The following is a 72,089-nucleotide window of genomic DNA, read 5'->3' on the forward strand; positions in this document are numbered from 1 at the left end:
TTCAAATAGAGAATTCAAAATAGTTGTTTTGAGGAAACACAGTGAAATTCAAGATAGCACAGAGAAGGTTTTAGGAAATAAGGACAGATGTAGGAAAGAGGTGGGATCATCACGTGACAACCTATCCTGTGTGGTTGAGTATGGTATGCACAGGCTCATAACATCCTATTTATGAAGACGTCAGATTGTTCAGGCAAGATTAGATGTGAATTGCCAAACAATATGTTTTTCCTATTTATAATTCTGGGCAGTTTGGTAAACATATAAAAAGCCTTAAATTTTTAAGTATGCTGTGCCACAGCATTCCTGTTTCTAGAGATTTATTTTAAGGGAACTGGCATATATGTGAACAAAGCTTTAGTTAGGAACTTCTGGTTCCTACCAAGATGGGAAACTAGAAGGGTTATTGGATATTCCTGCTCCAAATCCATCCTAGAGACATTAATGCAAAATGGGAATAGGAACAAATAGCACCACAAAACTTTGGGAAACCATTGGTAGAACACAAAGGACTTCTGACTTTTGGTTGTGTGCCAATGACTGGATGCAACAAGAGATGAACTGCTATAATGGGAGACATGGGGTAACTGGATATGGCTGTCAACATTAACTGGAGATGAAAGGTTTAATTTTTGTTCTTACTTTCCTCCCAATGTCTGGGGATCTTTAATGCCTCCATTTTGCTGCTGGCCTGGGCATCTGGTTCTGGGGGTGCAGGATCAAAGTAGCATAGCAAAAAGTCCTTCAAGAGGTAAAAAAAAAAAAAAATTAGGGTAAACAGATTCCTACCCGTCAGCTTTTCTCAGGCACTCCCTCATCCACTCCTCTGCTCTGAACTCCACAGCTGGTGGACTACAATGTTGGGTGTCTGCCTTGCCATTGTTGCTTGGTTAAGCCTTTCCCAGAGGAGTTGCCTGGTGCTATTGCAGCAAAAGGGAGTGGTCAATGCTGTGCTTAGCTCTCTGCTGTGGGCTCATTCTTTTGCTTCTTAAACTTGCCTCGTTTGACTGAACTAAGACTTTGGTACTTTGGCTCTCACATTGTGCAGTCTACCAGATAGTGCAGCTGACACTCAGAAAAGAACATGGACTTGTGGCCAAAATAAGGAATATAATACGACAGTCAACTACTTAACAGAACAGAGATACTACATTAAAAAATATACACCCTTTGTAAGTAAATTTTTTGTACAGATAGATGAATAACATAAAATAAATTGATAAAAATCCTTATGTAATTAAGAGACAGGACAAGGAATAATAAAAATGAGTTAAAGAGTTAGATGAACACAGCTGAAAAAAAAATTAGTGAGTCAAAAGATTAGATTGAGAAGCTCTCCCAGAAGGCAATAGGAAAGAATGAAGAGGTAAAACTCAAAGAAGGTGATAATTTTAAAGGACAGAAGTGCCATTATCTGGATATAAGGAATCTCAGGAAGAAAAAGAAAAACAGGATGAAATATTTAAAGAAATAATAGCAAAAATGTCCCAGGATTTTTAAAAAGTGAAAGACCTTGGCATGAGGACTTACAGAACACCAAAGAGGAGAAATAAAACCACACATGAGGAATAACAAAAACGAAAGGTAAATTCTACTACCTCTCGGAAGGGAAGAACAGTTCACCCACAGGAAAGAAAAGTAAGGATGATATCAGATTTCTCCATAGCAGCATTGGATGGGAGAAAACAATAAAGTAATGTTTTAAACTATTAAAAGATAATTACAAGATGTTTACTTTGGCATTGCCTGTAATACCAAAATATTGGAAGTGACCTGCATATTAATATAATGGCATATTATGCAACCAGTTAAAAATTCTGTTGCAGAGAAATGTGCAAAAACATAACGAAGTGTTTGCAATACATATATTGCTTTGTGAATGAAAGAGATTATACACATGTCCAGGTTGATTCCATTTTTATTTAAGTAGAAAGACTGAAAGAATATATGCAGGAATTTTAGTTTTTATTTTTGAGGACTGATGGTCTGGATACTATGATTTTATTTTTGTATTTTCCGTTATCCACATTTTCTCTGATGAACGTTACCACTTTTTTTTAGAGGAAAAAAAATGATACTTTGTAACTGATAGAACTAAAAGGCTGGATACTAATTGAGAGCAATTTTAAACACTGGGAAGCTACTGCAAAGGTCCTGGTGAGGTGTCACAAGGCTCATGTTAAAGCAGTAACAAAGTGGGTAGATCTGGGAGGATCTACTGTATTGATACCCAAGAACAATGAACGGGAATTGGTTAGCAATTGGATAGAGGACATGTCAAGGATGACTCTAAAGATTCTAGCCTCTCTGATATTTTACTTATCATCAATTCCTAAATTTAGACTTGAAAGAACTATTAGATATGCCCTTCTAAAAAAAATGCTGTGATACACAAGGCAGATATTTATACTACGTTTCCAACAGCTCCTACTATGAAAGCACTTTTGAAGCTGATTTGTAAGTGCACCCACATTGCAAGCCACAGATATTTTATTTTCAAGAAAAACATTTTCTGCAAACTCTTTCCCCACCTGTGCCATTAAGTGAAAGCAATTGCTTTATTCACCACTAACCTCTGTCTGAGTTCTTTTGAATGCAGGTTCAAAGGCACATTCCATGAATATATCTTATTCCCATGTGTGTTGAACTGGCAAAATATGTGTTATTTCATATTCCTATGGTAAAATGGGCCAAGTACATGAATAGACAATTTACAATGGAAACAAACAAAGGACCAATATCCATAAGAAAAAAAAATGTTCAATTACCTTAAATTAAACCTACTTTTTAAATGGCATAATCGCCTTTTAAAAAGAAAATATGCAGTGGTGACAGGATATTGGGAAGATAAATATTTTCTCATATGATTGTTAACTTTCTTGAAAACTTTATCACTACATACAAAGAACATTAAAACTCCTTTTCTTCCAACCCAGAAGTCCCATTTCTAGGAATCTATGCTAGTAAAATAATTAAGAATATAGCTAAGGATTAATTAATGTTTAAGATGAGCAATAATAAGATAATAAATTTTCTAAAAAACATTTAATGATATGAAATAATGCTGATGCTAAAGAAGTGACAAAGCTCAATATGCCACAGAATTTTGATTTTTAAATAGTTTATTTAGTTGTTTAATAAAAGGAATGAGAAGAAAGAACTTGAAATATCAGCAATGATAATCTCTGTTTGATGGCATTATTGGTGTTTTTTTAACTGTCATTATTGTCCTGGTTTTATTCGAAGTTTCTAAAGTCAGAAATATGAGGATCTTTAAATCAAAAGCAACTATTCAAAATAATTTATGTCCAATATACTTTTATATTGGACATAAAGAATGATGTTGGACATTCTTTCATTCTTAAGGAAGCATGTATATGCTGCATACACAAAGAAAAAAATTATACATTTGTATAGATATATATAAATAGATAACAAACAGATACCAAAATCAGTTCAGTAACTTAGGAAAATTACCACATGGCTATAGTCACATGTTTATTTAAGGACAATGTTGTCAAGGAATTGTCCATCATTTAGTCAACATTTACTGAGAGGCTGAAATCTGTAACATGCCAGAGGTGAAGAGATTGAAAAATAATACAGTCCAAACCCTAAGTTCGCTTTGACTGGGAGGCACTGAGAAGTCACTGAAGGCTCTCAAATGTAGAGTGAAATAATTAGATAAGTCCAGTAATAATGTGGACAGTTGATTGGTGAGGTAATAGTTGAGGGACAGGACACCCAGATAGAAGGATATTTTATTTTAACAATCCAGCGGGAATAAGTAATAAAGCCTGAATTGGGAGTGCGGGACTGGAGAGCAGATGAGGTTTGGGAAGGTATTTAGGAAGCAGAATTGATGTAGTAGAGTCAGATTAATTAGGGTGAAAAGGTAAGAGGGAGTTAAACAGAACTGACTTTTCTAGATTGGGTAACTGCAGAAGGCAGTGTCAGTGCCTGAGGTACACTATCAAACATCTGTCCACAATCTCACCACACTGTGGGCTTTTAATAAATATCAATTCATTGACTAATTAGGCTAAGTTTTGGTCTTCTTTTGAGGAACCCAAGTTTGGATTAATAGCTATTTACTTTTAGCTTCTTGTGAGTTTGAGAAATTTATCAGAAAACAAGGACATGTGAATTGGACTTTAAAGATGCATTAATAAAATTTAGCTGGGATATGCAATATGTTCTGTGCCATTTTCGTCTAGGCATCATTTTTACATCAACGATACCAAAAGCAACTCCTAAAGAAATAAGACAATTTTTAAATTTTCTACTTTATATCAATTAGTAACTAATTTGAAATGTCTTAATGTAAAGGTGGAAGATAATTCTGGTCCAGTTGCTAGCTTTAATTAGTTATTTCTAAACCAATATATTTACTTCCTATCTTTGGGCTCCATATGTTCTTCTCCACTGAGATCTAAATGTATGCCCTCACTGAGACACAGTAAACAGGCATATTCATAAAGAGTGCTTTCTTGCAGGAATGCCCTGTTGACATCACTTTGCATATAAAACTAATCTTAGAAAACAAGAAATTACAAAAGTGAGGGATGTTTGAATGCATTCTTCTGTTTTACTAAAGTGGTTATAGATTCAACTACCTCAGCATTAGACTGATCTTAAAAGTATTAGATTCCAGCTATTCACCTAGTGCTTCTGCCATATCCCTACCAGGTGGTCAAGTCCTTGTTTAAACACCCCACAAAAGGGCTATTTGCTCTGCAAATATATTGTAAAATGTATTATTTAATTATTAATATATTTTAACTATTAAAATATATTTTAGTATTACCTTTCAGTACATTGAAATTTATCTTCCTACAGCTTATATTTATTGATCCTAGTTCTATCTCATAAAGCCAGGTCTCCATTTTGTGTATTAGTCTTTTAATTACTCACGTTTTTCTAAATGTTTTCTTCTTCATTCCCTTCACTTACTTCTAATGTGCCTTCATCTCTTTATTATCTGAATTACTTTATTCTGAGCATATACTAGATTTGTTCATATCCTTATTTTTTTAAAAACAAACTTGCTTATGAATCTATAAAAACAAGATCCTTCTTAAGAGTTTCTAAATTTGATAGACAGCTATTTAAAACACATTTTTAAGAAAGGTCATAGGCCGGTCAGGGTGGCTAACGCCTGTAATCCCAGCACTTTAAGAGGCCGAGGTGGGTGGCTCACCTGAGGTCAGGAGTTCAAGACCAGCCTGGCTAACATGGTAAAACCCCATCTCTACTAAAAATACAAAAATCAGCCAGGTGTGGTGGCACACACCTGCAATCCCAGCTACTCGGCAGGCTGAGGCAGGAGAATCGGATTGAAACCAGGAAGTAGAGGTTGCAGTGAGCCGAGATTGTGCCGCGGCACTCCAGCCTGGGTGATAGAGGGAGACTCCGTCTCAAAAAAAAAAAAAAAAAAAAAAAAAAAAAAGGAAAGTTGTAAGTGATCTCTCTCCCTCCAGATATCTTTCTGTTAAATTCAGTTTCCAATCAGAAACTAGACTAATCTATCCAAACTGCATTCCCTACTTTCTTGGTTCAGGCCCTTTTTTTTTCTTTTTTTGAGACGGAGTCTCGCTCTGTCGCCCAGGCTGGAGTGCAGTGGCCGATCTCAGCTCACTGCAAGCTCTGGGTTTATGCCATTCTCCTGCCTCAGCCTCCCAAGCAGATGCCAAAACAGAATTGTAAGTGTGAAAGAATTATTGAGGACCTTGCCTGTGTGCCTGTGAAGAGGGAACTGCAAAAGGCAGCGTGAGCCCTCAGATAGAGATGCAGGTCTGACACTTGTGAGCAGAGAGCCTGAAAGTAAGGGGATTGAGAAGGAAATGTCTGAGACTTCAGCACTGAAAAAAACAAAACAAAACAAAACAACAACAACAAAAAAGGAAAAGAATACATGCAATATAATAAAAGTCATACTAGTTTCAGCTTTTTGCTCTCATTAAACAAAATGATAAAATATTCTGAAGTATTATGTACAGAATTCTGGGGCAAAAACAACAATAAAGTGAGAATTAGTCAGATATATGTATTAGGGTTCATTTGGGAAAACAAAAAGTCACTATAGGTATTTTCAACAGAGATAATTTTGTACAAATAATTTTTATGTGTGTTGGAAGGGCTGGGATGGTGTCTTGGTTCATTTGGATTGCTATAACAAATTACTATAAACTGGGTGGCTTGTAAACAACAAAAACTTATTTCCTATAGTTCTAGAGGCTGAGGAGTTCAACATCAAGGTTCCAGCAGATTCAGTGTCTGGTAAGGACTCTCTCTTTTGCTTCACAGACAGAGCCTCTTCACTGCATACTCACAATGGTGGAAGGGGCAAGGCAGCTCTCTGGGGTCTTTTTTCTAAGTGCACTAACCCCATTTATGAGAGCAGAGCCTTCATGATCTAATCACTTCCAAAATGTTCTACCTTCTAATACTATGGGGGATTAGGTTTCAACACGTGAATTTGGTGCGGGGGACGCAAACATGCAGACCACACCTGATAGCAGAAAGGAGGGTTGGAAGAACAAAAATGCAAAAGGGATTATACCAAGAGATCAGAAGCTGGTAAGACACCCGAGCTGGAGTCAATGAGTCTGCCCCTTCTGCTACTTGTTGGAGATGGTGTTTCAGTTGGTTCTGTATCTACCAAAGGTGTATTGCCTGGACCAGGGCAAAAGCAAGAAAAATATGCTATCTGTGCCCCCTCTGTTAGAGTCTGCTATCAACACACTCCTGCTGCTAGTACAGCTACTAACAGTAATTGACAATGACTGCCATACTGTTGGATCCAGAAGGAGAAAACTTTACTGTTCCTGATGTCTTTTGATCTCTCACTAGTACCTTTTATTAGTAGAACTCATCAGGAAGATAGCTGGTCAAGAAGGTCGAGAAACAGCTTATAGACTTCTAGTCTTTAGTACACAGAAAAGCACAGAAGGGTGGGAATAGGAGCTGAGGGCGAAGAGTCAAATGGCTGGTATAGTGTTATATGCTAATCAACAATGAACTCAAGAAAATTGGAGTTATAGTATAAAATGAAAATTGAGAATTTAAACTACATGTAGAATTTCTAGTTTTATTGCATTGTAAGATTTTCCCCCATAGTTTTATTTTGAAAATAAGATGTTTTAGTTTTGGCTTAAATATTGGGCTTCAATATATGAATTCTTACGTATTTTAAAAAGAACTAGTACCCTGTGCTTCTAGAGTATGAAAGATGCATATAATACACACACAAATGCATGTATTTATAATATTCTTAATTACTGTCATTAACAATTTTTTTCTTTGTCCAAATCCTCACTTCAAGTAAGCAGAAACACAGATCACAATTTTCAAAGGAGATTCTGGTTAACTGGGCTAGGCAGGGGGATCAAAAGGAATTAACCATGGGCTGTAAAGCATATAGTCTTGGAAGATCTGTGAAAGGAGTATCAGACTCCTCTTTATTTCCTGAGTAGCGTCCTCTTTGCCTCACCTCTAATTTCAGCCATGATTGCAGCAGACCGTTCCTTGAGCCTTCTACTCATTTTGTGCTGATACCGCCTTGCTCAAACAATGACCTAATGTCTGCATGTCTTTCACTTTCTGCCTGGCTTCTCTCATTTTACAGAAGGTGGAAGGAGCAACCAGCCTGTGAAAACAGGAGATTTGAAGGAGTTAATGCCCCTAGGAGCATCTCCCAATCCATGCTAGATAGAAGCTGAAATAGAAATAATTCTCCTCATTTACCCTCTGTAACAACATTTACCCTCTGTAACAGCATTTTCTATGCTCCTTAGACAGTTCTGGGTGGGACTGAGCCACATGTGTCCTCCATGCTGTCCTAAAAAACACACCCTTATATTATCTTTTCTCTCTTCTATTCTTCCCCATTCCTCAATCCTACTCCCTGAGGAGTAGGAACACAGGTCCTTATTTTGAGCTTTGTTTACCAAGGAAATTAAAGCTAAATTATGAGGCACATTAATAACAGAGATCCAACTAAGCCACATTGTGAGGAGTCTGAGCAAAAAGAAGAAATACCTCATGTGACCCTGAGGCATTAGTGGCATTGAAGAAGGCTCTTACTTTTATAGATTCACAAAAGGCATTAGTGGATGTGGAATAGGACGGAGGAAGTGGGGCCTGACAGAGTGTTTCCAGATTTCCTGCCACCTTTCACACTGGAAGCAAGAGAACAGCTAACATTGTTCAGAAGACACTGCCATTGTCTTCCCTCACTTCTCCTCCTTCACTTCTCCTTCTTCACTCACTGAAGTTTTGACTGATTATTCTGAAAGTAAAACATAACACCTACCTTCACACGTGCACGTGTGCACACACAGCAACTATCTAGCATCCGTCTACTGCTTATTATTTATCATTTTTATATCTATAAACACATACTATATATAATATATATGTATTGTATATGCATATATGCCTACATATTCTTTATTCTGTGTCATTTTTACATTTAATATTCCATTTAGTCGACTTCAATACACCCTTTAGTCTAAGCTGCATTAACTTTTTTCCTCCATAGTGGTTGTCCTCTTATCCATGTAATTCTATGACTTTGGTTGACCTTTAAATTACCAGTTTTTAAACTGCCTTATTTTTCTTTCCTGAGCTTCAATTTTGATAAAACTTTTAAGTTACCCAAAGCACTCTTTTAAGTAAATTTATGAACTGTAATATCTTAAATTTTGTGAAAACTTGAGGTTTTGTTCCTGTTTATGCACAAAAGGTAGCTTATTTAAAAATGTGATTTTGGGGTCATAAACAGTTTTTTGAGCTAAATTGCTTTATTCCTTAAAGAAAAACATTTGTTACAGAAGAGGAATTTGGGGACAATGTGATTTTAATTGTTTTGTTCAAAATATACTTGGCTTCCTACCTATCCATACACCACCACCACCACTCCTGGCTCATTTAGCCAAGGCTAACTTGCTCAGATGTTCTTTTAAACAAAACAGTTAAAAACTAGTTCATTTCTTCAATAAGCATTTACTGTATATTGCATAATGCCTCTTGCATAATACCTATTGCAATAGGCATTTATTGTGTATTTATGTATATGAGACAGTATTTTAGGCAATGGGCAAATAATAGCAAACCAAAAGACAAAAAAATCCAGTTTTCCTGGAGCATAAATTCTAGTAGATAAAAAAGACATTATATAACATAGGTAAACATTTATAGTATTTTACATGGTAGTAAGTGCTAAGGATTCATCTTTCAGATGTAAGTAACTTACCATTATATTTGTGTCTCCTTTCATTACTCTGCTTCTTACACCTCTTTCCATTTTAATTCTAAAATCTTTTATAAACTTTAGAAACTCTAATCCATTATATTCTCTCTCTAACTTTAAATTTTTTTTCTTTTTCTTCATTTTACAAGTATTTTTCAAGAATATCCTTTGAATTGCTTGTTTTATTTTCTGCAGTATCAATTAGCAACTTCCAGATTTCAACAGTGATTTAATTTATCTTCATTCTTCTATCATTTTTAAAGTCATCTTTTTAAATAATAGAAATTCATTCACTCACTCAAAAATATTTACATTTATTTTGTTCCTGGTGCTAGAGAATACAAAGATGAAAATACTTTGAGTAATATATGCTCATAGTGAGAATATAAAGCAAACATTTTTTAAAACACTTTCTCTTTTCTATGATCATCTAAATCTAATCATGGGAAGAATTTACACTTCTGTCCTGCTGATTTCTTTTTTACAAGTTATATGTTGACATTTTCTGTTTACTTGTCTTTGAACAAAAAGATTTCTGTTTAGTCCGTGGGTTTGAGGACAGCCAGGATATAAGGATTAGACTCAGTTCTACACAATAGACAAAGATACTGGCAAGCTACCCAAATGCTCATTGAAACTGGAATCCAGCTTAAAGGGCTCAATTGTTAGCCTTGGCTAAATGATATTTATTCATTCCTTTGTTCATTTCCTTTGTTTGTTGGTTTATTTGTTCATCCAGTCAATTTTTGTAACATAGTCAAATTTAAAGAGAAGAAAAGCTACCAGTAGCTTATCAAATTTACTGTGGGACTTTGAAGCATATGGAACATGAAAACTGATGCAAACTTTAGGCAGAGAATTTTGCTTGTATGTGTACCTTTAAAAATGAACATTTGCTCAGAGGAAATGTGTGGTGCTGGCATAGAAGTAGGAACATTCTGAATCTGTGGCTCAAATAATCTGCTTGATGCAAGAGTTAAGTGAGAAAAATGGAGAAGGCTTAGAACTAAGATTCCTAGTCCTAACCTATTAGAAGAAAGATTTGAAAAATTCCTTCCAGAACTGGTTTCTCATTTCATAGCGGTATTGCTGGTTTCTCATTTCACAGCAGTATTACATTGAATATGGTTTCTTTTTCAGATAGTCTCATAATTATATTAAGATTCCATAGGTTGCTGGTCCTTCAAATCCCTAAAGGATAAATTTTCCATAGTGTAAGGTATAGAACTCCAAACCATTTTTTGATCATTTTATCATTAAAAATGTCAAATATAAAGTATGATAGAGATTTTTTATAATAGACAGAGTAGGCTTTGTTGTATGCTTAAAATTAACATTATATTGGTCTTGTTTTATCATAATGTATACTCATATATCCATCCATCTGGCTATTAATTAATTCATCTTACTTTTTAGAAATATGTCAGCATATTTCTCCTTAAATATTTCAGCATCCATTGCATTAGAGTTTAATCTTTTTGGCACCTTTTAGTGTAAAATTAGTATAGAATAAAATGCACATATACTAAGTGTATGTTTGGTGAATTTTGACAGATTCTATTTAACTCAAGTTCTTACAAAGATATAGAATATTACCATCAGAAAATTCTTTAATAAAATCTTTAGTCAATTCCTCCCTTTATGCTCTCAAAGTCAAAAGTTGTCTTACATTTTTCCACCACAAATTAGTTTTGTTTGTCTTAGAACTCCAAATAAATGAAACCACACAGTGTGTACTATCTTATGTAAGACTTCTCTTACTCAGCACAGTTTTTGATATTTAGCCATGTCGTGTGTTTCAATAGTTTGTTCTTTGTATTGTTGAGTAACATTCCATTGTATAAATATACTACAGTTGATTTATTCTTCTATTTACATGCATATGGTTGTTTTCAACATTTGACTATTTTGAATAAATCTGAAATTTTATTCAATATTTTATAACAGATTTTTGCATGCATGTCTATGAGGGTATTCATTGGTAATTTTTTTATAATTTTTGTCAGCTATTAGTATTAGGATTATACTGGCCTCATAAAATGAATTACTAAGTGTTCTCTCTTCCTCTAATGTCTATAAACCTTTGTATAAGCTTTGTACTTTTTCTTCTTATATATTTCACATAATTCACAGATGAAACCATAAAGACATGCAGTTTTCTTTGTAGAAAGGCTTTAATAATTGGTTTATTTATTAGACATAGGAATATTTAGACTTTCAATTTCTTCATATGTTAATTTTGGTAAGCTATCTCTCTCTGCTCTCTGCTTCCCCAGGATTTCTCCATTTCATCTAAGTTATCAAACTTATTGGGTAAATTTGTTCAAAGATTGTCTCATTATCCAATGTCTCTAGGACCTGTTGTGATAACTGCACTTTCATTCTTCTTACTGGTTCCTTCTCTTTTTCTTGATCAAGCTAGCTAGAGACTTATTATTGTGTTGATTTTTTCAAAGAACTCACTTCTGGCTTTGTTAATTTATCTATTTTTTGTCTGTTTTCTATTTCATTAATTTCTGCTGTTATCCTGATTATTTCCTTCCTTTCACTTATTTTCCACTTAATTTTCTCTTCTCTTACTAGCTTCTTTTTTTTTTTTTATTTTTTATTATACTTTAAGTTCTAGGGTACATGTGCACAACGTGCAGGTTTGTTACATATGTATACTTGTGCCATGTTGGTGTACTGCACCCATCAACTCGTCAGCACCCATCAACTCGTCATTTACATCAGATATAACTCCCAGTGCCATCCCTCCCCCCTCTCTCCTCCCCATAATAGGCACTGGTGTGTGATGTTCCCCTTCCAGAGTCCAAGTAATCTCATTGTTCAATTCCCACCTATGAGTGAGAACATGCGGTGTTTGGTTTTCTGTTCTTGCGATAGTTTGCTGAGAATGATGGTTTCCAGCTGCATCCATGTCCCTACAAAGGACACGAACTCATCCTTTTTTATGGCTGCATGATATTCCATGGTGTATATGTGCCACATTTTCTTAATCCAGTCTGTCACTGATGGACATTTGGGTTGATTCCAAGTCTTTGCTATTGTGAATAGTGCCGCAATAAACATACGTGTGCGTGTGTCTTTATAGCAGCATGATTTATAATACTTTGGATATATACCCAGTAATGGGATGGCTGGGTTATATGGTATTTCTAGTTCTAGATCCTTGAGGAATTACCATACTGTTTTCCACAATGGTTGAACCAACAGTGTAAAAGTGTTCCTATTTTTCCACATCCTCTAGATAGGCTTTAGGTCATTCGTTTTAGACCATCTTCCTTTCCAACATAAGTATTTTTAAGATATACATTTGTCTTTAAGTGTTTCCTTAGCTACATCTTACATATTTTGATAGTATGAATTTTTGTAATTATTCAGTTTGACATGGTACCTTATTTCCTCTGTTATTTCTTCTTTGATGTATGAATTATTTAGAAGTCTATTGTCTACATTGCAAATATTTGAAGTTTTCCCCTAGATATCTTATTTTTATCTTTCTAATTGAATTCTGTTGTGATCAGAAAACACCCTTTGTACAATTTCAATCCTTTTAAATACATTTTGTGGCGCAATTCATGGCTCAATATATGGCCTATCATCTTGAATGTTTAATTTATGTTTGACAAACCATTTATTCTCATTTGGATGTAATGTTTATAAATATCAATTACCTTGATGTTTAAAATGTTGTTAGATAATTTCTGTATTTATTTAATTTTTTGTTGAAGTATTGTATAAATTAGAGAGGAGTGTTAAAATCTACAATATTTAAGTATGTTTATTTCTGCTTCCTGTATTTTAATGTTCTGTAATTAGAATTACACACATTAATGGTCGTTTTGGCTCCCAAATGATTTAAACTTTTTATCATTATGAATTCTCCCTCTTTATTTCTACTAGTACTTTTTGTCTTGAAGTTATTTTATCTAATATTAATGTAGCCACTCTGGGCTTGTTATGCTTACTGTTCCTTTGGCATATCTTTTCCATCACTTGCTTTCAATCTAATACATTCAGTGTATTAAATGTGTCTTTAAATTTAATATGTATTTAAATGTATCAATTCATTTAAATTGAGCTTCTTGAAGATAGCAAATAGGCAAGTCTCAATTTTTATGTTTTGATAATCTCTGACTTTTAATTGGAGAGTTTAGTCATTTATATTTAATATAATTGTTGATAGGATTGGGTTTACTTCTCCTATTTTATGATGTGTCTTTTGTTTGTCCTCTATGTGTTTTGATTCTCTGGCCCTGTGTTTTTGTCCTCTTTTGGATTTTAAAATGACATTTAAAAATGCCATTTTATCTATTGGCATTTTAGATATACTTTGAATTTTTTAGTGGTTGCAGTATAGATTAAACTACAGGTCTTTACTTTTTCACAGTAGAGTTAATCTTGTGCCATTTCATATAAAATTCAGATAATTTGCAACTGTAAGTTCCATATTCTGGACCATATTTGTAGGACTTTCGATTGTTCTCCACCTCCCATATTTTTCCTGTCATGCATTTATACTTTGCTTATATATACATTATAAACCATATAAGACAAAGTTATGATTTTAGCTTTAAATATTCATGCAAAGTTTTTTTAAAAAAGAGGAAATTGAAATTGTAATTTAAGATGTTTTTGCCGTTTTCAATGCTTTTAATTCCTTCTGAGGATATGAGAAAGAAGGACATTATTTCTCTTCAGCCTCAGAGCTTCCCTTGGCAATTCTTTTAATTTATGTCTGCTGGCAGCTGATTGTCTTAAAGGTTTTTATTACCTGAAAATGTATTTTCCTCCACTTTCTGGAGGAATATTAGTGCTGGATATAGAACTCTTGGTTGACATTTTTGTTTGATTTTTTGCTTTCACCAGCTTAACACTTTCTCTGCTGTCTTCCATGCTCCAAGGTTTCTAATAGTGAACAGTAAAATAATTCACTGATGATGAACAGTAAAATAATTCTCTGATGTATATAATATTTAACTTTTCTTTGCCTGCTTTGAAATGTTTTCTGTTTTCTTTTGGTTTTGTATTTTTTTTTATTATACCTACGTATGATTTTCTTCATATTTTTCCTATTTGTAGATTGCTGAGTTTGTTAAATCTTTAAATTTATGTCTTTTGCCAAGTTTTGAAAAAAGTAGCCATTATTTCTTCAAAATAGATTCTGATCTCTTCTCTCTCTTCTTCTGACGCCCCAATTACACATAAAAATAGATCATTTAATATTATTCAACAGGCCAATAAAACTTTGTTTCTTTATTTTTTGATCTTGATATTTCCTAATTCTTAGACTGAATAATTCCTCTTGATCTATCTTCAAGTTTACTGGATATTTCTTCTGTCTTCTTTTTTCTCCTGCTAAATGCATACACTGCATATTACATGTCAGACATTTATAAGACAGATATTTTAAGTTCTGTAACTTTCTTTATTTGATGTTGCATATATTTCTCTGCTGAAGTTTCCTATCTCTTCATGCATTGCAACTATCTTTGTATTTACAGCTTTAAAAGAGATATGGTAACTGCTTTAAAATCCCTATATGCTAATTCCATACCTAAATCATTTTGAGGTTGGTCAATGTTGGTTATCTCATCTAGACAATAGGTCACATATTCCTGTTTCTTTTTATGTTGTGCCTTTACGGATTCTAGACATTGGGACTGCCATGTTAAAAGGACTCTCTGTACTCCTTTTTTGTTCCTTTGAAGAGTACTGATATTTTGTCTCTTTTTTTAAACTTTTATTTTACATTCAAGGGTACATGCACAGGTTTGTTATATAGGTAAACTGTGTGTCATGGGGATTTGGTGTAGAGATTATTTGTCACCCAGGTAATAAGTATAGTACTCAATAGATATTTTTTTTCTGATCTTCTCCCTCCTCCCATCCCTGACTCTTAAGTAAGTTCTGGTGTATCTTGTTCCTTGCTTTGTGTCCATGTGTTCTCATTGGTTAGCTTCTACTTATAAATGAGAATGTGCAGTATTTGTTTTTTTTGTTCCTGCATTAGTTTGCTTAGAATAGTGGCTTTCATCTCCATTCATGTTGCTGCAAAGGACATAATTTCATTCTTTTTTATAGCCACCTAGTATTCCATGGTGTATATTTAGCACATTTTCTTTATCCAGTCTACTGTTAATGGGTATTTGGCTTGATTCCATGTCTTTGCTATTATAAATAGTGTTGCAGTGAACACATGCATGTATAGGTCTTTATGGTAGAAGGATTTATATTCCTTTGAGTATATACCCAATAATGGGATTGCTGAGTGAAATGTAATTATGTTTTAAGTTCTTTGAGGAATCACCACACACTAATTTCTCATGAGGAATTAGTTCACACACAGTGACTGAACTGATTTTTACACTCCTTTCAGTGTTCTCTTTTCTCTACAACCTCTCCAGCATCAGTTATTTTTTGACTTTTTAGTAATAGCCATTCTGGCAGGTGTGAGATGATATCTCATTGTGCTTTTGATTTTCATTTCTCTAATGATTAGTGATGTTGAGCATTTTTTCATATGCTGCTTGGCCACATGTATGTTTTCTTTTGAAAACTGTCTGTTCATGTCCTTTGCCACTTTTTAATGGGGTTGTTAGTTTTTTGCTTGTAAATTTGTTTAAGTTCCTTATAGGTTCTATATATGAAACCTTTGTTGATTTGCATAAAGTGCAAAGTATTTGCATATACTGTAAATAATTTCTCTCACTCTATAGGTTTTTTTTTATTCTGTTGATAGTTCCTTTTGCTGTGCAGAAGTTCTTTAGTTTAATTAGGTCCCATTTGTAAATTTTTGTTTTTGTTGCAATTACTTTTGGCATCTTCATCATGAAATCTTTGCAAGGTCCTAGTTCCAGAATGTTTTTTCCTAAGTTATTTTCCAGAGATTTTACAGGTTTAGGTTTTACATTTAAGTCTTTAATCCATCTTGAGATGATTTTGTGTATAGTATAAGAAAGAGTTCCAGACTGAATCTTCTGTTTATGGGTATCTAGTCATCCCAGTACCATTAGTTGAACAGAAAGCCTTTTCACCATTGGTTGTTTTGGTCAGCTTTGTTGAAGACCAGGTGGTTGTAGATATGTGGCATTATTTCTGTGTTCTCTGTTCTATTCCATTGGTCTATGTGTCTGCTTTTGTACCAGTACCATGCTGTTTGGGTTACCGTAGCCTTCTAGTATAAAGTTGGGTAATGTGATGCCTCTGACTTTCTTCTTTTGGCTTAGGATTGCTTTGACTATTTAGGTTCTCTTTTTGGTTCCATATAAATTTTAGAATAGTATTTTTTTTTCTAATTCTGTGAAAAATGAAGTTGGTAGTTTGATAGGAATAGCATTGAATCTATAAATTGCTTTGAGTAATATGGCCATTTTAACAGTATTGATTCTTCCAATTCCTGAGCATGGAAGGTTTTGCCATTTGTGTTATATCTGATTTTTTGGGGGCAGCGTTTTGTAATTCTCATGGTAGAGATCATTCACCTTCCTGGTTAGCTGCATTCCCAGGTGTTTTATTGTTTTTGTGGCAGTTGTCAATAGAATTGCATTCCTGATTTAATTCTTATCTTGGCTTTTGTTGGTGTATAGGAATGTTACTTTTTTATGTTGATTAATTCTGTATCCTCAAATGCTGCTGAAGTTGTTTATCAGATTAAGGAGCTTTTGGGCAGAGAATATAGGCCTTTCTAGATATCTAGTCATGGCATCTGCAAATGGATAGTTTGTCTTCCCCTCTTCCTACTTGGATGCCTTTTATTTCTTTCTCCTGCCTGATTGCTCTTGCCAAGACTTCTAGTATTATGTTGAATAGGAGTGGTGACAGTGGGCATTCCTGGTTTTCAAGGGAAATGTGATATGATTTGGCTGTGTCCTCTGTCAATATTATTTTCAATTATAGTTCACATAATCCCCATGTGTCATGGGAAGGACCTGGTGGGTGGTAATTGAGTCATGGGGGCAATTACCTCCATGCTGTTCTCATGATAGTGAGTTCTTATGAGGTCCGATGGTTTTATAAGGGGCTTTTCTTCCACATTTGCTCTACACTTCTTGCTGCTGCCATATGAAGAAGGACTTGTTTGCTCCACTTTCTGCCATGATTGTAAATTTCCTAAGGCTTCCCCAGCCATGCTGAACTGTGAGTCAATTAAACCTCTTTCCTTTATAAATTACCCAGTCTTCGATATGTCTTTATTAGCAGTGTGAGAATAAACTAATACAGAATGCTTCTAGCTTTTGTCCTTTCAGTGTGATGTTGATCTCCTCATTTTTTTCCTTTATTAGTCTAGCTAGCAGTCTATCTATCTTATTAATTTTTTCAACAAATAAGCTCCTGGATTATTTGATCATTTGTATGTTTTTTTGCATCTCAATTTGACCCCTTATTTTGGTTCTTTTCTGCTAGCTTTGGGGTTGTTTTTCTCTTGCTTCTCTAGTTCCTCTAATTGTAATATGGGCATTTTGTGCTATAAACTTCCCTCTTAACACTGCCTTAGCTGTGTCCCAGAGATTTTGGTACACTGTGTTTTCATTAGTATCAATGAATTTCTTGATTTCTGCCTTAAAATCGTTATTCACTCAAAAGTCATTCAGGAGCAGATTGTTTAATTTCCATAAGATTGTATAGTTTTAGTGATTTTCTTAGTTTTGATTTCTATTTGTATTGCACTGAGTTGTCCAAGAGTGTGACTGGTATGATTTAGGTTTTATTGAATTTGCTGAGATTTTTTTGATTTTGTTGAGATTGCCTAATTGTGTGGTTGATTTTAGAGTATGAGCCATGTGGCAATGAGAGGAATATATATTATGTGGTTATTGAGTAAAGAATTCTGTAGATATCTACTAGGTTCATTTGGTCAAGTGTCGAGTTCAGGTCCTAAGTATCTTTGTAGTATTTTGCCTTGGTGATCTGTCTAATACTGTCAGTGGGGTACTGAAGTCTCCCACTAATATTGTGTCGGATTCTAACTCTCTTCATAGGTTTCTAAGAACTTGCTTTATGAACCTTTGTGCTCCTGCATTGGCTGGGTATATGTTTAGGATAGTTAGGTCTTCTTGTTGAACTGAACCCTTTACTGTTATGTAATGCCCTTCTTTGTCTTTTTGTATCTTTGTTGGTTTAAAGTCTGTTTTGTCTGAAATTAGGATTGCAACCCTTGATATTGTCTGATTCCCATTTGCTTGGTAAGTTTTTCTCCATGGATGTCATTGCATATTAGATGGGGCTCTTGAAGACAGCATATCACTGGGTTATGATTCTTATCTAGCATGCCACTCTGTGCCTTTTAATTGGGGCATTTAGACTGTTTACATTCAAGGGTATTAATATGTGCAGATCTGATCCTGTCATTGTGTTTTTAGCTGGTTATTATGCAGAATTTTTTGCGTGGTTACTTTATAGCATCAAGAGTCTGTGCACATGAATGTTTTTTTAAGTACACTTATGTAAGTCTTTCCTTTCCATATTTAGCATTCCTTTCAGGACCTCTTAAAAGGCATGTCTGGTGGTAACAAATTCCCTCAAATTTGCTTGTCTGAAAAGGAACTTACTTCTTCACTTATGAATCTGAGTTTGACTAGATACAAATTTCTTTGTTGGAAATGCTGAATATAGGCCCCAAATCTCTTCTAGCTTGTAGGGTTCTTACTGAAAGGTCTGCCGTTAGCCTGATGCAGTTCCCTTTATAGGTGATCTCCCTTTCTTGCTAGTTTCCTTTAACATTTTTTCTTTCATTTCAAGATTGGGAATTTGATGTTTATGTGTCTTGGGGACAGACTTCTTGTATAATGTCTCTTGTAGGGGTTCTCTGCATTTTCCAAATTTGAATGTTGGCCTCTCTAATGAGGTTGGGGAAGTTTTCATGGATGATACCCTGAAATGTGTTTTTCAAGTTACTTGCTTTCTCTTTCAGGGATGCCAATAAGTTGTAGATTTGGTCTTTTTATATCGCCCCATATTTCTTGGAGGTTGTATGTTCTTTTTTACTCTTTTTTCTTAATTTTTTCTGACTGAGTTATTTAAGAGATCCAGTCTTCAAGCTCTTAAGATTCTGTTCCTCAGCTTGGTCTATTCTATTGTTAATACTTGCAATTGCATTAAGAATTTCTTGCAGTGCGTTTTCCAGCTACATCAGGTCAGTTTGCTTCTTTCTTATAATGGCTGTTTTGTCTATCAGCTCCCATATTGTTTTATTGTAATCCTTACATTCCTTGGATTGGGTTTCAACGTTCTCCTTATTCTTGATGATCTTGGTTCCTCCATATTCTGAATTCTATCTCTGTCATTTCAGCCATTACAGTCTTGTTAATAACCCTTGCTTGGTGTATTAGTCTGTTCTTATGCTGCCATATATAAGGACATATCTGAGACTGGGTAATTTATAAAGGAAAGAGGTTTAATTGACTCAGTTTCACAGGGCTGGGGAAGCCTCAGGAAACTTACAATCATGGCAGAAGGGGAGGCAAACCTGTTCTTCACAAGGCAGTAGGAGGCAGAAGAATGAGCAAAAGGATTATAAAACCATCAGATCTCATGAGAGCTCACTCATTATCACGAGAACAGCATGAGGGTAATTTTTGCGCTGTGATCCAGTAGGTGGCACTTAAACATAATGGCCAGCAGGCAGGCTCTTGCTCAGCCACATGGCTCCTCTGTATTTCTTCATGACTGCACCTGTGTTCCCTCTCAGTGCTCTGAAAGTGTGGGCTCCTCTCCCACTGGAGTGCTCGCTGCAGATCACGGCTTGGCATTCCCAGCCTGAACACTGCAGCTCTGAGCTGAGCTCAAGCTTTCCTTAGCAGTGGTTGTTGCAGACGGTCTTTCACTTGCCTCTTGGGACTCCACTCCAGAGAGATGTGGAGCTGCTATCCATCACCTGAGATGGAGTGGCTTCACTGTGGGTCCAACCTGTGGGGGCCCTGCCTGGTGATTGGAAGGGTTCAGGTGGGTCCCATGGGAGACAGACTGGCCTTTTCTTTGTAGGACAACTGAAGCTTGCTGGAGGTATAGTCAAGGCACTCAGGGTCTTTGCTCCTTCCCCAATCTGACAGCAGCATGGGAAATACCACTGCACTGGCAGCAACAGTGACAGAAGAGCTTTCGGTTGCCTCTGGGAGCTCCACCTCAGAGAAATGTGGAGCCACTGCTACTGGAAATGTTCAGCCAAGGGGTGTGGCTGCTGCACTGCTGGTGTGAGCTGTGGATTCCACATGTTGAAGAGCTGGGGGTCTAGGGCTCATATGGAGCAGAGACTGGTGCCCTCACTGTATGGTGACTGTGGCATGCTGAAAGTGTGAGCGAAGGCCTCAGGTTCTTTGTTTCTTCCCCAGACCAAGGGCAACAGGAGCAGAACCACTTCTGTGGCAGTGGCAGAGGGGCTGTCCGTTGCCTCTGGGAGCCCATCTCTAGGTAAACTCTGAGCCACTACTAGAGGGTATGCTCAGCCGTGGGTGGGGCAGCTAATCTGCACTCCTGAGCCGGTGGTCCTGACTGCTGAAGAGTTGGGGGTGAAGGCTCACAGGGAAGAGAGCCTGGGCTTCCCTCCATGTGGTTGCTTTTGTGTGCTGGAGATGCCAGCGTAGTGACTAGGTCCTTAGTTCCTTCCCCAGAATGAGGAGAGTTAGTGTGGTACCACTGCAGCTGCAGCTGCAATGGCGATTGTCTCTAGGGTTTCCTCCTCAGAGAAATGCAGAGCTGCCTCTGACTGAAGTGTTCAGGCAGGGGCAGGGCTGTTGTGCTGGAGTCCCCCGGCAGGAGGCCCCACCCAGTAAGGAGAAGTTGGGATGGGGACCTACATGGAGAACAGCCCAGCCACTTTTCCACAGGGCAGCTGCACTGTGCCAGGGATCCATGCCAGTCCTTAATCACCACACAACGTCTAGAGCCTGAGGGCTGCCAGACGGCAAATATGGTGGCCTGCCCCTCCATCTGGGAGTGCTGTCCCAGGGAAGTACAGAGCTGCAACCCAAGAGCCCCCACAAGGGGTGGCTGGGGTCCCAGCTTGGGAGGTCCCGCCTGTGAGAAGCAGAATTGAGGACCTGCATAAAAAGCAGTCTGGCTGCTTTTCTGTGGAGCTGCTGCACTGTAGGGGAACCTGCACCATCCCCTAATCATTGCACAGCCTCCAGCGCCTGAAGGCAACAGCAGCTAGAGCTGTGAAGTAGCAAAAATGGTGACCTGCTCCTCCCTGTGGGAGCTCCGACCCATGGAAATGTGGAGCAGCTACCAGTGGAGGATGGTTGGAGTTTCAGGCTGGGACGTCCTGCCCAGTGAGGAGAAGAGAGATTGAGGACCCACGTAGAAAACAGTCCGGCTGCTTTTCTGTGAGGTGGCTATGCTGTGCTGGAGGTCTGCTCCAGTCCCAGGTCTCCAGGCACTTTCCAAAGCCTGAAGGCAACAGTGGCAAGGGCTGCCAGATAGCAAAGATGGCAGCCTGCCTCCCCTGCTGGGCACTCTGTCCAAGTGAAGTGCAGAGCTGCTATGGACCTGAGAGTCCCAGCTGGGGGTGCCTGTCATCCTAGGCCACTTTGTGAGGTTCAGTGGAGGCAAGGCCTGCAGTCCATCACTGCTCAGCCCCCTGGATTTGCCCTTTTCCTGGGGGCATGCAAGGGAGCCCGACTTACTCCATTGCTGCAGCTGGAGCTGCTAAGGCTGGGATGCCCAGGGATCCAACGCTCGGGGACTCCACATGTGCCTTAGTGGCAGCTTTGCCCAGGTAGTGATACAGGCAGGAGATAGCCAAATGCCTAGGCAAATAGGGAAAGGTCCCTGTAGAATCTCCAACCCACCCTACAAGTCTTTACACCAGATGCTTTGTGCAGATGGGGAATATGCCAGCCGGCTTGTCTGGGCATGCCCCTGGTGCACTGCTGGGGGAATGGGGTGGAGCCACCAGGAATTCACGCCTTTTGCCGGGGAGGAGCCTGACCTCACCTCCCGTGTGGTGGCCTGGCATTCAATTCTGTGAGATGGAAACCTGGGTGCAGTACCCCTGTCTTTGTCGAGAGCTTTCCTTTTGCTTAATAAATTCCGCTGTCCTCACTCTTCCATGTGTCTGTGAGACAAGAACCCGAATTTAGCTGAATTAGGAAGCAAAAAATCCTGCGTGAGCACCACATAGGTCTTCATATCAGTCTGAAGGCCCTGGTGGGGTGAGTTCTTGAGGGGATCTCCTGAGCCCAGGGCTGCAGAGGTCTGTGTCAGAAATAGGAGTCGCCAGGAACGCTCACTCACTCACCGATTCTCTGCTCTCCCAGTTCTGTGCCACTCCCCATGGGCTGTTGTCCAGTGTCGCTCCTCTCCATTCTCCACCGATAGAGCTGATTCCTTGATTAATCCGAAGATGTCCATCTGGATATTTCAGTTGAAGATCAAGTATTTACACATCTCTTTTTCTTTTCTCTGTCAGAGCGGCACATAATAGCTGCTTCTAGTCAACCAACCTGAAGTCTTAACCGAGTACTGATATTTTCATTTTAACAGGCAATTAAATTGATTGTACTGAAATTACAAATGCTGTTTCTTGGTCAGCAGCTCAAATGCAAGTTAAAAGCTCTTTTTCTTTTTAATTTTGTGTGTTTGTTTATTTGTTTTAACCCTTATATGTGCTGCTTTGTGTTTGTCTCAGGCACGTGTGGTTCACGACTCAGCTGGAAATTTAAGCTGAGTCTATCACAGAACTTGGTGCCTCTCTACCTTGCAGTATCTCTCATTTCTAATACTTCCCCCTTACTCTTCAACAGCTATGGTTTTCCTGAACTTAATCCTCTGGATCTTCAGAGCAGAGAAAGTGTGAGTTTCCTTTACTCAACTTCAGCTTTTCCTCAGGCTAAAATTCCTAAAACAGAAAATTCAATGCACGTAAGACACGTTTACCAAGTTTATGGTCCACTCCACCATCTGTCTTATTTTGTTCACATTTTTTGAAGTTGTTCGCTTTTATAATTGTCTAGAGTTGTAGTTGATGTATTTAAGAATGTCAGTCTAATAGGAGCTTAATCAGCCTTTTAGGAACCAGAACTCACTTCAAGCTATTTTGAGCTTATATGCCATCAGTCTTAAAACATGATGAACTGAGCATGTCCTTAAAGTCCCAACTACTTGGGAAGCTGAGGCAGGAGAATTGCTTGAGTCAGGAATTTGAGGCTTGTACGGTGTGCTATGATCATGCCTGTGAATAGCCACTGTACTCTAGCCTGGGCCACATAGTGAGACCCATGTCTCTTCAAAAATAAAATGAGAGCATGCAATTCAATAATTTTTATGATAGTTTTATTTAGATAAAACCTACATACCATAAAATTCACCCTTTTAAAGAATACAATTCATGTTTTTTACTATATTCACAGTTACACAATAATCACCATTATCTAGTTTTAGTACATTTTCATCACCCCACACAGAAACTCTGTGATTATTAGCAGTCATTCCCCACTCACCCTCCGTGCAGCTGCTGGAAATCACTAACCTACTTTCTGACTATATGGATTTTCCTATCCTGAATATGTCATAGAAATGGAATCATAGGATATATGCTCTTTTGACTGGCTTCTTTCCCTTAACATAGTGTTTTCAATGTTCATCTATGTTGTGCATGTATTAGTAATTCATTCACTTTTATTGCCAAATAACATTCCATTGTACAGATATAACACATTTTACCTGTACAACAGTGGATGGACATTTGGGTTGTTTCCAGTGTTTTGCTATTAGGAATGCTATGAACATCCCAGTACAAATATTTATGTGTACATACATTTTCGTTTCTCTTGGAATATACTTATGCAGGGGGACGACTGGATCATATGTTAAATCTTTGTTTAACTTTTTGAGGAACTGTTAAAGATTCCAAAGAGGCTTCAGTATTTCACGTTCTTAACAATGTATTAAGACTTCAGTTTCTTCACATTTTTGGCAACACTTGTTATGATTTGTCCTTTTTATTTTTGTTATCCACTATAGTGAGTGTGAAGTGTATCACATTGTGGTTTTGACTTATATTTCTCTGTTGACTAGAAATGTTAACCATCTTTTTATGTGCTTATTCATGAAGAAATGTTGGATTTTGTCACAATCTTTTTCATGTCTATTTAGATGATCATTGACCATTGACCATTAATGTATTTTCTTTGGAGAAATGTCTATTCTAATCATTTACCCATTTTTAAAAATTGGAGTAATTTTTATTTTTATTGTTGAGTTATAAGAGTGCTTTGTACATCTTGAACAGAAGTTCTTAGGAGATATATGATTTGCAAATATTTTCTCCCATTCCATGGGCTATCTTTTCACTTTATTAATGCTGTCCTTTGAAAATGCAAGTTTTTACACGTTAATGATGTCCAATTTATCTATTTCTTTTTCTTTTCATACTTGTACTTTTGGTCTCATATTTAAGAAGCCATTACCTAATTCAAGGTCAATGAATAATTACCATTATTGTTTTCTTCTAAGAGTTTTATAGTTTTAGTTCTTATATTGTGGACTCTGATCCATTTTGAATTAATTTCTGAATGGAATGTGAGATAGGGGCTCATTTCCATTTTATTTTACATGAAAATATCCAGTAGTCCCAGTGCCAATTCTTGAAAAGATTTCTTTTCCCACATTGAATTGACTTGAAACCCTTGTGAAAAATCAATTTACCATAAATATAAGAGTTTACTTCTGAACTTCCAGTTCTATTCTGTTGTTCTATCTGTCTCTACTTATGCTAGTACCACACTGTCTTGATTACTATAGATTTGTGGTAAGTTTTGAAATTGAGAAGTATAAGTCCTCCAACTTTGTTCTTTATTTCAATATCATTTAAGTTATTCTGGGTCCCTTGCATGTCCAAGTAAATTTCAGGGTAAGCTTCTTAATTGTTGCAAAAAATGAAGCAGTAGGAATTTTAATAACAGTTGCATTGAATTTATAGATTAACTTAGAGAATATGGCTATATTAATATTATTGTATTCCAATTCATGATCATAAGACGGCTTTCTGTTTATTTCTATCTTCTTTAATTTCTTTCAACATTATTTATAGTTTTCCCTACAAGTTTTGCACTTCTTTTGTTCTTTTAACTATTTTATTCTTTTTGATGATAATATAAATGGAATTTTTTCTCAATTTTATTTTTCAGTTTGTTCATTGCTGGTGCATGGAAACACAACTGATTTTTGCAGATTGATCTTTTAGTCTAAAACTGTGTTGAGACACTGATTAATTCTGATTTATTTTTTCCTGAATTCCTCAGGATTTTCCATATACAAGATGATTTGGTAGTATTCTTTGTGCTGTCTAATTCAGATAATGTCAACCCTGTGTTTTTTACAGATGTTCTTTACCAAGTTGAGCAAGCTTTTTTCCAATTCTAGGTTTAATATTTTCATCATGAAAAAATACTGGATTTTGTCAAAATCTTTTTCATGTCTATTTAGATGATCATGTGGTTTATTCTATATTGATATGATGCATTTTGTTAATTGATTTGGGATGTTAAGTCAATATTTTATTTCTGGAATAATTCAAATTGGTTATAGCAATTAATCATTTTTATATATTGTTATATATTGCTAGCATTTATACATTGCTAGAATTTTATTGAGAATTTTTGTATCTGTATACTTAAGGGAAATTAGTTTGTAGTTTTCTTATAATGTTATTATCTGATTTAGAGATCAAAGTAAAACTAACTTCAAAAATGGGCTAAAAATATCATTTTCTTGGAAGCATTCATGGGGATTTGCTATTAATTCTTCTTTAAAAGTTCAGTAAGATTGATTAATGTAGCCATCTATGCTTTTGCCTTTTGTTATGACAAGCTTAAAAATTATTAATTTGATCTCTTTCCTTGTTATAATAGCTCTATTCAGATTTTATATTTCTTCTTGAGTCATATTTAGTAAATTCCATTCTTTGTAGGAATTTTTCCATTTCATCTATAGTATCTAAATTGTTGGCATGTAATTGTGTATAATATTCCCTTCTAATGCTCTTTATTTCTGTAAGGTCAGTAGTATTGTTTCTTCGTTTATAACTGACTTTGGTAGTTTGAGTCTTTCTTCTTTCTTTTCCTGCTCAACCTAATTACAGATTTGTCGACATTTATGATTTTTTCAAAGTTCAACTTTTGATTTCATTGATTTTCTATATTGTTTTCCTATTCTCTATTTCATTTATTTTAGTTCCAGTCTTTATCATTTTCTTCTGCTGCTTGCTTTGAGTTTAGTTTCTACTTCTTTTTATTTTTTTAAGGTGAAAGTTTAGGTTATGGCTTTCAGGTCTTTCTTATTTTTTAATGTAGGCAGTTATTATAGCTATAAATTTCCCTCTGAGCACTGACTTAGCTATATTCTACTGGTTTTATTACATGTTTTTGTTTCCATTTTTATTCATTCATCTAAATTTTTTTTTATTTTTCTTTTTCTTTCTTTCCTCTTTTTTTTTTTTTTTTTTTTTTTGAGACAGAATCTCTTTGGAGTGCAGTGGTGCAATCTTGGCTCACTGCAACCTCTGCCTCTCGGGTTCAAGCGATTCTTGTGCCTCAGGCTCCTTAATAGCTGGGATTACAGGCGTGCGCCACCATGCCCAGCTAACTTTTGTATTTTTAGAAGAGATGGGATCTTGCTATGTTGACAGACTGGTCTCGAACTCCTGGACTCAATTGATCTGCCCGCCTCGGGAGGCAGATACTACATTTTAATTTAATTTAATTTTGTTCTTTGAATGGTATTTGACTTAAAATCTTTGTCTTGTAAGTCTAGTATCTGTGGGGTTTTCTTAAACCCCAGTTTCTATTGATTGTTTTCTTTCCTGTGTATTGGACACACTTTACTATTTTTCATGTGTCTTGTAATTTTTATTGAAACCTGTATATTTTAAATTAAATAGCATGGCAACTCTGGGAATTAGGTCTCCGCCCCTTTCCCAGAGTTTGTTGTTTCTTTTGCTGTGTCTGTTTCTTTGTTTAGTGACTTTCCTGGATGAATTCTATAGTCTGTGTTCTTTGTTATGTGCAGCCACTGAAGTCTTGTTACCACTCAGTTATTTTAGTAGTTGGATTATGATTGCAGAGAAATTTTCTGAAACGCCTTGAACCAATGTCTCTCACCCTTTGCAGAGAGGCCTAGTGGTGTAGATTGGGGTATACTTTCAATGCTTTAGCAGTTTACAGCTATGCTTTATCTCTCATTTTTTTTGCTTGCAAAGAGCCTTAGGTCAGCCATGGATAAGATATTAAAATCTTCTCAAGTCTTTTCTTGGCATATTCCAGCCCTGCACATGCACCTCTAGATTCCCAGGAACAAGTCAGAGCTTTTCACAACTCCTTATGGAGGTCTCATTTTCCTTATTTCCTTTTTATTTCTTGGCCTCTTGATTATCCCAACTGGTGTGGTGACCCTAGGTAGCTATGATGTTTAGCAATTGCCTCTGATTTTTTTTTTTTTAACAAGTACCCTGAACACAAATTTTTTTCACTCAGTGTGCTCCAAGTCAGTTCAAATAAAAAGACAAACTTTGAGATGGGATTTTTTTCAGTAGCTCCAAGACAGGTCAGATAATAACAATTCTCTGGGGATGAAGCTTTTGGGGGAGCTCCAAATGCATTCTACTCCCTCCAGTGGCTGCTAGACTGCTGTGTTTCACAGGTACTATCCTTCCAAACCTGCTGACTTTCAAGGTTCTTATAGAGCTGAGAGAAAGGAAATAGGAATTGGGCAAGTTAAATTGTCAAAAAGCTGAATATTCTTACTAAGACTGAACCAATTTCCTTGAATAAACTTTTCTTGTATTGCAAGCCTTTGGTTAATTTCCAGAGCACTTAAAAAGATGATTTTTAACAATTGTTTATCAGTATTCTCATTGATTTTATGGAGGGGTAGAGTTTTAAAGGTTCTTACTTTGCCAAACTTGCATTGCAATAAATTGAACAATTTACTTAATGTGTAAATATTTGTATGTACTATAGTACTGATAATTTAAGTACATAATAAAGTGTTTGTAAATAAAATTTAAAACAAATGTGATAAAAAATACAAATAAAAGTTCTAATATTCTCTCTCATACCTCAATAGCACATCTTTCTGGGATATGAGCTTCACATTTTGGAGACATTTGTCAAATTTCACTTCTGGTGTGACTAATATGTGTAATTATCCGTATTTTTTAAAACTTTTAACTTAAGTTTATAAGAAGTATATGTTTAAACCTTCAAATGTCAGAGGGTATTCAGGAATTCTCTTTTTCCAGCAAGGGCAGTGATGAACACAATACTTCATACTCCATGGAAACTTTGGCTCTCACAGAGTAGAGCATGAATCTGCAAATTACAGACTGTAAGTCAAATCCAGCCCACAGGAGGCAAAGTCTGGTCAAGCCTCTTTTTTTTCTTCTTTAAGTTGCTATTCAAAGGCAGACATGAGTAGCTGCGACAGCAACTGTATGGCCCACAAAGCCTAAAATGTTTATCATTTACAAAAAAGTGTTTTCTCACGCATGGAGTAGAACAAGGCTCACAGTTTGTACTGGACTTTAGTGGAACAAGACTCACAGTTTTCTCTGGAATTTAGTGCTTATCAAAACTTGGGATGCAACCAAATTATTAACTGTATTTCAAAATAAGTACAGATTGTTAAGTCGTGCCCCAGGAATCATAACAACCAGGAAATATTTGCTCTCTGATTTTCATTTCAGTTGGGTAGATTGTGAGCACTGTTAGGAGACTAGTGGTAGATAGCCAAATTAAGCTTCATAAGCGAAGGAGAAATAAAAGCATTTGCAGACAAGCAAATGCTAAGAGAATTTATTACTGCCAAACTTGCCTTACAAGAGGTTCTTAAGAGAGTGCTAAACATGGAAATGAAGAACATTACCATCCACCACAAGAACACACTTGAGTCCATCAACCATTGACATTATAAAACAACTACATGATCAGGTCTACGTAACAACCAGCAAACAACACGATGACAGGATTCAATTTGCACATATCAATATTGACCTTGAATGTAAATTGTCTAAACATCACACTTAAAAGGCAAAGAGTAGCAAGTCGGATAAAGCAAGACCAACTGAATGATGTCTTCAGGAGACCCATCTCATGTGCAATGAACCCATAGGCTCAAAGTAAAGTGATAGGGAAAAATGTATTAAGCAAATGGAAAACAAAAAACATCAGGGGTTTCTATTCTTGTTTCAGACAAAACAGACTAAACCAATAACAATCAAAAAGAACAAAGAAGGACCTTACATAATGATAAAGTGTTCAATTCAACAATAATTGAAGGACGTAACTATCCTAAATATAATAAATATGAACCCAACACTGGAAACACCCAGATTCATAAAACATTCTTAGAGTAGAATGAAGAGACTTAGCCAATGCACAATAATCATGGGATACTTGAACACCCCACTGACAGTATTAGAGCATTGAGGCAGAGGATTATCAAAGAAATTCAGGAGATAAACTTGATACTTTACCAAGTGGACCTGACAGATACCTACAGAACCCTTCACTCAGCAGCACAATATACACACAGCACATATTATCTGCACATAGCACATATTCTAAAATCAACCATGTGCTGGATAATAAAGTGATTCTCAACAAATGATTAAAAACCAAAGTCATACCAACCACACTTCCAGACCACAGCACAATAAAAACAGAAATAAATACTAAGATCTCTAAAACAATACAATTACATGGAAATCAAACAATCTACTCCTGGATGACTTTTAGATAAACAGTGAAATTAAGGCAGAAATCAAGAACTTATTTGAAACTAATGAAAATAAAGATACAACATACCAGAATCTCTGGAACACAGCTGAAGCAGTGTTAGGAAAGTTTATAGTGCTAAACACCTACATCAAAAAGTGAGAAAGATATCAAATTAATAACCTAACATCACATCTAGGGGAACTAGAGAAGCAAGAATAAACCAATCCCAAAGCTAGCATAAGGAAAAAAAAATAACAAAAATCAGAACTGAACTGAATAAAATTGAGACATGAAAAACCATACAAAAGATCAATAAAACCAAAAGTTGATTCTTTGAAAGACTAACTAAATTAAAAGACCACTAGCTAGACTAATCAAGAAAAACAGGGTAAATGTCCCTGTCTGACAGCTTTGAAGAGCACAGTGGTTCTCCCAGCATGGAGGCTGAGATCTGAGAACAGACAGACTGCTTGCTCAAGTGGGTCCCTGACCCGTGAGTAGCCTAACTGGGAGACATCTCCCACTAGGTGCAGACCGACACCTCACACCTCATACGGCTGGGTACACTTCTAAGACAAAGCTTCCAGAGCAATAATCAGACAGCAACACTTGCTGTTCAGCAACATTCTATTTTCTGCAGCCTCCGCTGCTGATACTCAGGCAAACAGGGTCTGAAGTGGACCTCAAGCAAACTCCAACAGACCTGCAGGTGAGGGTCCTGACTGTTAGAAGGAAAACTAACAAACAGAAAGGAACACTGTTTTCCACAATGGTTGGACTAGTTTACAGTCCCACCAACAGTGTAAAAGTGTTCGTATTTCTCCACATTCTCTCCGGCACCTGTTGTTTCCTGATTTTTTAATGATTGCCATTCTAATTGGTGTCAGATGGTATCTCATTGTGGTTTTGATTTGCATTTCTCTGATGGCGAGTGATGATGAGCATTTTTTCATGTGTCTGTTGGCTGTATGAATGTCTTCTTTTGAGAAGTGTCTGTTCATATCCTTTACCCACTTTTTGATGGGGTTGTTTGATTTTTTTCTTGTAAATTTGTTTGAGTTCTTTGTAGGCTCTGGATATTAGCCCTTTGTCAGATGAGTAGATTGCAAAAATTTTCTCCCATTCTGTAGGTTGCCTGTTCACTCTGATGGTAGTTTCTTCTCTGCATTCTCCGTCCAGCTTTGTTCCGTTGCTGGCAATGAGCTGCGTTCCTTTGGAGGGGGAGATGCGCTCTGATTTTTTTAATTTCCAGCTTTTCTGCACTGCTTTTTCCCCATCTTTGTGGTTTTATCTGCCTTTGGTCTTTGATGATGGTGACGTACAGATGGGGTTTTGGTGTGTGTGGCGATTCCTCAAGGATCTAGAACTAGAAATACCATTTGACCCAGCCATCCCATTACTAGTTATATACCCAAAGGATTATAAATCATGCTGCTATAAAGACACATGCACACGTATGTTTATTGCAGTACTATTCACAATAGGAAAGACTTGGAATCAACCCAAATGTCCATCAGTGACAGACTGGGTTAAGAAAATGTGGCACATATACACCATGGAATACTATGCAGCCATAAAAAAGAATGACTTCGTGTCCTTTGTAGGGACATGGATGCAGCTGGAAACCATCATTCTCAGCAAACTATAGCAAGAACAGAAAACCAAACACTGCATGTTCTCACTCATAGGTGGGAATTGAACAATGAGGTCACTTGGACACAGGAAGGGGAACATCACATACCGGGGCCTGTTGTGGGGAGTGGGGGTAAGAGATAGCATTAGGAGATATACCTAATGTAAATGATGAGTTAATGGGTGCAGCACACCAACATGGCACATGTATACATATGTAACAAACCTGCACATTGTGCACATGTACCCTAGAACTTAAAGTATAATAATAAAAAAAAGAAAAGGAGACGATCCAAATAAAAACAATCAGAAATGAGAAAGGAGATATTATCACTGACTCCACAGAAATACAAATATCCCTCATAGACTACTATGAGCATCTCTATGCACACAAACTAGAAAACCCAGAATAAATGGATAAATTCCTGGAAATATATGACCTTCCAAGATTGAAGCAGGAAGAACAGTCCAATAAGGAGTTCTGAAATTGAATCAGTAACAAAAAACCCACCAACCAGAAAACGTTCTGGACAAGAGAATTCACAGTCAAATTCTACCAGACATATAAAGAAAAGGTGGTACCAATCCTCTTGAAACAATTTCTAAACATTGAGAAATAGGGACTGTTCCCTAACTCATTCTATGAGGCCACCATCATCCTGATACCAAGCTTGGCAGAAACACAAGAAAAGGAAACTTCAGGCCAATATCCTTAATGAACATAGATGCAAAAATCCTCAATAAAATACTAGCTGATATGGTTTGGCCTTGTGTCCCCACCCAAATCTCATATTGTAGCTCCATAATTCCCATGGGTTGTGGGAGGGACCCAGTGGAGATGATTGAGTCATGGGGGCGGGTCTTTCCCGTGCTGTTCTCTTGATAGTGAATGGGTCTCACGAGATCTGGTGGTTTTAAAAATGGGAGTTTCTCTGCACAAGCTCTCTCTATGCCTGCTGACATCCACATAAGATGTGACTTGCTCCTCTTGCCTTTCTGCCGTAATTGGGAGGTCTCCCCAACCATGTGGAAGTGTATCTAATAAACCTCTTTGTTTTGTAAATTGCCAAGTCTCACATATGTCTTTATCAGCAGCGTGAAAACTGGCTAATACAATAAATTGGTACCAGTAGAGTGGGGTGCTGCTGAAAAGATACCCAAAAATGTGGAAGCAACTTTGGAACTGGGTAACAGACAAGGGGTTAGAACAATTTGAAGGGCTCAGAAGACAGGAAATGTGGAAATGTGGGAAAGTTTGGAAATTCCTAGAGACTTGTTGAATGGCTTTGCCCAAAATGCTGATAGTGATATGGACAATAAAGCCCAGGTTGAAGTGGTCTCAGATGGAAATAAGGAACTTGTTGGGAACTGGAGCAAAGGTGACTCTTGTTGTGAGTCTTTGGCACAAAGACTGGTGACATTTTTCCACTGCCCTAGAGATTTGTGGAACTTTGAACTTGAGAAAGATGATTTCGGGTATTTGGTGGAAGAAATTTCTAAGTGACAAAGCATTCAAGAGGTTACTTGAGTGCTGTTAAAAGCATTCAGTTTTAAAAGGGAAACAGAGCGTAAAAATTGTTTGGAAAATTTGCAGCCTGATAATGAGATAGAAAATTCCATTTCTGATGAGAAAGTCAAGCTGGCTGCAGAAATTTGCATAAGTAATGAGGAGCTGAATGTTAATCACCAAGACAATGGGGAAAATGTCTCTAGGGTATGTCAGAGACCTTTGAAGCTGCCCCTCCAATCACAGCCCTGGAGATTTAGGAGGAAAAAAATGGTTTTGTGGATAGGGCCCAGGGTCCCTCTGCTGTGTGCAGTCTGGGGACTCGGTGCCCTGTGTTCCAGCTACTCCAGCTGTTACTAAAAGGGGCCAAGATACAGCTTAGGCTATTGCTTCAGAGAGTGGACGCCTCAAGCCTTGGCAGCTTCCACGTGGTGTTGGGCCTGTGGGTTCCCAGAAGTCAAGAGTTGAGGTTTGGGAATCCCTGCCTAGATTTCAGAGGATGTATGGAAACACCTGGATGACCAGGGAGAAGTTTGCTGCAGGGGTTGGGTGCTCATGGAGAACCTCTGCTAGGGCAGTGCAGAAGGGATATGTGGGGTCAGAGCACCCACACAGAGTCCCTACTGGGGTACCAGCTAGTGGAGCTGTGAGAAGAGGGCCACTGTCCTCCAGACCCCAAATGGTAGATCCACTGACAGCTTGCACCATGTGTCTGGAAAAGACACAGACACTCAATGTTAGCCCATGAAAGCAGCCAGGAGGGTGTCTATACCCTGCAAAGCCCCAGGGGCAGAGCTGCCCAAGGCCATGGGAGCCTACCTCTTGCATCAGTGTGACCTAGATGTGAGACATGGAGTCAAAGGATATCATTTTGGAATTTTACAATTTGACTACCCTGCTGGATTTCGGACTTGCATGGGGCCCATAGCCCCTTTGTTTTTGGCCAATTTCTCCCATTTGGAATGGCTGTATTTACTCACTTCCTGTTCCTCCATTGTATCTAGGAAGTAATTAACTTACTTTTGATTTTATAGGCTCATAGGCAGAAGGGAATTGCCTTGTCTCAGATGAGACTTTGGACTGTGGACTTTTGAGTTAATGCAGAAATGAGTTGAGACTTTGGGGAACTGTTGGGAAGGCATGATTGGTTTTGAAATGTGAAGATATGAGATTTGGGAGGTGCCAGGGGTGGAATAATATGGTTTGGCTCTGTGTCCCCACCCAAATCTCATCTTGTAGCTCCCATAATTTCCAGGTGTTGTGGGAGGGACCTGGTGGGAGATGGTTGAATCATGAGGCAGGTCTTTCCTGTGTGTTCTCGTGATAGTGAATGGATCGCATGAGATCTGATGGTTTTAAAAACAGGAGTCTCCCTGCACAAGCTCTCTCTTTTTTACCTGCTGCCATCCACATAAGACATGACTTCCTCCTCCTTGCCTTCTGCCATGATTGTGGCCTCCCCAGCCACATGGAACAGAAAGTCCAGTAAACCCTTTTTCCTGTATAAATTACCCAGTCTTGGGTATGTCTTTATCAGCAACATGAAAATAGACTAAAACACTAGCAAACTGAATCCAGTAGCACATCAAAAAGCTAATCCATCACTATCAAGTAGGCTTTATCCTTGAGACACAAATTTGGCTTAACATACACAAATCAGTAGTGTGATTCATGAGATAAACAAAACAAAAAACACATGATCCTCCCCATAGATGCAGAAAAGTCTTTTGATAAAATTCAATATTCCTTCATGTCAAAAGCCATCAAAAAACTAGACATCAAAGGAACATATCTCAAAATAATAAGTCATCTAAGACAAACCCACAGCCAATATTATACTGAATGGGCAAAATCTGGAAGCATTCTCCCTGAGAACCAGAACAGGGTTAGGATGCCCACTTTTACCACTCCTATTCAATATAGTACTGGAAGTCCTAGCCAGAGCAATGAGACAAGAGAAAGAAATAAAAGTTATCCAAATAGAAAAAAAGTAAAACTATCTCTCTCTGCATATGACATGATTCTATACCTAGAAAACTCCATGGTCTCTGCTCAAAGGCTCCCAGATCTGATAGATAACTTCAGCAAAGTTTCAGGATGCAAAATCAATGTACAAAAATTCATAACCTTTCTATAAACCCATAATGTTCAAGCTGAGAGCCAAATCAAGGGTTCAATCTCACTCATGATGGCCATAAAAAGAATAAAATACCTGGGAATACAGTTAACCAAGTAGGTGAATGATCTTTACAATGAAAACTATAAAATATTGCTGAAAGAAATAAGTGGTGATACAAACAAATGGAAAAATGTTCCATAGTCATGGATAGGAAGAATCAATATTGTTAAAATGGCCACACTGCCCAAAGCAATTTACAGATTCAATGCTATTCCTATCAAACTACCAACTTCATTTTTCACAGAATTAGAAAAAAACTATTATAAATCTCATATGGAACCAAAAAGGATCCTGAATAGTCAAAGCAGTCCTAAGCCAAAAGAACAAAGCCGTAGGTATCACACTACCCAACTTCAATCTATACTACAAGTGTAAAGTAACAAAAACAGCAGGGTACTCATACAAAAATAGACACATAGACCAATGGAACAGGATAGAGAGCCCAAAATAAAGCCACACATCTGCAACCATCTGATCTTTTACAAAGTTGACAATAATAATCAACATGGAAAGAATTCCCTATTGAATAAACGGCTGGCCATATGAAGAAGTTTCAAACTGGACCCCTTCATTTTACTGTATACAAAAATCAGCTGAAGGTGGATTAAGGATTTAAAGGTAAAACCTAAAGCTATAAAAACCCTAGAAGAAAACCTAGGAAATACCATTCTGGAATCTGGAAATGATTTCATGAACAAGACTCCAAAAGAAATGGCAACAAAAACCAAAATTGACAAGTGAAACTGATAAAGTTTGGATATTTGCCCCTGCCCAAATCTCATGTTGAAATGTAATCCTCAGTGTTGGAGACGGGGCCTGGTGGGAGGTGTTTGGATCATGGGGGCAGACCCCCCCCCATGAATGGCTTTGGCCACCCCTTGGTGATAAGTGAGCTCTCCCTCTGAGTTTACATGAGATCTGGTCATTTAAAAGTGTGTGGCACCTCCCCTTCCCCACCATCTATTTCTCTCTTGCTCCTGCTTTTGCCATGTGAAGTGTTTTCACCCTCTTTGCCTTCTGCCATGAGTAAAAGCTTCTTGAGGCCTCCCTAGAGGCAGATACTGGTGCAATACTTCCTGTACAGCCTGCAGAACTGTTAGCCAATTAAGCCTCTTTTCTTATAAATTGCTCAGTCTCTTGCATTTCTTTATAGCAATGCAAGAAAATTAATACAGAGGAGTGGGACATTGCTATAAAGATACCTGAAAATGATGACATGGCTTTGGAACTGGGTAATAAGCAAAGGTAGGGAGATTTTGCAGGGTTCAGAAGAAGACAGAAAGATGAGAGAAAGGCTGGAGCTTCTTAGAGACTGATTAAATGATTGCAACCACAACGTTAATAGTAATATGGACATTGAAGTCCAAACTGCTGAGGACTCAGTTAGAAATGAGGAACTTGGAACTGGTGCAAAGGGCACACGTGTTATGCCTTAGCAAAGAACTTGGTTGTGTTGTGTCCATGACTTAGAGATCTGTGGAAGTTTAAACTTGAGAGTGATGATTCAGCATATCTGGTGGAGGAAATTTCTAAGCAGCAAAGTGTTCAAGAGGTGGTGTGGCTGATTTTAACAACCTACATTCAGACGTGGGTGCAAAAAAATGGCTTAAAGTTGGAACTTCTATTTAAAAGGGAAGCAGAGTGTAAAAGTTTGGAAAATCTGTGGCCTAGCTATGTGGCAGAGAAAGAAAAAGCATTTTGGGATGAGGGATTCAAGCAGGCTGTGGAGTAACCACTTGCTAGAGAAATCTGCATAACTAAAAGAGAGCCAAGTATTGATAGCAAAGACAATGGGGAAAAGACTTTGAAAACATTTTAGAGACTTTCACTGCAGTATCTCCCATCATAGGCCTAGGAGGGAAGAATGGTTTCTTGAGCCAGGCTCAGGGCCCCACTGACCTGTGTAGCCTTGGGACACTGCTTCCTGCATCCTGCTTGCTCCAGTTTGAGCATTGACTTGAAGGAGACCAAATACTGTTCATGATACCACTCCAGAGAGCTCAAGCTGCCATAAGCCTTTGTGGCTTCCATGTGGCTTCCTTTGTGGCTTCCAAGCCTGCAGGTGCACAGTTGTGCAAGAGTGAATAAGGTTTGGCATCCTCTGCCTAGATTTCAGAGGATGTATGGAAAAGTGTGAATCCCAGGCAGAAGCCTGCTACAGGGGTGGAGCCCCCACAGGAAATATCTACTAGGGCAGTGCCAAGTAGAAATGTGAAGTTGGAGCCCTCACAGGGCACTGCCTAGTAGAGCTGTGGGAAGGGTGCCACCATCCACCAGACCACAGAATGCCAGATCCTGCCGGCCACCTGAAAAAGCTACAGGCACTCAACAACTCGTGAAAGCAGCCGTAGGGGCTGTATCCTGCAAAGCCACCAGGGTAGAGCTGTCCAAGACCTTGGGAGCTCAGCCTTTGAACTGGTATGCCCTGGGTGTGGGACATGGAGTCAAGGGAGATTATTTTGGAGCCTTAAAATTTAATAGCCGCCCCTGGGTTTCAGACTTCATGGGGTCTCTAGCTCCTTTCTTTTGTCCAATTTCTCCGTTTTGGAACAGGAATGTTTACCCACCGCCTATACCCCCATTGTATCTTGGAAGTAAATAACATGTTTTGATTTTACAGGCTCATAGGTGGAAGGAACTCATTTCCAGATAAGACTTTCTATTTGGGACTTGGGACTTTTGACTTAATGCTGGAATGAGTTCAGACTTTGCAGGGATTATTAAGAAGAGATTATTGTATTTTGAAATATGAGAAGAACATGAGATTTGAGAGGGGCCAGAAGCAGAATGATATAGTTTGGATATTTGTTCCTGCCCAGATCTCTTGTTGAAGTATAATCCCCGTTGTTGGAGATGAGCCCTGGTGGGAGGTGTTTGGGTCGTGGAGCAATCCCTCATGAATAGCTTTGGCTATTCCCTTGGTGATAACTCCCCTTCCCCACCCTCTCTCTCTCTTGCTCCTGCTTTCACCATGTGAAGTGCCAGCTCCTGCTTTACCTTCTGCCATGAATAAAAGCTTTTTGAGGCCTCTCTAGAAGCAAATGCTGGTGCAGTACTTCCTGTACAGCCTGCAGAACCAATTAAACTTTTTTTCTTATAAATTACCCAGTCTCGGGTATTTCTTTATAACAATGCAAGAATGGCCTAATACAGGGACCTTATTAAACGACAGAGCTTCTGCATAGCAAAAGAAAACATCAACAGAGTCAATAGACAACCAGCAGAAAGGGAGAAAACATCTGCACACTATGCATCCAAAAAAGGTCTAATATCCGGAATCTATAGGGAACTTAAACAAAATTAATAAGCAGAAAACAACCCCATTAAAATTCGGCACAAAAAGAAGACATATGTACAGCCAAAAAGCATATAAAAAATGCTCAACATCACTAATCATTAAAGAAATGCAAACCAAAACCACAAGGAGATCCCATTTCACACCTGTCAGATGGGTATTATTATAAAGTAAAAAATCTACAGATGCTGGTGAGGTGGTGGAGAAAAGGGAATGCCCATACACTGGTGGGAATGCTATTAGTTCAGCCACTTTTGAAAGCAGTTCGGAGATTTCTCAAATGTCTTGGAACTACCATTTGATCCAGCAATTCCATTACTGGGTATATTCCCAAAGAAATATAAATTATTCCACAAAGAAACATGATGCACACATATGTTCATTGCAGCACTATTCACAATAGCAAAGACATGGAATCAGCATCAATACCTATCAACAGTGGACTGAATAAGGAAATGTAGTTCATATACACCATGGAATACTAGGTAACCATAAAAAAGAATGAAATCCTGTCCTTTGCAGCAACATGGATGGAGCTGGATGCCATTATCCTAAGCAAATTAGCACAGGAACAGAAAACCAAGCACTGAAAGTTCTCATTTATATATCGGAGCTAAACATTGAGTACACATAGACACAAAGAAGGAAACAATAGATACTGGAGCCTACCTCCTAGTGGGTGGAGGGTGAGGATAAAAAAAGACTTATCAAGTACTGTACTCATTACCTGGATGATAAAATAATCTGTACATCAAATTCCCATAACACACAATTTGCCCATCTAACAAAACTGCACATATACTTCCTTGAACCTAAATAAAAGTTGGAAATCAAACAAACAATCCTTTGTGGTTTCCTTAAACCCTACCCACACTTTTATAAATAATTCCTGTATTTAACTCTCTTAGATTATATTAATTTGGGTGTTCCTTCCCTTGCAGCTGGAAATCTAATACCTGAAGTCTTTCTACTCTTCTAAGTCCTAAACTTTCAGTCCATTCTTTCTCCATATTAAACCTTTTGTCCTCAAAAATACTATCTTTCTCTCTCTGTTTTGTGCTATCCTGAAATTTAATAGTTCTATTTTATATTTTAACTAAGTTGTTAATATAATTGTAAACAGTTTAGAGGTAAGAATAATACCTGTAGAAAGTTACTACAACACTCTCCCTCTCTCCTGATTGAGTGGTTTATTTATAACATCCTTTAGTGTAATTCAACCAGTTACTAATTTATTGAGAAAGTTTTTTATCTTTGTGCCTGTGTTTTGGCCATTCTTTAATTTCTATGCCCGTTGATTCCTCCAAAGGCCATATTCACAGAAAGTACAAGATTTCAGTGGTTACGCATATTTAGCCTCTCTTTATCCCTCAATCGTCAGCTTCTCCCAGGTAGCAGACAGAAATTCAGATATACTTGCCAAATGGCAGTCTGATGGAAGATTTCAGCTTTTTCAATCTTGGCCTCCCTTTGAAGAATCATGTAGGAAGGCTCTGTGTTGATGCTCTTATGATACTTGCCTTTTTACACCTGATCACACCTGTTGACATTAAGGAGCATCAGCATACTGACAGCAGACCTTTCTTAATTTCCCTCTTTAGCCAGACTGCATCACACTGAGCACCGTGAGCTAGAGAATTAAGATCAATCTGAGGTATCTGGTGAAACAAATCCATTTGACATGACAGCATGATACATTTTATTTAAATTACACAATATCTTATGTTTGGAAAATTCTGTATATCTTGATTAGGGATAAGCATAAGCAAAGACAGGTTTTTCAAAATTCCCTGTAAGCTATTGGCTCATAATTGCTTTTATGGAATTGCTTTTCAGTAAATCTGCCATTAAATCTTCTTGAGAGAGCCCAATACAAATGATCAAAAATAAATTGCTATTATTATTTTGTGTTTTTGAGGATGCTGCTCTTATTTGTATAAGTATTTTCATTCCCTAAATATAACATTTTCATGAATCAAAGTCAACTTTGTACTACTATCTCTGTATGAGGTAGATATTGTCAGTAGGAAGGAGAGAAACAAATACATAGAGAGATTTCAAATTTCGATTTGGGTCTTAACTTCTTGGATTCTATAGAGAAGAACTAGGAAACATGTGCAAACTTACTTTCACTGTTGTGTTTCCTTCAAGGATTGGGAGCATATTGATTAGTTAATGAAGAAAGAGGTCAATAGGGAACCACAAGTTAAAAGGGCTAAATCATTACTAACTAGTGATTCATCTACCCTTACTTACTAACGTGAAAATGTGACTATTTCAAAAATGAAAAAAGTGGATCATGTAACATCTTTTTTCTTAAGTTTTTCCTTAAATAATCATAGTGCTAATAGTAATAGTAAATATTTAATACACATTTACTGTAGCTGGCCCAAAGCCTGGAAACTTAAGCAAATATGCACTAAAATGGTTATTAGTATTACATTGCAATATGTGATTTGTTCAGAAGCCTTACCTGATTCATTCAGTGCCTTGCCTCTCATCATGCTGGATAGGATCATCCTCAGATAAGCTTTGTAGAACTTGCATCTTGTATGGTTGAAAGGCATGTGTTTTGGTAATCACTGGACAGTTCTGCAAGACACCTCCAATTCCTTGGGTGTTTGGCAAGATGATATCTTTGGTTGGTTATGACCTTGGTTGGCGATGACTGTTTCCTCTGTCTTGTTAGAAATAAATAATTGTTCACAGAAGAGTTTGTTGAACACACTATGTTCTTGAGTTTTTTAACTAGTTTTCTAATTGTACTGCGGGAAATGGTAGTTCATCCAAGATGAAATGCAGAGAAGGGCTCTGCAATCATTGTGATCAGCCCTTTCATTTTCTTATGAGTATAAGCTCAATGTGTTCATCTTTCATCAACCTGTCAAATGTGTAAGAAGATTATATCTATGTTTCCAGATTTTACAGGATATCCTGTATATGCTAGGAAATATTCTAAGGGAATCTTCTAAGAATTTTTCATTTAATCCTTTTAACAAATCTGAGTTGGCATCTATTATTATTTACATTTCACAGAGGAAAATGTAAAGGCACAAGAAAGTTAAGTAACTTGCTCAAGATCACAGAACTGGTAAATGTCAAATCAGGGGTCTTGGGTTTTGGTAATGAGAATAAAAGGAGAAAAATGAGTGAAGTAATACTGTGTTAGGTAGTAGAACACAAATATTTTGCTGTATGTTTATACAATCTGATTAAACGTTAATATAACCTGCTTTCTGGCTTGGATATTGGATGTCAATCTTTTAAGACATGTCAAAATGGTTTTCAGAGAGCTTTTCTGATATCCATACTTTTCCATGAAAGTGCTATGTGGCCCTGGACAAATTTTTAGCATCTTTGTGCCTTCAAAAAATAGAGATGATTATTTTAGTCCTCTATCAGGTTAGTTGATGTTTGGGAATTTGAATGAAAACTTTTTTAAAAAATTTCCTTGGAAGAAAGTCACACTATAAAAGCAAATTTGGGCTACTATAATGACAAGTATGTGAGTGCACATTAATTTCTCCCTTATGTTCTTATTGCCAGCAGATGGAGGTCGAAATTGAATTGCTGCTGACTGTTGTCCCTTGTTATGGCCTGTGGAGATATGACAATTGAGGAAGAACTAGAGGAATGCCAAGTAGCAGAGCATGACGCTGTGGGTGTGGCCCACTGCCTTGGACATTTTATGGCTGATAGCACTTGGCAAGAAAAAAATGCAGCCTTGAAAGTAGGCTTGCAGGCCGGGCGCGGTGGCTCAAGCCTGTGATCCCAGCACTTTGGGAGGCCGAGACGGGTGGATCACGAGGTCAGGAGATCGAGACCATCCTGGCTAGCATGGTGAAACCCCGTCTCTACTGAAAAATACAAAAAACTGGCCGGGCGAGGTGGCTGGCGCCTGTAGTCCCAGCTACTCGGGAGGCTGCGGCAGGAGAATGGCATAAACCCGGAAGGCGGAGCTTGCAGTGAGCTGAGATCTGGCCACTGCACTCCAGCCCGGGCAACAGAGCGAGGCTCCGTCTCAAAAAAAAAAAAAAAAAAAAAAAAAAAGTAGGCTTGCAAATAGATTTCAATATCAGCCATGCCCCCACAATCACCATTTGATTTCTCCTGTAATATATGCTTTGCCAAAATCCACTCTTCTAATACTCACCTACCTCACTGGTCCCCTTGCAGACTACCTAAATAACTAAATAAATAACGCTTGAAGAATTTCAAGTGTTTCATCGCAAATTTAGGAACAGACAGTACAGGCAAGGCACGTTAAACTTCTTGTCCATCTACTTTTGATTCCTTTTGGGCTTGTCTTTTTTTTTTTTTTTTTTTTTTTTTTTTTTTGGTCTGTTTGTTTGTCTAACCAGAGATTTTTACCTAGGGAGTCCTCGGATGCTTTTCCTGGGGTGCCTTATCCATGTGATCTGGAAACACCATATCAGTTCATGCCACAAAGTTCATTTTTCCCTTTAGAGACAGAGTCTGTAGCTTTCACAAGATTCTCAAAGGAGCTTGAGACTTCAGAAAGCTTATGAATTCCTGCTTTGGATCTTTGGTTTATGGGGCAATGAAACTGTATGTTTGCTTTAATGATTGAGACACAGCATTTTATGCGAATGAGAACAAGGGAGTGGTGGAGAAAAACAGCTTGGAGGGCATTATTACCTTTCCCAATCTTCATTTCTTGTCATGAATTATTAATCATGAGGTAACACTTCATCTGATGCTTTGGAAACTCTCCCCCTGGTAAGAACAGCCTAATTGAATTGGAGGAAGTGGAGCAGGAAGAATTAAACATGGACGTTGATGGTTTCACCAAAAACAATTATACACCTTACAGCCTTCTCCACCTGTTTGAAAACCCAAGGCCCACTAATTCTCATACCGCAAGGGAATGAAGGGAAGAGTAGAAGAAAAATTAAAATTGTTGAGCTTCTAACATACCTTCCTTGAGAGTACTCCACTTGGCAAAAGGGTGTATGTGGGGCTAAGAAGGAGAGTAAGGGATGTGGGAAAGGGTCTGACGTACTGGAGATCAGAGTAGAAGCCGGTCCAGCTTCTCTGGAGGGCAACTTGGCAATGTAACAAAAACTCTCATGCAGGCATACTTCTACTCAGTAATACCAGTTTGAGGAGGCTCAGTTCAGTCACATACACAGATCTAAAAATTTTAAATAATCCACATGTGTAATAGAGTATGAAACAGTCATTAGAATCATGGTAAAAACATTTTGACATGAATATAATATAAATATATATTTATATACATTTCATTATATATTTTATATATAATATAAATATATATTTTTATATTTTGTCTTTAAAAAGGTAATAAACCAGTATGTATGTGTGCAGAGTAGAGTACAGTCTCCCATTGATAAGAAACGTAAAATTATGGGATTGGGGAATATGTTCCTTAAGGCACATTTACATATACGGATAGAAAAGAATCTGAAGGGACATGTATTAAATGATAAATATGGTCCCTAATGGGTGATGCAATTGTGGTTAATTTAGTTTTGCTCAGCTTTATTTTCAACTTTTTTTCTACAATAAGCATGTTCTACTTTTGTCATTATATGTACTAATACAAGTCTAGACAATATCTTCTTTTTTGAAATTATAGACTCTAAGTCTAACATCAACAATCATATAGACAAAAAGGGCTAACTCTTGCCAACCTTCAAAGTCTGGGTTCCAACCACCAGGAACTGCAGCAGACAGAGGTGGTGGAGAGCACCCTCCTTCCTCTCGCCAAATGACAAGGAGAGGCCAGTCCTGGGCTCTTTCCCTAGGTCTGAACAACTCCCTTCTATCCACAACCACAGGTCAAACCAGGTGAGTTTCAGCTAGGTTAAATAGTATATAAAAATGATTATAAAGATATTTTAAAATAAAACAAAAAAATAAGCTCCGGCCCTAGCAGAATTTCCTACTGCATTCCACTTACATGCTACCTTTCCTTAACTCTCTGCACTTCTCTAGTTGTAGCATTTTCCAAACTATGCTAGAAATACCCTGTGTGTTTTCTTTAAGGAATGCAAACTCTTTTCATCTTGATTTCCATTGTATTCCTTGTGCCCAGCACAAGACTCCAACAATGAGTGTTGAATGAATAGAGGATTAAATGAATGCATGGATGAAGACCATCAAGGAAGGACCAACTTAGCTCTCTTGGTTTTCCAAAACACAAACACAATAAAATCCAAGACCGGGAGACAGATATGTTTCCAAAGCTAATCAAAATAAGGCAGGCATCCCCAGTGGGGTAAGAAGTGATAACCCAAAATTGTGTATGTGGGGATTTGGAAGGGCTAACAAGGAGGGAAGGAGTGCTGCAAAAACATAGCTGGAATTAAAAGGCAAAGATGAATTGCTGCAGTTATATTCCACCATTATAAATGACATTACCATAAGGATGGAGGAACAAAGGTTGTTTAGTTTGCAGAGAAGTAGATTCTTGAATGGGTGAAAATTAAATCTGCTGGATGATTTGAAGTGGAGACAGCACACAGGATGATTTTAGCCACATAAACAAGAATGGCCTTGTGCAATGATTTCTATTCAAACCCCCTGGCTTCCTGGCCTAAGCTGATTATTATTAAGCATTTATGTGGCATTTCGTATGTACAAGTACTTTACAATCATTTATTATTTATTCCTCACAACGTGAGAAAGCCACAAATCAAGGGCAGGGATAAAGTTAATACAATTTTATTAAACAAGAGGAGTGTGCCTAGCAGCAGGCTCAGCTACAACCAAGGAGTGTGACCTCACTGGAGAGAAACAACATGACAATTACTTTTTTTTTCTTTTTGTGTTGCAATTTACACTTTTAATCAGTATAAAGTCAGGTGATTCTGCACACCTGGGAGAACTCTTGGGACTCTGGCAGCCTGGTATGCCAACTCAAGGGAAAGCTTGCCTCTGAATCTGTCACTCCTCTGGATTTTTCTCCCTCCTTCTGACCCTCCATTTTTCCCTTTCTTCCTTCTGCTTTTTAGCTTTTATTTCCTATATTTATTTATTCTCTTCCTCTTTTTTCCTTCATGACCACATATCTCCTTTCCTTCCTTCATATTTTTCTCTCTCATTTCTGTTTTTATTTCCTTCCTCCTCCTCTTTCTGTTTCTGATTCTCCTCACTCCTCTCTCTGCTTCTTTGCTTCCCTGTCTCTATGCGTCTCTGTCCCTCTCTCACACACACATACACGCACACAGTCACTACACAGGGAAAAAAGCAGAATCTAAAATGTTGGGAGATGCAGAAGGTCATTTCTCCGTGAGGCAGCACTCCTTCACTGCCTTCTTTTGAGACCTGACACAGGGAAAATTTTAACTCAATTTGTACAGGGAGAATAATGCCACTGTTAATCCAAGTTGCTTGGAAGGTCATTTAAAAACCATTCCAGGTTGTTTTACTCCCACTGCTAGTGTTCTCCAGGCACTTCTCATAAATGCTAATGAATAATTCACCTTGGTAGTATAGACAAACACAGGCTGGCTGGTGGTGTTATTTGGAAATCATTCAAATTGACTAATTAGTCATTTCCTTTAGATCTTATTTAACAAAGGAAAAGGGATTTTGAGATATCTGGTGAATCATACATCATTACATTACTAAAATCTTAATAGTTCATATTAGTTTGAGGAAGGATTAACCCGATTTAGTCAAAAAGCCTAAATGGTTGCAAAGGTTAAAAATTATATATGAACTTACTGCAATCTAGGCAGAATTTTGTTAGTGAACAAAAATAGCTAGAGGTTTCATTGGCCCAATTTTGAGAAATGGATAATAATCATTTGTCATTAACACATGTATTGAAAACAAAGAACAGTAGATGAATGCTGTACATAAAATTCCTTTAAGTGTTATTCATTCATAACCACCTACTATGTGTTGAATGTACTGTTCTACGTGCTGCGGATAGAGCAGGGAACTGCAGAAAAGGTCCTTACTTTTACGGAGCTTAGATTCTAGTGGGAATATTTTATAAAGATGGAGAAAAACAATTTGTAGATGATAGATAGATAATAGACAGTAAATGATAGGGATAAAAAGAAAGATGCTAGTTTATAGATAAAAAGATAATAGATGCTCGATATGGATAAACAGATAGATGATATATAGATAGGATGATATATAGATAGGATGAGCCGATAGATGATATATAGATAGGATGAGAAATGCTCACAATGCTCACATTGTGAGAAATGCTAGGCAGAAAATAGAATGAAAGTGACTATGTGTATGTTTGGAGATGTGTTGGGTGTTATTTTTAGAGATGGGTAAGGAAAAGCCTTCAGGGAAGATGATAGAGCAAGGATCAGAATGCTGAGAAGAAGCCTGAAGAATTCCAAGGAAATTCTATGAAGACCTGAGAATTCCAAGGAAATGGATATGGATAAGCAAGGCTGGAAACAGTGGTGTGCTGAAATCCCAAGCAGTGGTAGCCTAGTGAATAAAAGGATGGTAGGAGAAAGCTGTACCATTTGAACAGGCACGAAATGCTGTTGTTTCTTCCTTTTGCTTATCAAGCTCTTGATAGTTAATAAAAGGAAATTTTCACTTCAGTGACTGAGTCATCACAATTCTCAACTATTGATAAGAGCAAGGTGAGTTTGTTAAATTGTGACCAATGTATTTCTCTTCTGTACACATTCCCTTTAAACCTGTCATTCTCTCTTATTCAGGTCAATAGCTGTGAGTCTCCAATGTACCAATAAAGGGAAACCTGAAGAACAAAGAAGTCACATTCTTTGCTTTTCAATATAGTGAAAGACAGAAAATAACTGAAGTAATGTATAACAAAGCACATTCTTGGATTTTGCCCTCCAAGGTGATTGTAAGATCCTCCTAGTTATGTAGATAGAAGATGTCTACACTCTACTTGCCTCATTCCAACCCAAGCCAAATCCAGGAAAGGGAAAATAGATGCCTGACCTGAATAGCTTCCCTCTTGGGGCTGCAGGTGCTTTGCCAAAGCTCTTCTCCATGCCTTACTCCTTTACTAGGAAGCAAGGGTCTGCCCAATGTAAATTAGCCCCCATTTCTGCTAGTCCCAGGGGTCATCAGCCGATAGTCTGAGTTACAAGACATAGACGTAGTGGGAAATATGGCTTAAAAGACATTTTGGAGCCAGATGGGGATGGCTCTTTAATATAATGTCTGGTGACATATTGAGGCTTTGATTTGAGAGAAGTTACCAAAATAGCAGAGACTAAATGAATTGTAGGGATTGGAGTAAAGCTCCTCTGCATTTTTCTTTCCTTTTTCTATTCATTTCCCTCCACCTGCCACCTCTTTCTCTTCTTTCTTTTTCTTTTTTCTTCTATTGCATTCCAAATGTAGGTTTGAGTGAGCCATTTCTGGAACAACAAGAAATGTAATGCATGGATCAAATTGTAGAATGTCTCCAAGTCTCTGGTTTGCTGGGATCAGCCTGCCTTTGTCCCACTGCTGATCAGAAACTCAGTCTCTCACCATCCCCACACTCCTGAAGAATCTTAGCATCAGAAGCTCATCTTTCCTGTAGGCACTGCAGCTTCTGCTAGATTCTCAATCATTGCTTTGCTTGTAATCACCTGTACACACTGTTTAGTTTTCATGTCATACCGTATTACTGGATATGATGTAGTCTCCCCAAATATCACCTACTAAAGATTATGTATGTAGTGGATTTTATTGAGGATTTTGAATCAGCAGATGAGAGGTGGGATCATAGAATGGTTGGAAGGTGGATATATCACAGTGGGCCACAGTCAACTTATAAAGAAAAAATAGTTGACTTTGTTCTTAAAAGCCTCAGTCATTACACACTAGGAAATTTCCGTTTGTTTTCTCAATACGGTTTTATCCCCTCAGGATGTTGAAGATACGCTTTCTTCCTAGTTTCCCACTTTTTCCCCAGGTTCACTTGTTCCTCCCTTCGAAAGCCATTTGATTTCATAGGCAGAGTGGTTTATCTCTCTCTCTCTCCTAATCCAAACGAAACATCCTCTAAGAGCTATCCAAGGCCAAGAGAAAAGTAAGAGTGTCTTCTCCCTAAAAAAGTTTCCATAACCAGTTCTTAAACTTATTGCATTTCTCCTCCACATGGAAAGGTTTTTATTTGTCACCATTTCTTAGTCTCCTCTTTCATTTCTCAAGACAAATCAGGCTCTTGGAAGGTGCAAGCCTGTGTGTTTGTGTGTGTGTGTGTGTATGTGTTTCCGTGCATATAGCAAAAACATGACTCAATTGGGCAGGTTCAGTCTAACATAAACAGGAGAAAACTTATTTTTCAATCTCAACAATTTTTATAATTGTGATGATACTTAACCTATTGATCACCTTTGCATTTTGATATGAAGACCTTGCAGACAACGAATAAAGGAAATTTGTTCATCTCTTCCTCCTGTCACTACACTGCTCCAAAGAGAATTTATACATGATAACTCCAAAGGAACAGTTTTACTCTTCTTCCTCAAAATATAAAAGAATTTTCTTGGCAAATAAAAATGATTGAGCACAAGTAGATCTCAGAGTTTTAAAAAGTATTCTAAAGGCTAGTATAGAGCTCTGAATTTGTTTTTAAAAGTAATGTGCTATGCTGAAGAATTCAGGAAAAAAGAGTAGATAAATCCGAGTCTGTAATTTCACAGAATCGTTTCAAATGTGAAATGCTGCAGTCTTAGCAAGTCACTCTCTTAGCGTGAAGGAGAAGATGTGCCCCATTTACACTTGACCTCTTTGTTTTCATTATACACAGATTCTCTAACTGAAGGTGGATTTGTAATACAAAAGTGTTTGTTGGAGATTCTTTTATTTTCAAAGCCTGAACTTCTATTTTTTTTGTATATAGGTCTATCTGTATGTCTATTACTAATGGTGACTTAATTTTAAAATATGTGTATATACTTACATACATATACGTATTTGTATGTACACATACTGACATATATACACACACAACAGTCTGAATTTACAAAACAAATAAATGACAAATTACATTTATATATGCAGCTAAAAGCAGAGCTTTTCTTCCTGAAATGGGGGCAGCTGTTGAAGGAAGGTAGAGGGAGAAAATAGAACCTTGCTTGGCTTGCATCTCGCCCCTTGTGTCAGCTTTCTGTAAATACACCTTGCAAACTACTAACATAGGAGGAAATTGTACATATATCTGTACAGAATTAAACAATCTTCAAAGTGTTTTTTAAATAGCTATACACCGAGTTTATTAAAATATACCTCAATATCTACTCATTTGCAATTCTGCTTTTTCTGATAAACTACTACCTTTAAGGCACCCTCCTGAGGGTTCCCTTGGTGGGAAGGAATCATTTGGTGCCCATAATGTTTCACCAGCATGTCGTTACTACACCTTTTAGTGCTAGCAATGTTGCATTTTATTATATTGTGAGCGCCTTAAAGCCAAAGTCTTCTTTATCTTTGTGTCCAAGAGCCTGATATGATGCCTAGATCAGAGTTATATATGACCAATAAACACACCTATCTTGTAATTTGTAGAATGAAAGTGTTTTTAAATGAAAAACGCCAGGCTCATCTGTATAGCAAAGAGTAAGAAACTTTGATTTTGGGGTTGCAACAGTATACTATTTCTCTCTTTCAAATTCAGTTGGAATAGACTGGTATGTTATCAAATTAAAAATAAAGTTCCTCATTTACAGAATAAATTAAAATTAATTTTTTCTTAATGCTTAAAATTATATGTGCTTCCTTGAAATAAGTAAGATGTTTGAGAGATTAGGATCTTAGACCTGTCAAATAATTAGTGTTAGAATCATTGAATTTTTTTTATTATTTTAATATGTTTCAAATTAGAAATTAAAGAGAAAAAGTGGATATGAGGAAGTCATGAGATTAAAACAATCCTGTAATCAAAATTGAAGCTTCTTTATTCTGCTATCTATGTAGTGTCATGGAGAAAATGTGAAGATAATTATAAGAACAAGAGGCTTAATAGAGTCTAAAATCATAAGATTGGAAATTGCTTCCCAAGATCCCTCTGTCATGAGCACTTTGAATGAAAGATGGCTTCGGTTGCTTTTGAATCAAGAAGGTACTAAACAACTACATTTCTGAGTGACTGGGGAAAGGGGAATGGTTAATAGGAGTGGGCCATACTCCCTTCTCTTGGGTGCCATCAGATCACCAGTTCTGATTTGCTTTGAAAATCCTCTTCTAATTTATTTTAAATTTTTCTATTAGCATGAAAGTGTTTGGTAAGAGATTAGCCATGTTTGAGGGTAGGAATCTTTGCTAGTGTTTTGCTAAAGGAAATAATATTCTATGATGTATTGTTATAACTTGGTAGGAGCTTCCAATTGGTGGATGGAAATGTACTCCACAGAAGACAACATGCCATACTACTTCCATTTTTTATTTTCCTAGAAGAAAAACTATGGAAAAGATATGCTGCATTCTTGTTTAATTATTAAACAGAAAAGTATTTCTTTCAGATTCTTTTGAAGTAATCACAAGGCATTTTTGAAAGCTCAGCAAAGGGAATGCCCCATGTGTTTCTTTTCCTTCTTTTTCTGATTCTCGGCCATGGAAAGGATGAAAGAAACGCCCTTAAGTAGAAGACTTAGCTTCTACTTAAACTACTGAAAGTTTTAACATTTTTTAAAGTGAGTATGAAAGCTTAGTAGTCATAGGACTAGTTCCTTAAGAATCCATAGGTACAACTTAAAAAGCTAGAGAAGCTTCTGAGGGGAACCGATATGAAAAGTCAGAAGCACACAAAATTCCAGAAAAAGTCTAAACTGTTGATAACATTTGCACTAGAATAGATGAAAAATAATACTGTATTTATTGAGAAATATCCCAACCCATTTTTGTTTGTCTTATCGTACAAAAATATTCTTTTAAAATTATGTGCTTAATTAAATGTTTATTATATACTTCATTTAGATATTCAAATTGAGTTATATTTTTTGTTAAAAGTAATAATCAATATTTGTTTTTATATCAGCGATAATGTACCTGTGCAACACACACACACACACACACACACACACACACACAGTCTTTGGCTTAGGTGCTGTTTGGTCTAGGATGTGCACCACTGCTAGTGTGAATAATCAAATACGATCACAGAAATATTTTCAAGAGAGTAAAAATGTTTTCTGAATAACAGCACTGAAAACTCAAATCCCTGTGTGGGTATTTGGGCAGAAAGGAAAAGTACTCACAGAATACCAAATACTTCTGGCAAACACCTGTCCTGGCTCTGTGGTGCCTCCTTTCTGCTGGGCTGGTGCTCATGCCATTCTGATTTTTGAATATTATTTAAAGTTGTTCCTTGTAAACTACGAAATTATAAAGTGACAGACAAGCCTTCTAAAATTTTTACAAGCTCACATCCATATATATGAATATATATCTATATTATCATATATATGAATATATATCTATATTGTCATATATATGAATATATACGATATACATTAATATATCGATATTATATATTATATATGAATATGTATATCTATTACCATAGATATATATATATGTGATGATATCCTAGAAAAAGATCAACTAGTATATTTACAAGAATATTCACTGCGGCATTGTTTGTTCTGGCTAAAAAATAGGAAAAAACCTGCATGCCCATCATTAGGGGAATAAGTGAACTCTGGTATACTCTTATTTTGGTACATTCTGCAACAATAAAAACGCATGAGGTAAGCTGGGTGTGGTGGCATTCATCTTTAATTCCAGGAGGCCGAGGTGGAAGATCACCTGAGCCTAGGAGCTTAAGGCTGCAGTGAGCTATGATTGTGCTACTGCACTCAGCCCGGGTGATGGAGTGAGACCTTGTCCCTAAAAAATATATTTTTTTTAAATGAAGTAGATCTATTTCTATTGTCACGGAAAATCTGTAAGATATTTTCTTTGGTTAAAAAAAGTTTACAAAAAACAGCTTCAGGAAAATACTATTTGTGGAAACAAAACTAGTGAAATTAATATCACACACATATGTATAAATTTGGAGAAAATGGTTCTGAAAAAAACACCACACCAGTGACAGTGGTTAGCTTCATAGATGACACAGGATATCCCTGTAGGATATACAAGGATACACAGGATATGTAAGGGTCAAAGGCAACCTCAATCTTATTACCAATGTTTTCATTCTTACAAGAGGAATGCATTTAGGCATTATTTGTTAAACTATTTTTTTCGTTAATAAATTTGTTTACAGGCATTGCAAAAGAGCCCCAGACAGCTGTGGCAATACACTACCTGGCTTCTCTCCTTCATACCCAGGTAACTCTTTCAGATATGGCCCAATCTCTAGGGGCAGTACAGGGCAACTGACCTATGTAAAACCCTCCACTCATGCTGGGGCAGAGCGTGCTGGGTAAGTAGCTATGTGGCTCCTTCCAAAATATAAACCTGTTTGAAAATGTTTCACTCTCGATACATAACAGCCCATTTGAGTGTCTGTTCTGTTTTCCCACCCCAGTAGTTTTTTAAATGTGGTTTTTACTGACTAATGAATGCAAAATGTATTATTTTCAGAAGACATAATATATGGGGTTTAACAAAACAAGGTATAAACTGATAGATTACAAAGTTAGTTCAGGTGATCAGAGCAGAGGATCCATTGAATATAAATTTCCTCATTCTGGTAAATCAGCATTCTAGATGTTAAAAAGATAAACTGAGCCACGTACATGGCAAGGAAGATATGTTAGTAACAACCCTTGGCCATAACAGACCTTCTGTGAAAACCTATCCTTGCCCTGAGTAGGTGATAGACTTGCTGGTTATATGCTATAACCTTTCGTAGAACTGTCTTTTCTTCCTTCAGTTTGGATAACAAATGAATTGTTGCCTCTTAATACACAATAAACTTTAAGAGGGTAGGGGCCATGCATGTTTTCACTCACTGTGTGTGTATATATACGCACAAGGTCTGCTAAGTAATTCACAAGTGAATTAATGAATGAATTAAATGAATACAATAGCTGAATTTACATGATAGGGGAGGGCAAGTAATTCAATGAAAATTAGCTTAAGTTTCCTACTACCTTAGAAAATAAAGCTGAAACCACTTTGTAAACTGAAGAGCAATTTAAATGTCATTCTTGCTGTTTTAGTGAAAATAATGAAAATAAGTATCTACTATATGTCACTCATTAGTCTTCAAATAAGGGTTATGATAATGATGAATGGACCACAGCAGAAATAACTGAAATTACTACAGGGAATTTCACCCTGGGGTCTTCCCACAAATCTGACCAATTTCACCCTAAAGCCTAAGAGGGTGCTTGATTGTGATACTATTGCTGATGTCTTGACTTTGATGTATTACTCAGATGGCACTAGCATAGCCACAGCAATGACTAGTACTATAAACCCTTAAGTAGAGCTTACTCTGTGCCAGGCACCCTTCTGAGGTCTTGACATGTATAACCTTAGTTCATTTTCTCCCTAAAGAGGTAATATCTGCTTGTTGTAGAAAACTTGAACTATAAAAAACTGAATTTCTGTTTATCCTTAATGAATCTTTCATTTTAATACTTACAAGGTTATTTTGTTCTTGGAAGATTATATGGAATTTTAAAAATGTTATTCTGAAAGGCCTAATTTTTAATACGCTGTCTAATGTATTTGCACATATTTTGTAAATAATATCGTTGGCTCTGTATTTGCAATGTTTTATGAATTTTAGTTTTTATTTGTTGGTTTTTATTTTTCCTACACTGCTATATCCTTAGTTTTCTGTGTTTCACTATGTAGATTATATCTTGATTTTTTTTCAAAGCTTCTATACTTTTTTGGAAGACATTTGATTTTTAATTCTGCCAGTGATTGTCTTTTAGTTTATTACATATGCAATTCAATGTGAATTTCTCTGATTATCAAAAATAAGCACAAAGGGATAACATAAATTTTCCTTGATGTCTAATGGAGAATTTAGCAGGCTGACTAATGTCATGCCACATTCTAATCTTTGTTGATTGTGGTTGTAGATTCAACACACTATTATACAATTATCATTTTTATTGTGTAATCCTTTTCCATTAGTTATTTTTTATTTACCACCGAAATTAATAATCACTGCAGCAAAAGAAATTCATACTCTCATCTGTAGGCATATTTTGTTATTCTTTAGCAATAATGTTGTTTAATAATAACAGGAAGAAATACATATTTGATACTTTGATATCCCAAACACAATGCCATATAAACTATTTCATTGTATAGGCACCATAATTATCTGATGAAATACCTATTTTTCTCTCCATTTTCATAGAAAAGGACCCGAAATTCCAATTGATTAGGTAATTTACCCAAGGTCAGTAAATTAAACAAATAAGTGTCCAAGTTGTTGTGATTTGAATCCAGCACTGTCAATGTAAGGAAGCCTGACCTCTCATAAACTGCCCTCCACCACTACATAAATGTTTCATTTATTTACCTCCTTTAATGTTGCACTTCAGTTTTTCAACACATAGTATGAAATATATAATGCGTGATAGATAATCTGTTGGATAAAATGCCGAGTCCCTGCTCTCATTGCCCCAAATCTCATGTTGACGAGAGTCAAACGAAGAAGCCATGATGTTAACGTGTAATAAATGTTATCATGTGAGAATTACAAGTGCTAAAGAATTGCCCAACAGTGCCTGCACCTACTCTAGACATCAGGGCAGCCACTGCAGAGACGGGGATTTTTTTGGTGGAGAACTGGGAATGTGAGGAACTTGATGACTAAGAAGTTGGAAGGTGGTGGATATGACTGGAGAGTCAGATCATTTACCACTTTTGATGGAAAAAAATAAAATGACAGACATAAATAAGAAGAAGTGATGAGACATGAGGCCAAAGAGGGGCCCACAGGTTAGTTAATAGAACTTGCTTCTGTCCTGAATTTTGCTTTTATTTCAGAATTTTTCTATTTTAGTTTGTAGAACTGCTAATGGTTTATGTCTTTTTGTATTTGTCCATGGCTATTAGCATTGCTATTTGGAGTAGGCATATATAGCACTGGAAATTTGCTGTCATGTTCTTGTAAAATGTAACATGAAAATTTCACTTCTAAAAGTATTCTATATGTTGAAAAGGAAATTCTGAGACGACAGCTTCAAATTTACGTTTGTTGAGCTGTTGGAAATGATGAGAAGCTCAGTGGAGCTCATACCCTCATCAAGTTATTAACATGTTTCTGTTGGTTTTTGAGGAATAGTCTCTGAAAAAGTCATTGGAATATTAATGAAAGTTTTATGATGAGATAAAAATTCTACAACTAGAACAAAAAATGTGCATTAATCAAAAATAATGGTGGAGTACAATTTCCATGGCTACCAAAATATTATTCTGGTTTTCATTAAGCTGAGAAGTGAAATGAATATCTTATAAAGAGGCAAATGGAGTTTAGCTCAGTTACACTGGCTTAGAAGCAGCACAAATCTCACTTTTTTTTTTTTTTTTTTTTACTTTCAAAAATGGTCAACTGAATCTCAAACGTTTAACATAAAAAACCATAGTAACAGTGCTTACACTATAAATGTGATATAGGTAAAAAGTGATCAATATTGTCCAAATCGAACACAAATTTGCATAAATATTCTATACATATAATAATTTAACAAGGGTAGAAATGATGGACCCTAACATATTTAGAGACTCAAAACTAGCAAATATAAAGGATGGAGATCAACCTTTCCCTTCCATATTATTTGCAAAATAAATATAATTTAGCCTTAAACCAAGCCTGTAGACAGAAGTCATTGAAAGCCTGAATTTGGAGAAGAATATAAATAGTGAGGTAATGCATGTCATATGTGTAATGAAGACCATAGATGTGCTTTGTCTGCCATCTCCGGTCTCCACCAAAAACAAAAACAAAAACCCCTCATACTTTAATAGGCAATGAGAGGAATTCTTGGGAGTGGGGATAGAAATGGAGGTGGTGTGTAAAGTGTGCTAACATCTAAATAGGGAGTCTCGAACTTCAGGAATTAGACAAAACATTGGTCTAAGGGATGGATGGAGTAAGGGTTTCTGGAAGATTTACAGCAACTTTTTCTCAGATTATTGGTAAGTGTCTTGGTATTTATTTTTCTTTAAATGAAATAAAATTTCTTTTGCTGAAAGTAAACCAAGCACGTGAAAGTCACTAAATCAGAAGCAGGGGAACAATTCAGAGCATTGGACTCTGGGTTTAGACACTCCAGGGCCCTAGCTCTGCCATTTACAATCAAGCACTTTACCCACCTGTCTCAGTTTTCTCATGCATTAAAATAGAAACAAAAATACCTAACTCACAGATGGTTTCCAAGACTAAAACAGAGTGAGTATGTAAAGATCCTAGTTCAATGGCAAATACAGACCCTGTAAAAGTGATTAGATAATGAAGACACCAACAATGACTGTATGATAACAATGATGATGTAGGAAGAAAGCCTCAATTAAGTAAAGATGTATAATCATCGATTCTTTTTAAATGGTTGCTTGGTATTCCTCTTTAGTTGGAAATAATTAGAAACTATAAGATGTCAACCTAAGATAGCAGCAAGAGCTACTGCTTTCAGTAAGAGCAGGTGCAACGTCAGAGAGGAGCCCCCAACACCGAGTAACTTTCAGTCAAACCCTATGAGGCAGTCGGAACCCAGGGCAAGTAATTGAATCATGGGCTGTCAAATCTGGAAAGTTCCTCTGTTTAGATCTACTCTTGGAGCCCTGGTTGCTGTCCACCTGCTTCTCAATCCTCCTTCCTTGCAGAAATAATTTATCCAGTTGATTTCCAGGACACTTTTCTCCCTTGGTTCTCCTCCTACACGCTGACAGCGATTTCTCAGTCTCCATTGCACGATTATTTTTTGTACGTCCTTCCTCTAGGTAATAGGATGGATGCCTCAGCACTACTTTCTCAGAATTCTTTATTTATTCTCTGCTCACTCACTAGGTAAACTTACCTAGTCAAAGCTTTTAAACTAGACTATACCCTGATAACTTCCATATTTATATCTCAGCTCTGACTTCTTCCCTGAAATCCAGATTCCTGTGTCCAGCCATTCGCTCATCTGCCCATCTTTCCACTTGGCTATCAAAATAGCATCTCAAACTTCACATGTGAAAAAGACTTCCACCCCAAATATCCAACCTCTGCCAACTTCCTCAGTTTATTAAATTCCAACTCCACTTTTCATTTACTCAGGTCCCCAAATTTGAATTCATCCTTGATTTGTATTTTTTTCCTCATACCCCAAATACAAGTGACCAAAAAAGTTCCATCCAGTTTATGTTCAAGTATATTCAGAAAATCACCCTTTCACCATTTATACCTCACTCTTACCCCGCCCCTTCCACTCCTGCCAAGGGGTCCAGACCACTGTCTTCTCCCTCTTAAATTATCACCATAGCCTCCTAAGTGTTTCTCTGCTGTAACACATGCCCCACTACTGTTTATGCTCAAGAAGCAGCTAGGACTAACTTTCACAAAATAATTTAGATAATATCCCTTCTCTATTCAAAACGCTCTAAGGTTTTCAACATTACCCGAAATAAAATTGACCCACATTTACCCAGTTGCTCATTTTCTCTCTGACTCACCTCTCATGTCTTTCTCCTTAGTCACTGTTTGCCAGTCACATTGCCTTCTTTGTTGTTCTTCAAACACTCCAAGTCTACTCCTTTCTGAGGCCTTTTGAACTTATTCTTAGCTCTGCCTAAAATGACATTCCCCCAAATATCCACAGGTCTTGCTGGCTCACTTCATTCAGGTCATTTCTTCTCAAATTTCACATGATCCTGGAGGATTCCCCTGTCCAGTCCACACACACACAAAAAACCCTCCACCCCCTCACCCATCATTTTGAGATACTTTGCTTCACCAAATGCAACATATTCTAGATTGTTTATTTATTCCTCTATCTGATTTGCTTTACTGCCATATTCTTGATATACCTAGAAAATTGCCTGGCTCATAGAAAAAAAAAATAGTATTTATTAAAAGAGTGAATGAATGCCTAAAATACAATATAAGAGTGCAGTTTTATACCATCAATGGGAAAAATATCTTCCAATCCTTGGTTGAGATTTTTGAAAGCAAAGTTTAGTTGCACAGTGAGTACTTAGAATCTATACCTAGTAAGGATCCAGTAAGTACCTGATTGAAACTGGACTGCCTTACAGTTTTAAAATGTCAGCTTGTGAGGCCTTTCCCCCTAAAGCTATAATCTTAGTCAGGGGGAGTTTTAATGATCATTTTCATTAAAAAGAGAAAAAAAAAGGACCTCCACACACCTCTTCTGAAGTTCTAGTACATTTTTCTTTAAAATGTATTTATATCATTTCTGGGATAGAAGGCAATTTGGCTACACATTAAAATAAGATTTTTGGAGCCAAGGAATTCTCTACCCTTCTCCCTGAGGTATCTACTCTACCTTCCAGTAAGATCTCTTGGTATAAGCCTGGATAAACAAAGTAAACTGCACATATATTAATAGGAAAACAGCTGTTGCAAGAGCAATATCACCAACTAATATTAGGGCAATATATTTCAGTCTCTGAAGACAAAGAGCTTTTCAGTTCACCTTTGCATTATAACATTTGCACATTCATAAAAAAGGGGGAGGGGAAGGTATTTTAAATCAAGAATTGGACCCCTTCAGAGGAGACTTTGAATTAGGATGCAGATCACTCACACTAGAAGGGAAAAGAACAGAGCCAACACCTTGTTAACCTGTGTTTGTGAAGCATTTTTCTTTTTTTCTTGTTTGTTTTAACCAACATTATTGGCCAGATAGTGTTCCATGGGACTTGCATGCATGGGGCCAACCCTGTTACCGGATTCCCTGGCTGAGCTCCCTTTCTCCCACCTTGGAAGACCTCTGTCTTGTTTCCTTTCTCCCTGGCTCCCACTGTCTCTCTTAATCCGCCCGTTTCAAATCCTCCTGATTCCAAGAAACTGTTCCATACAGCTCCACTATACATTCATTTTGGCTGTGTCTGAATTACACACTGTTGATACCCTCACCGTCATCTTCAGCCTACGTATTTCTTCTATGTGTGCATTGAGTGTGTACATGTGAGCATATGTGAGTGTTTTGTCTTCCCCAGCTAACTGGTAGCTCATTGAGATTAGAGGTAGGTTTTGTATATTAAGCCATCTCTTAAAGAATACTCTAGTATATAGTCTGGGAAAGTGGGTGCGTGTGAGTGTGGGCACTGCATGGGGTTATGGGGAGGAGTCTGAGCTTTGCAGTCTGGAACTACTGCCTACTCGTTGTGCAGACTTGCCAAGTTCACACATAGTGGGAAATAAAAAATGTCTTTTTCAAGGGTTGGTTGCAGGGATCGAAAGAAATAATGTACATTAATTTAGCTAGTTCAGAGCCCAGCAAACAGCAAGTTCTCACTAAATGTTGACTTGGAAGTGAGTGACTAAGTAAGTATAAATTAGTGATGGATTACATGTAGTTACTGCAGAACAAAATGAAGCAGCTAGAGTCACAGAGGGCTCATTTCATCCATTGTGGTACAGGCTGAGAAATGAAGAACTTGGTTGTGGAATCAGGCAGGCCTGAGTTCAGCTCTGCCATTCCCTAGCTGTCTGACTTACAGATACTTTTAAAGACTTTCAGACCTACATTTTCCTCATGGAAATGTTAATGCTTATCTCACGGAGATGTTACAAAGATTATGGGACTGTTATGAAAGAACCCCTGCAGAGTTAATAAATGCAAGTTTGTTAATTTGTTTCTGGGGCTGATCGTTTTTGGAGCTACAGTGAATGGATTCCATTAAGCTCAGGACTTTGACTTCAGTTTCTGTGGCAGACACTGTTCACTGAGTGCCCCACTCTGCTCTCTCCTTCTTTGAACACACAGCTAGACTACATTTCCCAGGATCCTTGCACTTAGTGTGGCCAAGTGGCTGCCATCTCCCCAGTGGAATATAAATAGACACATTGCATGCTACTTTCAGAAATGGCCTGTAAAAACCTTTCAGTCATTTTCCCCCATATTGTTTCCCTTCCACCAGCTGGACACAGATGATAATGGTGCACGTGGGGATGATGGAACAAAAAGATGACAGACAGGAACCTGGCTTCCTGGATGAGCAGATACTAGCTGCTTCACCAAGCTGAACACCTGACCAGGACTCCTACGTGAAAAAATAAACAGACAAACTTCTTTTCACTAGCCATGAAAAGTCCTTGGTCTCTCTGTTATTGCAGATTAGTCTATCCGAATTTAATTTACTCCTTTTGTTCTATTCTCCAAATTCTAGCTTTTAATACTATTTCTACCAGCAGTATGTAAGCATATTATTTCTATACCAGTTGACTTTCAAGGTTAAAAATACTACATCTTTTTAAAAATAAGATTAAAAATGTTATATATTATTATTATTATTATTGAGACAGAGTTTCACTCTTATCACCCAGGCTGGAGTGCAATGGTATGATCTCAGCTCACTGCAACCTCTGCCTCCCAGGTCAAGCAATTTTCCTGTCTCAGCCTCCCGAGTAGCTGGGATTACAGGTGTGCACCACCAAGCCCAGCTAATTTTCATACTTTTAATAGAGACGGGATTTCACCATGTTGGCCAAGCTGGTCTCAAACTTCTGACCTCAGGGGATCTGCCTGACTCAGCCTCCCAAAGTGCTGGGGTTACAGGTGTGAGCCACCATGCCTGGTCAATTTTATATATAATTAATGATTTACTTTCTGTCTTTTGGGTGCTGTTTGTCATGTAACTACTTCATTATCTATTGAGTTATTCATATTATTCTGTGGAGATTTATAAAACTTTATACAAATAATTATTATCCTTTTGTTGCATTTTGTTGTTTTTTTTTTTTTTTTTACAACCAGTACTTAATGATACATAGTTACTACACTGACAAATCTTTTCTTTATGGATTATTCAGTTGCTTTCACTTATTAAAAGTCCTTCTCTGCTCTAGGATTAGATATGCATTTTTCCTCTTGAAAAAAAATTCTCAGACTGAATGCACACTATTCTACCTATACTTGGATTTCTGGCTTTTACGTAACCTTGCCTTTCGATGTACTTAATACTGATCCCTAGCATCTTTTAAAAAACACGACAACTTTATCTTAGTTACTTTCGTTTTCTTTCTAATTAAGCATTTGGGATCTAACTGATGTGAGGAATATTTTCCTATCTAGTATCCTTTTATTTTGTCAGTGTATCTCTCATATCTCTTTAAGTTCTTTGTCTAATTTATTAATATTCTTACCAGTGCTTTGAAGATTTCATTAACATGCTGTTTGCCACTTCAGATGCTATTAGTAAAGATGGTTCAATAAAGCAGAGATAAACTGACCCCCCATTATCTGATTAGCCAGTCTGTATATTCCAACCTGACATCTACCTTTCTATATTATATTCATCTCATGTTTGCTGTATTCAGATATTTAAGATCTACATATGCAGCTAATTTAAATTAATTTAGTTATCAAGATTTCACAAGATGCTGCATCCAGCACTTTACTATGTGCACTATCAAGACACAAGATCAAATAATCATCTAACACATTCCTTTTGGCTAATCTAATCTTTGTGATGCCAGCCAAAAAGTTTCTAGTTAGTCTAATCTGTCTTATTCTTTGTGAATCTAGGCTATTTATTGCCAGTGGCCTTGGTTTCTCAGAGTTGGATTATCTCTTAGGAGGATTCTGGATAAATTTTCTTCAATATAAGACTCAGAATGAAATATTGAGAAGGCCAAGAGTCTAACAAGAAACAAACTGAGCAAAGGAGTAATCTAATTCCACTATCAATCAATCAATCAATCAAAGTTTTTATTGAATCAAACATGAGCTCTGCACAGTCCTGAGTGTTAAAGGAAATATAGACATATAAGACATATACTGTTTCAGTTAGGGTTCTTTTGGTTGCAAGGATCAGAAGCACAGCTCAAGCTAATTAGAACACCAGAGGAATTTACTGGAAGGTTCTGGGTTAGCTCACAGAATTGAAGGGAACAATACTATAGACATTACCTAGGAACATCAGAAATGAAATAAAAACTGGAGACTTGGTGTCTTGAAGTCGTGTCTCTCATTCTCTCTTCCTCTTATATCTAGATGTCAATTCATTCTCTTTTATTTGTTTGTTTATTATTTATTATAAGGAATTGTCTCATAAGAGTGTGGAGGCTTGCAAGTCCCAAGATCTCCAGGGAGAGTGAGCAAGTTAGGGACCAAGGCGAGGAGATAGTTTAGTTTTCGCCTGAGTCTGAAGGCCTGAGGCCCAGGAAGAGCTGATGTTTCCATTTGAGTCCAAACACAAGGGGAAAAAACAACTTTCTAATTCAAAGGCAGTCAGAAAGGAAGAATTCTGTCTTAAGGGATGATCAGATTTTTGCTCTAGTCAGGACTTAGACTCATTGGATGAGGCCTACTCACATTTGGGACGGCAATCTCTCTTACTCACTCTATCAATTTAAATGTTAATTTCATCCAAAAATACCCTCATGGAAACATCCAAAATAATGTTTTACCAAATGTCTTATATTCCATGGCCCAAGTCAAGTTGACACAAAAAAATTAACCATCATAGAAAACATCTGCCATTAGCTAAGAAGTCCCATCCTAACATCTTGAGAACCAAAGAGGCAGGGTATCTTTCCTTCCCTTCCAGCTCCCATTTGGAAAATCTAAGAGAAGAACTCTTATTAGCTATCCTACAAACAAATCACCATTTCTACCAGGATGCAGTATTATAATTGGTTTATCCTTAGTGATCTGGTTATTTCTGAGATTGGAGGGATGAGGTAGGATATTTTAACTAGTACTTTTTATCTCCAACAAAAACATATATCTAAAATTGGCAAGAGGCAATTCTTCCAGAGAAATAGAGATGGAGCAGTAAAAAGAAGCCAAAGCAGTAAGTAGCCTCAATACCTATTATGCTCTCAAAGAGCTTGCAGCTATTTGCGAGAGCAAAGTCAACACAGTGATTCATGAGCAGCATATAATGATGTACCCCACACTGACATATCCAAAAAGTGCATAGTGGTTCATAAAATAGAAAAGTCCGAAAAGGTTGTTACATAGTCAGAGAATGCTTAATAACAAAGGTAGAATTCAAACTGGGCCTGTTAAGACTTAGATATACATAGGAATACTAATTGAAGCCTTTGACGTGAGGACAGTAAGGATAGAATGATAAGCTATTGAGGAGAATTTCTACAGCAGAAAGAAAGGAGGGCAGTATCATGCAGTCAGTTATGGAGGGACTTGAAGAAGCACACATACAAACATACCCTAGAAAATCACCTAATTAACCTTCTTTTTATGTCATGGATCTAGGCACAAAATACTTTTCCCACCTTTTTTCTTAGCTGAAACTTGAGTGTTTCCTACAAATCCATTTTTTTCTTAGTTAGGTTGACTATATGCTTTATCATTCAGACTGAAACACTTTTGGCTTACACTGGGAATGGGCTTGATAGTCTTCTCATTCTCATGTGACTTCTCGACCAATATTCCTTTATTCTCAAGTAAAAGTATGTAGTCACATGAGATCATGATCACTGCTGTTTTTTACCAACTCATTTTTCCTAGCTCTTGGTCACTAAAGACTTGGAAACAGTCTTCATAGTCTACCCCAAGTTTAGTAACACTATGAATCCATGTGTAGTAACCATGCCAATACTGTAAACCCAAGGTTTCTTGGCTTGTTCACCTCTAAAGTCTTTCTCTACTTTTCATTTCACTCTCTCTTTGCTATAGAAACTCTCTGAACTTGTGTCTATCCAGAATGAACTGTGTCATTTCTATAATCTTAAATTCAGCGAGGCTGTATCTTAATTATTCCTATCATGACCTCCTCTTTCTCTAATCATGTTAAGTCACTCACTAAATCACTGTTCTTTAAGTTATTAGAGACCTCAAAGTCCTTGAATCTTCTGTTTTTTCTGTCTGTTAGTCCCCTCCTGACCTCTGACATTTCTTCTCTAAGTCCTACCAGCAGATTTTCTTTATCCACAATGTGACACATCTCCCTTTTTCTAGTTCTATAGGACACGGTGTCTCTAATGTTCTAAGCCAAACTTCCACCTTTATTCTCTGATTCTTCGTTTGCCCATGGAGGCTTTACTCCATCTCTCTTCATCTTTACCATAAATATCTTCTATCTTTATTTTTAGGATTGCTTCTTTGAAGCTTAGAAACATGTTCAGAAGTTTCTTTCATTGATTCCATATAGCTTTCTTGTTATCCTTTAAAAAATATATACAGACTATTTCCCAATTCTATTGATTTCTAATTCCTTCCCAAATCCTACTGCCATCTTCCTTGTTGTCAAACCCAGTGGACCTTTTTTAGATTATACCTTACCAAAACTGTGCTTTTGACACTTTTGTTATTATTACCATATCAGTTCATTTTCATGCTGCTATAAAGAACTGCGCACAACTGGGTAATTTATAAAGGAAAGAGGTTCCATTGACTCACAGGGGGGTCAATGTGAGTCACGGGGTCGGGGGGGGAACTGCCCCCATGATTCATTTACCTCCACCTGGTCTCTCCCTTGACATGTGGAGATTATGGGGATTATGGGGTTTACAATTCAAGATGAGATTTGGGTGGGGACACAGCCTAACCATATCAATCACTTTATGCCACTATACTCCACTTTCTTCTCTTTGATCATCTCTGGTGTTTTTTTTTATGTCTAATTTGTGAATTCCAGTCTTAATTTTGATGTTCTCCCAGAACACAACTCTTCCAAAATTTCCTTTGTGATCTCACTCTCTTTCATAGTTTCAGCTGCCACTTACAGATGAATGGTTTTGAAATCTACAAATCTATATTTTAAGTCTAGAATTCTGCTCTGAGTTTTAATCACAGATATTCAATTTTTCCTGGATATATCTATCTGGATATGCCAATGATGCTTCAATGTCAATAAATACAAATTGAATGAATTATCCAAATGTGCTCCTCCAGTAATATCCTCCTCAACTTCAGGGATCTCACTCACCCAGGCATTCAGTTTAGAAACCTGAGAATCATCGTTTGATTCTTCTCTTTTTTCATGACCACACTGAATTGTTCAATAAGTGTCATTCATTGAATACCCAGACTATCTTATGGTTTCTTCCCTCGTCTGATCTCCTTTACTATTTCTTTAGTTTCAGCCTTCATTAACTTTCTTCAGGAATACTATTTCTAAATGGCTTCCTAGCCTTCCTTTCTTTCAGTAATACATCACCTGAATTTACCCTTCTTGTAGTAGGTGAAGGGATTTACCTACAATTCATGTATAACCTCCTTCTGTCTTTCCCTTTTAATATCCATCAGTGATGCTTTCCACCACCTTCGTGTAATGTGACTTCATACACCTTAACGTTGGACACAAGATCTTCCCCCTCTTGTGGCCTTAACAGGAGTAAAAATTCTTATTTATCTCTCCAACCTCATTTTTTATAACTTCAGTAGATAGTATTGAATATAAATCCCCATGATGCTGCTCCCTGCCTTTGTTCATAGTGTAAACTCTGAAATGTCTCTTCCCCTTCACTTCTCTTATTCTATCCATTGTTTTAGACATAGCTTAGCTGTCACTTTGTACAAGAGGTCCCTCCCCATCATCTCCTGATTGGGTTAGGCATTTTTATCAGTCATATTAGTACAGAAATTAGAAGTTACTCCAGGTATTTCAAACAGGAAGAAATTTAATACCAGAAATATATTATCATTACCAATTTCTATGCTTGTCAGGAAAATCTAGGTTATGTTGTAGAAACAAATTAACCTCGCAACCTGTGGCTTAACATAACAGAGTACGGCCTTTTTTTCTCATCACAGTGTCTGACTTAGATCAGCAGCAGGATATTTCCTTTGCTTTACACAGTCACTAAGAGACCCAAGCTGACAGGTACTGTCCCCAGAGGAACTTCTGGTGGTCTTGTTGCTGCATCCAGGAAAGACTGATTCTAGAGAATTTCACTGGGTTTTTTCTGAAGAGAACGTATTCCTTCTGCTCATTTCATTGGCCAGGATTTGTCACATGGTCCCATCCAACTATGAAGTGCTGGGATGTACAGTTTTTCATGTGCCCAGAAAAAAAGGAGGACTGGATAGTGGCGAAGTGCTGCTGTAAAGATGTAGAAAGTGAAGCTCAGGGAGGTTAAGAAATTTCTTTTTCTTTCCTTTTTTTTTTGAGATGGAGTCTTGCTCTGTCACCCATGCTGGAGTGCCGTGGTGGGATATCAACTCACCATAACCTCAGCCTCCAGAGTACCTGGAATTACAGGCATGCACCACCATACCCAGCTAATTTCTGTATTTTTAGTAGAGTCGAGGTTTCACCATTTTGGCCAGGCTGGTCCCAAACTCCTGGCTTCAAGTGATCTGCCTGCCTTGGCCTCCCAAAGTGCTGGGATTACAAGCATGAGCCATGGCGCCCAGCCAGGTTAAGAAATTTCTCCACAGTTACACAGTTGATACTTGGCAGACTGGTGTTCAAACTGTATTATTATCCAAAGTGTCTGCTGCCCTTCTCTTTTGGCCTCTCGCTATTAGGTTCCTCCCTGGAAGGGAAGGATGCTTCCATCCGCTCTGATGTTAGGCTTCCCTGGGCCAAGTGAAGGAAATAACACATGCTACTCCCAAGCAGAGGGTTTGGTAAGCATCATTTAATTGCCTCATTGCTCTGTCTGCTACAAGAGTAGCAGTTTTCCAAACAGAAGTTACACCTTCATTCTGGAGTGAAGAGTACACAAAGCAGAGCTTCCGGCAACATACAGCCAACCTTGAACCAGGAGCAAGATAAAGATTTCTGTTGTTGTAAGTCATTAAGATTTTGGGGTTTTTCATTTCCTTAGCCATAATCTTGTGCAATCTAACAAATATAAATACTGAAGAACTCACAAAATCCAGTGAAAAACTGAGCATCCTTGATTCAGAAAGAGTTGGAGTCTGAGGCTATAAGGAATCTTGGTTGGGGCCAATGGGCAACTCTCCATGGCCTTGAACTTAGAATGATTTATATCAAGTTTATGATTATGTGTTTCTCTGAAGAAGATTCAAATTTCCAAGGAGCAGAGAGAGAGAGAGAGGAGAGAGAGAGCCTTCACTGGTCCAGAATGGTCACATTCCTGTCACCCCTTTGCCAAGGAGGGTGGGGTCTGGTTGAGGGCAGACCAAAACGGTAGATAGTTGCACACGAACCACATGGGATAGAAAAGTAGCGATTTCCCAAAGCAAAATAAGATGGTGACATCCGAAAGGGGAAGAGATGGTATCCCTAAGAGCAGTCCATCGGAATATTAGTAATTATAATTTGTTTACCCCCTTTATCCCTCTCTTTCTCTCTCCTTCATAACCACATAAAACTATCTTCCTACTCTCTGCTTCCCAAACTAAGCATCTCTAATAACCTTGTAGAAGCCTTTTATTTGGCGATGCCCAGCTTCCCGTCCCCTCTGCTCAAATCAATAGGAAAAAATAAAGATAATCTACATTAATTTGGTTGCAGTTGTTTTAACATCCCCTGAAACCTTGAAGTTCAGCAGTACTGGGCCAGCTTGAAGAAAACCTTTCTGACAGGAAAGCAAGTTTCAAAAAAATGTTCCCCAGTTTGCTAGGCTTATAAGCCTAGGGCAAGTTTAATTAAACTCAATGGAGCATTTTAAAGTGAAGAAAAAATTAGGACAGCAAGAAAAACGTGTTGATTGTTTCCTAATTATGCTGTGGACTTTCTCTCTAATGCATCCCCCCTCCTTTCTCTCCCTAAATAAAACAACTGGCACGTTAAGTTTGCACATAGAAGATTACATCTCAACCATGCATTCTGCACCAGCCAGGCACTGTTCTTCCCATTCCACTGCTGGGTTTACTTTTTGAATATAGTAATGCTATTTTGTTTCATACAGACATTTAACCACATACAAGAAAATGAGAAAAATGCTGGGAACACATTAGACTTCAGCAATTTGCAACCTTTTAGTCAATGAGGCTCCCTTTGATTAGCTCCTCCTTCAACATGGAATTCATATTTTAAAAGATATAGTCCACTGAACAATCTGTGTTTTTTAAAGACATGATTAATTTACTTTCCCATTTTTATTCGCGAGACATGCATTAACACAAACTGATCTTCTTTCCAGAATAGGATAAGCACACTGCTGATATAATTACATCCAAAAGGAAAGAAACAAAACCAGCAGTTATAATCCATTCATTTTACTAACAACAACCTGCTATGTGCCAGGCCCTGTACCTGTAGCCTTGTTAAACAAGTAAGTGAATGATTTATACTAGAATTTGAGAAATAATAAACTCATAATCTTGGGGACTCTGGAGCCCCTGGTTGGGAACCTGTGTGCTGCCACGTGAAGTGACTGTTATAACTGCCTAAGACCCCTAGAGGGCCACTGGGGAGAAGGCCATGGGTCTGGGTAGGACTTCAGCTCAAACCCTTGAGCAAGGCAGGAATCCCCTGCACCATCAGCATGTGAAGAAAAACCAATATGGTGCCTCAAAATTATTTAAAAGAAATAGTAGTAGTTAACACTTAAATAGTAATTAAATAGTACTTACTATGTGCCAGCTACTGCTCTGAGTGATTTATGTATATGAACTAATTTTATTATCTCAACACTTCTGTCAAGCATGGAGAAGTTACATGATAGGACCAAGATTATCTGGCTAATTGGTGCCAGAATCAGGAGTCAAAGTGATGTAGTCTGACTCTTAACCTAGTGTTAAGTTTGCACATAGAAGACTGTTAACATGTCCTAGTAGAGGAAAACATGACAAGCACATGTAAGTCAGCAGTTTCCAATCTTTTGACCACTAATAAACTGTTTGTTTCTTTTTTGCTTACCTGAGCTCTTGTGCTTTGAAAGATTTTTAACTTGCTACATCAAAAAAGGTGGGCAGGGGGAAGTCAAAATGAAACTGATTCAACTGTATTTAAAAATAAATACATCATGTAGAATTTTGGAAGACTGGAAGGACAAGTGTCATGAGAGTACCTTAATAATAATACTACAGTGCTAAAACTATTCCTCAGTGTAGAAATCCAAATAAGTTGAACTATAAAGTCACTTTGGAATTTAATAGGTTAGATTAGACTCCCTGTGAAAGTCCATATTACGGTCTCTCAATCTTTTTTTCTTCCCACTCAACAATGGTTCTCTAAAGCAGGGATTCTCAGAAGTTTGGGAATAGCTGCCTCGGAATATCACTAGGTGGTATATTAGAATCTCAAAGAAATATGTTGAATTTGAAGAAAACCTGCAAGTGACTCTGAAATGCCCACAACTGAGTGTGGAGACGTAGTTGCTCCCTACATCATTTTCCGTAACACTCAGAGACCAGTGGAGAGGCAGAGAGAGCTGTCAGTTATCCTTCCTCCAATCTAGTCCACATGGAGTCCTATATGTGAGCACTTGTTAAAGACAGGCAACCCAATGCAAATTAAAGCCTTAAAAATGCACGTGGTAGCACCTCCTGGAGTCAGCAAAGAGTAATGGCAAAAGAATTAGGCTGAGCGTGAATGGAAATCCCAGCTTTTGCACAACTGGCTCTGTGGGTGTGGTCAAATTGCAAGACGCTGGGCTTCAGCATCTTTACCTGTCAAACATGGACATTTGATCAAAGGGTGTCTACAATATATTTTCAACTCCAAATTTATTTGATTCTGAAATAAAAGAACAATACATACACCAGGGCCTAAAATTATTGGTTCTTTTAACATTTACCAATTTGGTGTTTCAAATGAATAGTCTCTGATAACTATAAAGCAAATTGTCTAGCCTGATATTTGAGGCCTTGGTAAGTTTGTTTCCTTTTTCCCGCCTACATCCTACTCTTCAAATGATTCTAGCTGTTTTGTTTACAATTGGAGCTCCCTTTAGACCTCAACATAGTTTTAAAATATGACTTTTTCTTCACTAGAAAAAGTTATTCTCCATTTCCCATAACTCTTTAATTCCCAGCTTTCAAACTCTCATACGAGTTTCGTGGCACAGTCAAATGTTACTTTCTTCTTGAGACCTTTACAAGTTAGATTTAACTCCCGAACAAAAGTGAATTTTACTTTTCCACCGTCTTTTTCTTTGCCTCCTCCTATTGAATATGGAATATAGTGGCTTGAGTGGAAGTCAAGTTTTTCAGCCTAGGCATTGTGATATCTGAAGCTAGATAATTATTTGTTGTGGGGGACAGTGCTCTGTATTGTGAGATGTTTAGCAGCATTTATGGCCTCTACTCTCTAGATGACAGTAAAACCACCCCACTGGTTAAAATAACCAAAACTTTCTCCAAATTTTGCTAAATGTCTCCTGGGGGCAAAATTGCACCTGGGTAAGAACCACTGGCCTAGATATTTGTGTATCTATCTCAGCTTCTCTTCCCCACAGGACTTAGGACAGTACTTGTGAGCATAAATATTTGTAGAAGGAATGAATTAATAAATCCTTGTTGAAAAATTATTTGTATAATGAATGGATTTCTGTAAAATCACACAATTCAGCTATCTGTTCTATTAAGTTCTGAGTTAAAAGAACAGGCAAACATTTGTGATGGTCATCTAGAAAGACTGCATGCGGGATTGATATTTACCTAAATTCCTCTCAAACATGCACTCTGCCTTAACTTCATGCTAAGGAATAAGCAGCTTGAACTTTTCCTTGATGCTAAGGAATAAGCAGCTTGAAGCTTATCTAAAGGTTTCCCTTTAAATTCACACTAACACTGGTCTCTTCTAGTTTTCCATAGAGTGGAGGCTAGTCAAGGCTGAGAACATCGGCCAATAACAATAATGGTGGAGAGGAATGGCAGGGGGGAAAAGGTTGGAGTTTGGAATCAGAGATTCAGAGGAAAGGCCAGGCCTAGAGTGACTGTGTTTGCTAAAGCAAATTCGTTTGTCTGCATAGAGGTTAGACCTTTAGGATACGGTAAGGAATTTGAAAGCAGGGCTTGCTTTAGGGTGAATAGGCTTTCTGGCCTTAAAATAATAAGTTTGGGAGTTGCATGGGGAGGGCACTTGGGGTGGAAGGTGGTTGAGGAATGCATGCCGGGTTGAGCCCCAGTGAAGCTCTTCCATGATGCGGCCCATGGGACTCTGTGAGAGTGGCAGTTACATCACCAGGAAGGTGAAGTTCTCTCTCAGAGGTACAGTCGAATTTCAGGCATCTGCCAGCAACAGGACCAAGTACAAAGCCGGAATGCAGAGCAGAACCTGACAGATTATATGTCTGTGTCTTTCATGGAATCTCAATTGTTTTAAAATGCCAGCTTGTCGAGTCAGCTCTTGTTTTAGATTATTCCTCTCCCTTCTATTAGCAAAGATCATCGAGAGCTGCTTTAGTATTCTTTGTGGCAAGATTAATGCCTGTTCTAAATCCATTACCTCTTTTCCTTTCAGCCTCAAACTTAGTCCATATCAGTTTCTTCCACTAGTTCTCTGAACTAAGAATTTTATGAATTGGCCCAGGTCATCATTTGCTATTTACACATCCAGTTCTTTTCCATTAATAACATAACAACAGCAGCAACAAT

The sequence above is a fragment of the Piliocolobus tephrosceles genome, chromosome 1, assembly GCF_002776525.5.
Source record: "Piliocolobus tephrosceles isolate RC106 chromosome 1, ASM277652v3, whole genome shotgun sequence".
In the NCBI taxonomy this organism is placed as follows: Eukaryota; Metazoa; Chordata; class Mammalia; order Primates; family Cercopithecidae; genus Piliocolobus; species Piliocolobus tephrosceles.